At 43.1% G+C, this 72089-nt stretch overlaps 1 protein-coding gene across 1 annotated transcript; it reads left to right on the top strand.

The window, feature by feature from the left end:
• The first annotated feature begins 11569 nt into the window (after window positions 1–11569).
• Window positions 11570–55530, top strand: MACIR (macrophage immunometabolism regulator). Its single transcript, XM_073624576.1, has 2 exons — window positions 11570–11726; window positions 53337–55530. Exon 2 carries the CDS (start codon window positions 53357–53359, stop codon window positions 53981–53983), a length of 627 nt encoding a protein of 208 aa, XP_073480677.1. The 5' UTR covers window positions 11570–11726; window positions 53337–53356; the 3' UTR covers window positions 53984–55530.
• The last annotated feature ends 16559 nt before the right edge of the window (window positions 55531–72089 follow it).

A 72089-nucleotide genomic window follows, 5' to 3' on the forward strand; every position in this document is an offset into this window, starting at 1 on the left:
AAGTCTGTGGTCATTTCCACTGGTCATATAATGCCAGTGCTCGGCTGGCTGACCTTCAAAAGGAATGCAACCTGCTCAAGAACCGCCTCATTTGTGACATGCCCACCAGGTGGAACTCAACGTTGCCAATGCTGCAGCGGCTGCACATGCAGCAAAGGGCCATCAATGAGTACCTGTGTGGGTATGGTACCAGGACAGGGTCAGGGGAGCTTGGCTTTCTTTAGCCACGCCAGTGGCTACTGATCAAGGATGCATGCACTGTCCTGTCATCATTTGAGGAGGCCACGTGGATGGTGAGCAGTGACAGTGCATGCATCAGTGATACTGTCCCTCTTGTCTTCCTGTTGGAGCACACGCTTTGTGGAATAATGGACAGGGCTCTTGAGGCAGAACAGAGGGAGGAAGTGGAGAACTTCCTTACCGCTCAAGGCCCCCTTTATCCAGACAGTATTCCTGTAGGCCCGCTGATCACACAGGAAGAGAAGGAGGAGGAGGATTATGTCAGCATGGCTGGAGCCTAGCACTCAGCATCAGCAGCAGTCTTCAAGGGAACGTTTTCAGTCCCCAGAAATCCATGGACTTGTGGACTTGGCTGGGAGGAGGTGGCTGTGGATCATGTGATCCTTAGTGACCCAGAGGACTTCGGATCAAATGCCTCAGCAATCCTTCACTGCATGGCCTCCCTGATCCTGCAAACTCTGCGAAAGGACCCTCGGATTCGTGGTATCAAGGAGAGGGATCAATACTGGCTGGCAACCCTTTTTGATCCACGTTACAAGGGTAAGGTTGCGGAATTTATCCAGCCTTCACAGAGGGAGCAGAGGATGAAACATCTTCGGGAGGCCTTGCAGAAAGGTTTGTGCAATGCGTTTCCAGAGCCTGGGAGGTTACAATTTCCTGGTCCTCCTGGACAACGTGTTGCTGAGGCTTTGGTCAGTCACAGAAGGAGCGGTGGAAAAGGTGGCCATCTGACTGATGCGTTCAGACAATTCTTTAGTCCGCAGCCCCAAGGTTCCAGCAACCATCGCCAGCGTTTGATTTACATGGTGCAGGAATACCTAGGGGCAAGATCAGACTTGGAGACCTTTCCAACTGAAAATCCATTGGATTACTGGGTCTTGAGGATGGATCACTGGCCAGAGCTTACACAATATGCAATTGAGCTACTGGCCTGCCCTGCATCCAGCGTTCTTTCTGAACGCACATTCAGTGCTACTGGAGGCTTTGTAACCAATCACAGAGTGCGCCTGTCCACAGACTCAGTTGATCGGCTCACTTTCATAAAAATGAATCAGTCTTAGATCACCAGCTACCAAGCACCTGATGCTGATGTAACCGATTAATATTTCTATGAATGTGAGATTCCTTGAAGACTGCCTATGCTGAGTGACTATATTGTTATGCTGAGTGACTATCCTATTCCTCCTCAATGTTCATGTTGATAGCTTCTAAGAATATTTTTGTTTCAGGGCACCACCACCAGTGTCTAAGGCCCAATTTTTCTGCCCCTGTTTAACAGGAGCGTGTAATTACAATTTTTGCTGTAATATTTCACAGCAGGGCTCGTTCCTGCGCTCAACTAGAGTATCTGTGAGGAGTTGCAGTGTTGTTGCACCACCATCAGTGCCTAAGGCCCAATTTTTCTGCCCCCGTTTAACAGGGGCATGTAATTACAATATTTGCTGTAATATTTCACAGTAGGGCACGTTACTGCGCTCAACAACAGAATCTGTGAGGGGTTACAGTGTTGTGGCACCACCACCACTGCCTAAGACCCAATTTTTCTTCCCCTGTTTAACAGGGGCGTGTAATTACAATTTTTGATCTAATATTTCACAGCAGGGCCTGTTCCTGCGCCCAACAAGAGTAACTGTGAGGGCTTACAGTGTTGTGGCACCACCACCAGTCCACCGCCACCAAAGGCCCAATTTTTCTGCCCCTGTTTAACAGTGGCATGTAATTACAATTCTTGATATAATATTTCACAGCAGGGCCCATTCCAGTGCCCACCAAGAGTAACTGTGAGGGCTTACAGTGTTCTGGTACCACCAACACCTAAGGCTCAATTTTCCGCAGAGTCTATAGGGCAGGCCATATAGTATATACAGGTGGTCCCCTATTTTCAAACATCCGACTTACAAATGACTCCTACTTACAAATGGAGGGAGACAACAGGAAGTGAGAGGAAATCTACCAATAGGAAGGGAAATTCTCTCCTGTAAGAGTTAATCTGGGAAAAAGGTGTCTCCACTCTCCGCTGATGCTTTATCACCAATCCTTGTTTCCCTAATAACCCCAAATTTTCAAAATCCAATTGTCATTGGGACAGAAAGTGAGGTGAAACAGGGTCACAGACAGCAAAACAAATGTTACAGGGGTGATAACCCTTCCTATGTTATCCAAAAAGCTTAAAAATTGATTGTTTGGCTGGAGCTATAGTTACAAAATGTTCCTGTTCCAAATTATAAACAGATTATACTTAAGAACAAACCTACAGTCCCTGTCTTGTTTGGACCGCCTGTATACTGCTGTTCAGAGTATATAGGGCCTGGGGGCCCCGCGCCTTTTCTTTTTTTAATTTGGGTGTGGGGTTCCCCTTAATATCCATACAAGACCCAAAGGGCCTGGTAATGGGCTGGGGGGGGGGGACCCATGCCATTTTTCTCAATAATTTTCATCCATATTGCTGGGACCCGACATTACATTATAGTCCCAAGCAGTTTTAAATTACTTGTATTCCTTTAGAAATGTAATTTTGTGCAGGGACTGTTCTAAACACGGGAAACACACGCCACTTTACAGGCATACTATAGTCACTCCCCAGGTACAATATTTAAAGGAATATTTCACTTTTATTTTTTCACTTTAAGCATTATTAAAATCACTGCTCCCGAAAGAACAGATGTTTTTAAAACTTTATTTTGCATTGATACATGTCCCCTGGGGCAGGACCGGGTCCCCAAAAACTTTTTAGGACAATAACTTACATATTAGCCTTTAAAATTCGCACTTTTGATTTTTCACATCCGGGTCCCATAGACTTTAACGGTGTTTGAATATTCACACAAACTTTCGGTCCGTTTGCATGTTCTGCCGCAAACCGATACGGGGGGGAGGTGTTAGGCTCATCCCTAATCCCAGGCAGTAAAAATACCACTTGATGTGGGCCTCTGTGCGATCCACACCAAAGTGCCCTAAGGTAGAATGCAGAAGCTGAAAACCTCCAATGTAACTGACTGAGAAACCACTATCTGGTAGTTGTCTTGCTGCTTGGTAGGGATGCGAGCTCAGCAGTATAACACTTCCTCTTCTTCATCTTCAGAAGGTCCCACTGCCAAATTAACTCTGGCACTATAGCTGGAAACCAGAGGTGCTCCTTATAGTAAGGTAGTTTGTTTTTTTCCTTGTGGAGTAGCTCATTCTTACAAGGTGTAGATTTCAATAAATTGTGGTGGTGGCTGTATAACTTGAACCACACTGACACTTTTTAATGTTTCTGTTGTCATACTTGCAAGGGAGCAGCTTCAAATTCTTCTAGACATTGGTCTACATCCCGATGTGGTTGCTGTACAAGATAGGGAGAGCATCTACATTGCTATGCAAGCGCCCTGGCTTATAATAGATTTTATAGTTAAAACTAGCTAATTGACCCACCTAGCTTTGCTTCAGGGCTCCTAGTTTGGCCGATTATATATGTCAGGGGATTTTCAGTATAGATATCCACCTGTTTCCCCATGAGGTATTTTGCACATTTTTCAGTTTCCCAAGTTCCAGGTTGAAGGAGTTGTAACTGTTGCCATTTATTTCCGTTGGTGGTAGACTACGGCTGGCGTAAGCGATACCATAACCACGCTCAATCTCATCTTGTTCTTGAGCAAGCACAGCACCCAATTCCTGGAAACTGCCATCCATGTAGACCTAAAAAGGCTTTGTAAAAACAGCATATGTCAGCATTGGGGCTGTGGTGGGGCAATCTTTGGGGTTTCAAAAGCTTTCTTCTGGGTGACCTGCAAGTTGGCCTGGATGAAAGGAGATAACTTGCCCTTCTGCTAAGTAGACTGACCGCACAATAACTACATAAGAGGGGATGCGAACTGAGCAAATTTAGGAGTAAGCATCAGTAGTAACTTACCTGACCAAAAAACAATGGAGTTCTGTCATGGTCTTGGGTGCTGGCCAGTCTCGCACCACCTGTATCTTGGCTGGATCCAGAGATACCCCTGAGCCTTCACAACATGGCTTCGGGAATGTTTCCGGTTTTTCATCAGATGACATTTACTTGGCTTCAACTTTAGCGCATACTTCAACAAGCGAGTAAAGACTCGATCTAGATGATGAATAGTAACCTCAAAAGTCAGCTTTTATTCATTTATGTAAAACCTTTATCCCAAAAGAAAGAAAAAACTGTTTATGTAGCTGATTAATAAGTGTTAGCCTTGCATTTATTAGTCATGTGCAAAGTCAATCTAAATCTACTAGTCCATCTAACACTACCCTCTCAACTGATTGACAATGTTGCTGTCCAAAGGTGGCTCCTCCATAGGTACAGTGAATGTAGCCACCCTAATACAGGAGGTGCATTACTTCCTGATCACAAGGTGAAATTAGGGAATTAAAGCTTGAAAACAAAAATAGAATGCAGCCACCACATATAATAAATGGTAACCAACAATATATTACATTTTTATTCTTATATACAGTGTATAGTACTAGCACTGATCACTGTATTAGGCTGGGTCCACACTATTGTTCATAATTGGATGCGGGTTCACAATAGCAGGAGATTTTGACCGGCTCTCTATGGAGCCGGGTCACGGATCTCCGCTGCTAATTCACACAGTAGCCCTGTGGTCCATTTCAGGTCCTAATTCTGCCAAAAATTCAGGCTGAAATCGGACCTGAAATGGTGAACGGGGACACACCTGACCCCTGCTGTGAGCCGCATGCGAAGATAGTGTAAACCCTGGTGATGTCAGTGGCAATTAGTCAGTTTCCACCCAGTGTCAAATTGTCCTTTGCACTATCACTGTCCTATTATAAGTCGCTAATCACTGCCGTTAGTAGTATAAAAAAAAAATATATATATATATATATATATATATATATATACAGTCAGGTCCATAAATATTGAGACATCGAGACAATTCTAGCTTTAATTTGAGGGTATTTACATCCAAATCAGGTGAACGGTGTAGGAATTACAACAGTTTGTATATGTGCCTCCCACTTTTTAAGGGACCAAAAGTAATGGGACAGATTAACAATCATCCATTAAACTTTCACTTTTTAATACTTGGTTGCAAATCCTTTGCAGTCAATTACAGCCTGAAGTCTGGAACGCATAGACATCACCAGATGCTGGGCTTCATCCCTGGTGATGCTCTGCCAGGCCTCTACTACAACTGTCTTCAGTTCCTGCTTGTTCTTGGGGCATTTTCCTTTCAGTTTTGTCTTCAGCAAGTGAAAGGCATGCTCAATCGGATTCAGGCCAGGTGATTGACTTGGCCATTGCATAACATTCCACTTCTTTCCCTTAAAAAACTCTTTGGTTGCTTTCGCAGTATGCTTCGGGTCATTGTCCATCTGCACTGTGAAGCGCCGTCTGAGTTCTGAAGCATTTTGCTGAATATGAGCAGGTAATATTGCCCAAAACACTTCAGAATTCATCCTGCTGCTTTTGTCAGCAGTCACATCATCAATAAATACAAGAGAGCCAGTTCCATTGGCAGACATACATGCCCACGCCATGACACTACCACCACCATGCTTCACTGATGAGGTGGTATGCTTTGGATCATGAGCAGTTCCTTTCCTTCTCCATACTTTTCTCTTCCCATCACTCTAGTACAAGTTGATCTTGGTCTCATCTGTCCATAGGATGTTGTTCCAGAACTGTGAAGGTTTTTTGAGATGTTGTTTGGCAAACTCTACTCTGGCCTTCCTGTTTTTGAGGCTCACCAATGGTTTACATCTTGTGGCGAAACCTCTGTATTCACTCTGGTGAAGTCTTCTCTTGATTGTTGATTTTGACACACATACACCTACCTCCTGGAGAGTGTTCTTGATCTGGCCAACTGTTGTGAAGGGTGTTTTCTTCACCAGGGAAAGAATTCTTCGGTCATCTACCACAGTTGTTTTCCGTGATCTTCCGGGTCTTTTGGTGTTGCTGAGCTCACCGGTGTGTTCTTTCTTTTTAAGGATGTTCCAAACAGTTGATTTGGCCACACCTAATGTTTTTGCTATCTCTCTGATGGGTTTGTTTTGTTTTTTCGGCCTAATGATGGCTTGCTTCACTGATAGTGACAGCTCTTTGGATCTCATATTGAGAGTTGACAGCAACAGATTCCAAATGCAAATAGCACACTTGAAATTAACTCTGGACCTTTTATCTGCTCCTTGTAAATGGGATGAGGGAATAACACACACCTGACCATGGGACAGCTGAGCAGCCAATTGTCCCATTACTTTTGGTCTCTTAAAAAGTGGGAGGCACATATACAAACTGTTGTAATTCCTACACCGTTCACCTGATTTGGATGTAAATACCCTCAAATTAAAGCTGAAAGTCTGCAGTTAAAGCACATCTTGTTCGTTTCATTTCAAATCCATTGTGGTGCTGTACAGGAGCCAAAAAGATTAGAAATGTGTCGATGTCCCAATATATGGACCTGACAATACATATATATATATATATATATATATATATACATATACATATACAGTATATAATATATATATACAATTTCCAGTTTATACACCATAGTTTGTAGATACAATAACTTTCATGCAAACCAATCAATAAAATACATAGTTACCTAGTAGTTGAGGTCGAAAAAAGACACAAGTCCATTAAGTCCAACCTATGTGTGTGATTATATCTCAGTATTACATTGTATATCCCTGTATGTTGCGGTCGTTCAGGGGGTTATCTAATAGTTTCTTGAAACTATTGATGCCCCCCCGCTGAGACCTCCGCCTGTTTAAGGGAATTCCACATCCTTGCCGCTCTTTCAGTAAAGAACCCTCTACATGGTTTAACCTTTTTTCTTCTAATTTTAATGAGCGGCCATGTGGCTTGTTAAACTTTCCGTGAAAAAGTTTTATCCCTATTGTGGAGTCACCAGTATGGTATTTGTAAATTGAAATCATATCCCCTCTCAAGCGTCTATCCTCCAGAGAGAATATGTTCAGTGCTTGCAACCTATCCTCATAACTAGGGATGAGCTTTCTGTTCACATCGAACATGAGTTTGACTCAAACATTAGCTGTTCGCCCGTTCGTCAAAAATCGAACATTATGGGCCGTTCGCGCCAAATTCGAGCAGCGCGTAATGGCCCATAATGCACTGCGGGAGCGCAGTGCACTGCTGTATGATGACTGGCCAGAGCATGCACCATGACCTGCATGCTTTGGCCAATCACAGCACCCACAGCTAAGAGAGCCTTAATTGGCCAAAGGCAGGGTGCCTTTTGCCAATCATGGCTCAGAGGGACTAAGTACATGCCCCCCACTATATAAGGCCGCCTGCACGTCAGCCTCGTGTAGTGTGTCGTTGGCGTGGATGGAGAAAGAGTGTCATTTAGATTGAGCAGGCAGGCAGGTAGATTATTCAGTTAGCTGCAGTTTAATATATATATATATACAGACAGTTTCGTATATATATATATATATATATATATATATATATATATTCACTGCATACAGTTTAGCTATATCTCACTGCAACGCGTTCCTGGCGTACTGTTTCTAATATACTTCTGGCAGGCAGGTTATTCAGTTAGCTGCAGTGTATTTAATATATATATATATATATATATATATATATATATATATATATATATATATATATATATATATATATATATATCTACTGTATCCAGTTTAGCTATATCTGACTTCAGGCCGTTCTGGTGTACTGTTTCTAATATACTTCAGGCGGTGTACACAGTATACAGTGCTGTGCACCCATAGTGTAGTTGCTCATACTTTTCTGGTGATCAGTACAGTACACCCATAGTTGTTATTACACTTCTGTTGGTGTACACAGTACCGTGCACCCCTAGTGCAGTTGCTACTACTTTCCTGGTGGTGTACACAATACATACAGTGCACCCATAGTTGTTATTACACTTCTGTTGGTGTACACAGTACTGTCCACCCCTAGCACATGGCCGTGGGGCACGCTTGTCCTTTTCTCCTGCAGCTGGCCGTGTTATTGAGCCACAACATGCAGAAGAGATGGTGGAATGGATAACAAAGCCGTCCTCATCCTCTGTCACCCAGGCTCAGAGTAGCCAAAGCGGCCTATTCCATCAGCTCCATGTCAACAGTCACTCCTTCCCTAGCCCCACCATCATGCACGGAGGAGTCCCCCGAACTATTCGACCACAGTGTCGGGTACATGCTGCAGGAGGAATGCGCAGCAATTTGAAGGCTCCAATGATGGTACCCAGGTTGAGGAAGGGAGTAATGTTAGCCTAGAGAGAAGGGGTGCCCAAGAAGGTCAAGAAACTGGCAGTCATGTTCCCCCAGCTGCAGCATACTGCCAAGTTTATTCCAGTGACGAGGAGGGAGGGGATGATGAGGTCACGGACTCAACTTGGGTGCCTGATAGAAGAGAGGAGGAGGAGGAGGCACATCTCCAACGAGGTAGGATGCCCTCCAGGGGGCAGCTTAAGAGCAGCCACCCTATTGCATCACACCGCAGAGCTAAGCAGGTGCAGGGTGCTGCTGACTCCCCACATATTTTGAAAAGTTCTTTGGTGTGGGCCTTTTTTGACACGTGTGCAGCAGATCGCACCATTACTGTTTGCAACATATGTCTGAAGGGTACCAAGCGTGGCCAAAACAGCAGCCGCTTGGGCACCACATGCTTGACCAGACATATGACGACCTCCCATGCAGTCCATTGGCAACAGCACTTAAAAAACCCACATCTAAGAACAAGGCGGACCTCTCCTTGCTCCTCATCAGCTGGGTTCTCCAACCCTACTATACCTCCAGTCCTCTCAGAAACCTGCACTGAGAGGAATGAAGGTATAGCAATAGTTGTCCCAAGTACTTGCAGCCAATCTGCTATTAGTACACCTTCATCTGATTTTAGTAGGCAAATTACCCTACCCCAGTTGCTAAACCGTCCAAAGTGGTCGGTGTCAGTAGTTTTTTTTATTTTTAATAATTGATTTTTTTAAAATTTAATTTGTTTTTATTTTTTCACAATGCATTTTGGGGGGAGGGGGTTGGGGCAGTGGACAGTGTTGGTAGGGCAGGGGAGAATGGTGTCAGTAGTTTATTTTATTTTTTTACACTTTTTCATTTTTTAGAATTTGTTTACAATATTTTTGGGGGGCTTTGGTGAGATTTCAGGGGTCTAAACAGACCCCTGACATCTCCCCTTTGAGACAGACAAAGGGACTGAGGACACATTCCCCAGTCCCTTTATCAGCACTAAAGATGAATGAACAGGAGACAGAGGCTCCTGTCCATTCATAAACTGAGCAGAGTAAACACAATTTACTCTGCTCAGCAATCACAGGAGCGATCTCGCTCACTGTGTCCTATTACTAGTTCCCCCCACAGATGGTGGGAGAGTAGGGGAGCCGGCTGCGCGGGACGAGGGGGGGGCGGAGAAGGACACGGAGGGGCCCGGGGGAGGAGCACACAGGGAGCAGCTGGGGATGATCGGTGCGGCTGGAGGGACAGCTGTAATCACCGATCTCCCTTTATAGCTTTTTAGCTGTCAGCCACAGGAGGGAGAGAACGAGAAGTGGTTGTCAGCTAAAAATCTATACAGAGGAGATCGTGATCACAGCTGATCCCCGCCGCAACGATCATTCCTGAGAGATCGGGAGGCGCCTCCGGGTGTGCGGGAGCCGCCGCAGAAATGCGGGAGTCTCCTGCACCTTCTGAGAGAATTGACATGTCTGCGTTGCTGAGCCTATCATCTACTAGGACCCCCAGATCCTTTTCCATCCTAGATTCCCCCAGAGGTTCTCGCCCCAGTGTATAAATTGCATTCATATTTTTGCCACCCAAATGCATTATTTTACATTTTTCTACATTGAACCTCATTTGCCATGTAGTCGCCCACCCCATTAATTTGTTCAGGTCTTTTTGCAAGGTTTCCACATCCTGTGGAGAAGTTATTGCCCTGCTTAGCTTAGTATCGTCCGCAAATACAGAGATTGAACAGTTTACCCCATCCTCCAGGTCGTTTATGAACAAATTAAATAGGACTGGTCCCAGCACAGAACACTGGGGGACCCCACTACCCACCCCTGACCATTCCAAGTACTCCCCATTTATCACCACCCTCTGAACTCGCCCTCGTAGCCAGTTTTCAATCCATGTACTCACCCTATGGTCCATGCCAACAGAGTACATTGCTGGAATTTTTTAATTTTTTTTCTATTTACCAAAGACATGTAGCAGAATACATTTTGGCCTAAATTTATGAAGATTTATTATTATTATTATATATGTTTTATAGCAGAAAGTAAAAAATTTTTTTTTCTTCAAAATTTTCGGTCTTTTTTCATCTATATAATAAAAAAACCCAGTGGTGATCAACTACCAACAAAAGAAAGCTCTATTTGTGTGGGAAAAAAATGATATAAATTTTGTTTGGGTACAGCGTTGCAGGACCGTGCAATTACCAGTTAACCTCTTCACGCTGTTGGTACGCATATATGCGCCCTCTTGGTGGGTGGGCCTTAACACATATATGCGTGCCAAAATGTAAACAATGCTGTGCTGAGAGTGTGCGCTCCTGGCAGTTACCGGCTACTTGCAATCAGGAGCTTTCCGATCATGTGACCGCCAATGACATGACTGAAATGCTCGCCTCCTGGCATTTGAAACCTCCTAAAGGGCCGGGAGGCGCTGGCACTAAGGCCGGGTTCACACTGGAACCGGCTACGGAACGCACAGGAGCGATGTGCGTCCCTGTTTCCCGTTTCAGGGATGAATCAGGGCAGAATCTATGCCTGAATTCGGCCCTGAAACAAAGCCAAAGACGCACAGCGTTTCTGTGCAGTGCGCTCCGCAGCCGCAGTGGAGATATTTGAACCGGCTCCACTGGGAGCCAGTCACATTCTCCTGCTATGCGAATTTGACGCGGAGAAAGACGCATCTAATTCGCATAGGTGTGAACCCGGCCTAAGGGTTAAAATAGTACAGTACTAAATAGAAAAAATGGCTTGATCGTGAACGGGGTACAACTTTCCGCAGCTGAGTTGGTTAAAGAGGGACTCCACCTCAGGGAAATAATGGCGGCCCACCCCTTCCATGGTACACGGGACCCCCATCATCTCATGACAGCAGACCACCCATACTGGACACAGATAGGAACACACACTACACTTGGTCTAACCCTAGAAACAATGACAGAATTGGACAGCTTGTGTGAGGAATGATTTTGGCGGGATAAATGTCCTGCATGGTTCTCTCTCCACCAAGGCACGGCCATAGAATGACCTTTCCAGTCACAGGAAACAGAAAACGATATCCGGAGGGCGAGAATTCTATGAAATGTTGTCACCACCCGGCAGTGATAGCGGTGCCCTTCTGTGGCCGTTGATTTGAATGCGGGGAGTGCCTGTGGGCGGCTTCCTCCCGCCGTACTCCTCCTCTTCCCACTGTGTCAGTGACTGGGAGCTCCTCCGTCCAGGCTGCCGCTCCTCTCACCGGCTCCCGGGCAGCAGGAAGTGGAGGTGCCGGGTGACAAGGTACGGGGACCGGAGGGGGGAGGGGCCTGTCATCGGGGACATCACACCGCCGCTCTGGGTTGACAGCATCCGGGGACCGGGGGAGCGGCTGTATTCTCCATTCATCCCATTGTGTGCAGAATGGGGGGATTACTGTACACACGTGTCCTATCTAATATAGGGGCTTCTATGGAGGGTGGATTAGGGCAACCCTGTCATCGCATGTATGCATTGTGCACTGGGCCAGCACCACCTTCATCATCATCATCATCATCATCTTGTAGTGTGCTACCTCTGGGATGAGCAGGGCACACCATGACAATACCCATCGTCATCATCATCATCATCATCATCATCATCATCTGTGCTATCTCTGGGATTAGGGCAGAGGGTGACAATACCTATCATCATCCTCATCATTGTGTGGTGTGTTACCTCTGGGATGAGCAGGGCAGAGGATGGAAATACCTATCCTCATCATAATCCACATCATTGTGTGCTACCTCTTGGATGACCAGGGCACAAGATGACAATACCTATCCTCCTCATCATCATTGTATAGTGTGCTACCTCTGGGATTAGCAGGGCAGAGATAACAATACCTATCCTCCTCCTCCTCATCATCATTGTGTAGTGTGCTACCACTGGGATGAGCAGGGCACAAGATGACAATTCTCATCCTCCTCCTCATCATCATCATGTGGTGTATTTCCTCTGGGATGAGCAGGGCACAAGATGACAATTCTCATCCTCCTCCTCATCATCATCATGTGGTGTATTACCTCTGGGATGAGCAGGGCTGAGGATGACAATACCCATCCTCCTCCTCATTGTATGGTGTGTTCCCTCTGGGATGAGCGGGGCACAGGATGACAATACCCATCCTCCTCCTCATTGTATGGTGTGTTCCCTCTGGGATGAGCGGGGCACAGGATGACAATACCCATCCTCCTCCTCATTGTATGGTGTGTTCCCTCTGGGATGAGCGGGGCACAGGATGACAATACCCATCCTCCTCCTCATTGTATGGTGTGTTCCCTCTGGGATGAGCGGGGCACAGGATAATACCCATCCTCCTCCTCATTGTATGGTGTGTTACCTCTGGGATGAGCGGGGCACAGGATGACAATACCCATCCTCTTCCTCATTGTATGGTGTGTTACCTCTGGGATGAGCGGGGCACAGGATGACAATACCCATCCTCTTCCTCATTGTATGGTGTGTTACCTCTGGGATGAGCGGGGCACAGGATGACAATACCCATCCTCCTCCTCATTGTATGGTGTGTTCCCTCTGGGATGAGCGGGGCACAGGATAATACCCATCCTCCTCCTCATTGTATGGTGTGTTACCTCTGGGATGAGCGGGGCACAGGATGACAATACCCATCCTCCTCCTCATTGTATGGTGTGTTCCCTCTGGGATGAGCAGGGCACAGGATGACAATACCCATCCTCCTCCTCATTGTATGGTGTGTTACCTCTGGGATGAGCGGGGCACAGGATGACAATACCCATCCTCCTCCTCATTGTATGGTGTGTTCCCTCTGGGATGAGCGGGGCACAGGATAATACCCATCCTCCTCCTCATTGTATGGTGTGTTACCTCTGGGATGAGCGGGGCACAGGATGACAATACCCATCCTCCTCCTCATTGTATGGTGTGTTCCCTCTGGGATGAGCAGGGCACAGGATGACAATACCCATCCTCCTCCTCATTGTATGGTGTGTTACCTCTGGGATGAGCGGGGCACAGGATGACAATACCCATCCTCCTCCTCATTGTATGGTGTGTTACCTCTGGGATGAGCGGGGCACAGGATGACAATACCCATCCTCCTCCTCATTGTATGGTGTGTTCCCTCTGGGATGAGCAGGGCACAGGATGACAATACCCATCCTCCTCCTCATTGTATGGTGTGTTACCTCTGGGATGAGCGGGGCACAGGATGACAATACCCATCCTCCTCCTCATTGTATGGTGTGTTCCCTCTGGGATGAGCAGGGCACAGTATGATAATGTGTGATCTTCCTCCTCTTGGCTATAAATAGCCCAATGATTTCATGGCATGATATCTGCAGAGTAGCTCCTGAATAGGAGATGTGGATTACCTGAGTGGGGTGGGGCTCTTTGCAAAGTGTCCCTATCATTTTTAGACTCCCTGTTTACCCATGTGCAGATTTGTTTGATGATCAGATTGAATTTGTGACAATGCACCCCCCCAATCAGATTCCTATTGTAATTTTGCACGGCGGTGACATTGCCCGATCGTGTGCGTACGTTCATTCTGTGCGGAGTTGACGATTGGAGAGCTGTGATCGCAGGATCTGGTGTTGCCCATGTGGCCGTGCCTTTTATTGTATTTAGAAGATGCTGTGTTAGGAGATTTCTCTACAAGAGGCTCTATGATCAATATCTGCGCTTCTATTTTTGGTACCCTGGATGCTGCCGAACTCGGCTCACACCATGATGCTGCAGAAAGTTGAACACATTATTTACCGCCTGCTCAGCCATATTAAATGAAAAGTGTCAAATCTGGTAGTAATCATAAACAGTATGAGTGTGAAAGTATAGTATCGGACACACGACATGTTTTCATCATCTTAGAAATGATTCATCCCCTAAGGAGATGTGTAAACTGATGTACTAAGCAATACGGTTGTCCAGAAAAATCTAAATTTAGGGGGTTATTTACTAAAGGCAACTCCACTTTGCACTACAAGTGCAAACTACAAGTGCAAAGTGCACTTGGAAGTGCAGTCGCTGTAGATCTGAGGGGGACACACAAGGAAAATAAAAAAAAACTGCATTTTAGTTTGCACATGATTGGATAATAAAATCAGCAGAGCTTCCCCTCATTTCAGACGTACCCCTCAGGCTTACAGCGACTGCACTTCCAAGTGCACTTTGCACTTGTAGTTTGCACTTGTAGTGCAAAGTGGATTTGCCTTTCGTAAATAACCGCCATAGTGTCATTGATTTTTGTTTTATTGGGATGTATATCTTATATTTTCTATCACGTTTTCTATTTTTGTTTGTATTTCACAGGGATGTGACCTTGGCAGTATATGATCCTTACGCCATGAACCGTCAATCCACTGTGTAGTAATGTAGTACTTCCTTTTTTTGGTGCTTAGATTTACATGTTTAAGCCCAGGTTCACACTGAGCTGCGTGAATGAAGCTGTGAGAGTTCAGCAGAACTCGAACGATTTCACTCCCGCCTGTCAGTCCCGATTTCGACCGCAATTTCAGAGACATCTGTGCAGGTTTCTGCACAGATGTCAATGTAAACTGCAGCCCAAAATCGCAAAAAGTAGTACAGAAACGACTTTTTGAAATCGGTGCAGCACCACACTGATCAGGACGGTGCCATTGACGGTAATTGCCGCCGATTTGACATGTCAAATCACATTTCAAAACGCTCCAGTGTGAACCAGGGCTTATAGCTGGAAGTTGCTGTGTAGTTTATATGCAGGCTGTTAAGACATCAGGAAGGCAGAATTCAATACTGTTCTTCCCAGTAACCAGAAGAGAAGATGATATATGACCTGAGCCACTGCTGCTTTAGCAACCAGGAAAGAGTCATTATTATGTAAACTATTGGATGTGTAGCCAAATATCTAACTACACAATGGTTATACACACATGCAGACTGTCTGACCTGCCTAAAAAATTGTAATTCTGTTCAGCCAGTTTTCAAATCCACTGACAAATTGTGTTGTATTCATTGCACCCCTTACAGGCTTACCCAGATTTCATGTAGGGTGTTGTAGTGAATGGTGCCACTCTGCAATGGTACAAAAATATAAGGATCTTCATCATCACACCTTGATCTAGTGATAGGCTTGTCCTTTATTTACATGGGCAATAGGCATCATAAGCATCTTCCAGGACCTTGCAGGATCTCTTTTTCAAGGCAAAGTGGTAAAGGTATCCTGTAAACCATTTACTTTTCTCTAGTCAAAGCAACACAGCTTAGTCAAGGCTATGGGTGGCAAAGGAGCAGCAGCTTCTAATTGAGGAGGTCATTTCTGTGCTCCAGATCTCTGTGTATTCCTCAGGGGTTTGGCATCTTCAGCCATCTTGATTGGCAGGCCTGGGATAACACAACTTCTGCATGTGTGCATGGTCTCACCAAATACGGCATTTCACAGTTGTACATATGCAGCTCAGTGTTCAATATAAAGCAAATTGCTTTCAGACAAAAGAAGATTTTATTACAGGAGATATATACAATGGGGGGATTTACTAAAACTGGAGCACTCAGAATCTGATGCATGGTAGCCAATCAGCGCTTGATCGAATTAAAGCGATACTAAAGTCTTGTTTTTTTATTTTTCTAAAAGAACAAACATGTTCTCTTTACCTGCTCTGTGCAGTGGTTTTGCACAGAGCAGCTCAGATCCCCCTTTCTTGGGTCCCCCGCCAGCGCTCCTGGCCCCTCCCTCCTGCCGGGTGCACCCAAGCAGGCCTGCTCCCGAACAGCAGCTCTGTGTGTCCATTCACACACGGAGCTGCGTCTCGGCCCCATCCTCTGCGTCCCCTGATTGGCTCACTGGCTGTGATTGACAGCTGCAGGAGCCAATGGCTCCCGCTGCTGTCAAAAGCCAATCAGGAGTGTCAGTCCCCGGAGAGACGAGGCTCTTGTGGAGATCCCTGGATCGAGAGGGGGGTCAGGTAAGTATTGGAGGGGTTGGGGGGGGGGGGGGCTGCTGCACACAGGTTTTTTACTTTCATGTACAGAATGCATGAAGGTAAAAAACCTTGTGCCTTTACAACCACTTGAATCTTTGACAATAAAACCTGGAAACTGGTTTCTGTGCAGAGCTGCACCAAATTTTGCACTCTCCAGTTTTAGTAAATCAACCCCAGAGTCTCATTTGTAATACAAGCCTATCTGTTAGCTTATATACAAAGCCTGTAATTCTGCTTTAAGTATTGTTTAAAGTGGAACTAAAATTAAAAAATAAAGTGTATTAGCAAGCAGGCTTTTTATTGCAAGAAAAAAAAACTTAAAGAAAAAGGCCTCATGTACAATGCTGCTGGTAAACGGATGTTTAGGAGCAGTTGGGTGTTTTTTTCAGCTGCCCCTGAACTCTCCTCTATGTTCTCTTATCAGTAAATGTACACAGGGTCGTTTATAGTCATTTCTAGGCAGTTGAGTTTAGAAGCATTTTTTGGAAAATGGGTTCAGACGGATGTTCAGAGGCATTTGAAACGCCCAGTACCTGCAACACCTTGTAAATGCTGCGAAGCATGGTAACTCGAGTTTAGCAGTTTTTCATTTACAGACGTTTTCCATTTTAACAAAAACTTTTTTTTTTTTCAAACGCGGCATGTAAACACGGCTAAACGAATGTTTTTAGATGCTGGTGTAACACATTGCACGTATATTCAGGGTGTAACATGTTACAAATGCACCTGCCCTGCTTGCTGTCACAATCTTAAAAAAAAAGCGTCCAAGTTGAGCTCCGCCCACCCGGTACTACAAGTAACAATAGCCTATGTGGCTGTTGGCTTGTAGTTCTCAATGATCGCTCTAGGTAGTTCATTGAGCTTCCCGGCACAGTTTAACTGCCTGCCTGTATCAGAAGTACGGGCAGACAGCTGCACAGTCTTCAGGGGTGTGGCATTACACCCACAATCTGCTGATCATGGGTGCAATGCTTTGGAGGTCCCTAACAAAAAATAAATAAATGCATTTTTTTTTTCCTGAAACATAATGGGCATTTATTTATTTTTTTTTGTAAAAGTGAACTTATCCTTTAAGTGCCTGTTCACAACCTTCTTTAGAATATACCCCAAGCTGCACATATGCAGCTCAGTGTACATTCACAGCACACCTTGGTGCCAGAATGAATAAACTACCATGGCCATGCCCATGCATGGAAGTTCTAGAAAGTCAGGGAAAAGAAGTTGGTGCTGTCTCTTGTATTTTTTAGGTCATATCACTCTACCGTGAATCCCTATGTAAGGGGTGAGGAAACTCTGGAGAGGCAGAAATCTGAACAACATGGAAAAGATCAAAGATCACCAGGGTGCAGCATGATTTTAAAGAGACAACCTAGCACAGTGTTATTAACAAGTCAGGAAGGTTTGAAGAATTCAGTGGTCCCTAGTAAGGATGGGCTCGGGCGTGTTTGCACACTCCACGTGCAGAGCCCACCAGGAAGTCGGCACTGCGCTACGCTAATCACAGGCAGTGAGACATTTTCCCGATGTGCAGCTGCAGAGATCGGGAAATGTCTCACTGCCTGTGATTAGCGCAGCGCCGTCCTGACTTCCTGGTGGGCTCTGCACGTGGAGTGTGCGAACACGCCCGAGCCCATCCTTAGTCCCTAGTAAGTGATGCAAAGTACAGCGGTCAATAGGATGTAATGCAAAATGCAGAAATCGGGAGCAACGCAAAAGCCAGGAATATGTAATGTACAGTTTAGGGGTCAGAAGTAAGTAATGCAAAGTGCAAGCGTCAGTATTGTATAACAGGCAAGTGCTGTAGTAGTATGTAACCCCCCCCCCCCAAATACCAATACCCCCTTCCAGGGCAAACATCTCCCACCTAAGTTTGAAATATAATCACAGACCTCAGATGCAGCATTGAGGAAAGTCCTCCTCCCCAGCTTTGTCATATGCCATGTTAGAGCTGAGGAGAAGCCTACAACTTCCTTTGGCTCTACAATTGCTGCTCTAATTTTCAGTCTGAGAGGTGTCTGGGTGTCGGGTCACATTCTGCTTGTCATGATTGACCATTTGCTGAGCCTACCCCACATTCACACATTTTGCGAAAAAGTTATAGGAGTTCTTTTAAAGCGATAGTAAACTGCTGCATAATAAAAAAATAAAATAAAAATAAAATTCCCTGCAAGGCAATGGCATAATGTGCTAGTATATTTATATTTTTATTGTGCCTGGTGTCTGGGTTATAGTGCACAGCTGCTGTTTATTTTAGGTTTCTAGCGCAGGTATATTTTTAATAATATAATGTGCTTGTGTGCATCACATTATAAAGTACTTACCTTAGAACGAAGCCTTTCAGCGGTGCGCTGTCATCGCTGACAGGACTTTCATCTTCACCTTGTCTTCTTTCCGGGTTCGCGGGCTCTGGCAGATTGAATGGCCGAGCCGCAATGACGTCACTCCCACGCATGCGCACGGGAGTCACAGCCACAGCACTGTGCTCTGAAGGAAAAGCATAGATATTCCGTTCCTTCAGAGCGCACGCGCTGATGGTTTCACCGGTTACCAAAAGAGAGTATAATCTCCTAAACGGTGCACGTTTAGGAGATCTTATTCATTTTTACCTACAAGCTTTATTATAAGCTTACCTGTAGGTAAAAATCACAAAGTGGACTTTGCTACCACTTTAATACATTAAATTTCGCACTTAGGCCCTTTTCACAGGGGCAGGACGCAGTTTTATCCGCAAGGGATCTGTCCGCTGATCCTGCTGAATGGAGCAGGTGGATGACAGGTCCGTGTCCGCTCTGTTTATGCTGAGCAGACATGGACATGGCCCGTTCTGCTCTATGGGCGCTTGGTGTAAACGGATTGGTTGTTTGTTTACACCCAACTGGCCTCCAATCTGGTCCACCAGATGGAGGGGAATGGATCCCCTTCTGTTTGTTTTTGCCAGATCTGATTGAAGTTAGGCAGGTGTAAACACATGTCCATTTACATCTGCCACTCCATAGAGGAGAATGGAGGGTCTCTAATCAAGTCCGCCTAAAAAACTGACAAGAGAACCTGATTGAATCACTCTTGTGAAAGGGGCCTAATGCAGACCGAAAAGCTCCACTAAACTAAACTCTCTAGAAATGAGCGTTGAATTGAGGCATGTCGTACTTGGGAAGGGGGGAGGATAACCGTTTTGATGGTCAGAATGTATCAGCTGCCTTAAATCCTGTACTGTACATGTAATCCTATGGGCAAGTCATTGGGGTTGTTTATTATGCAATATTTCATTTCACAAGAAAAACTACATTTTAAAACACCAGTTCTTTCTAAAACTAGAATTGGCTAACCCCCCCCCCCCCCCCCCCCAAAAAAAAAAATTCTGAAGTGTGCATGTGTATGCTTTATTTTAGAAAAATGTATTCATTTATTTGGTGAAGTAGAAAATCTGCCACACATAGTTTATTTACTTCAATAGTTGATTCTAGGGAGTGAGTTTTTGGTGTTGGACTGTTGGTATGTTATTATTGGGCCAGAACTAGTCTTAGGCCTGTTGTTGGCCTGGAATCCAGCGAGTTTCTCATTCACACAAAAATTGATTCCGCCTAGGTTCACACTGATGTGGTGCCGGGAACCGCATGTGATTCGGACAGGAATCGCACAGTATACCTTTTCAAAGCAAATGTGATGCTTTGCAGTTCAATTTGAGCCCATTCATTTTGTATGGATCAAATCGCACAGCACTCGTACGAATGGAATCGGATTGCATGGGTGTGAGCCGGTTCAGCCAATCGCACTGTGTTTTACAAAACATTTTTGGAGTGTTGTTAACATTGACACCCGCAGCGGTTTGCGTGAACAGAGTGGAATTGTGATGTGGTGTGGGAAATGCACAGGAATCGCTGATCGCTGCGAATCCTGCACTGCATCAGTGCTAACCAGGACTTATTTAGGTAACTACTTGCAGTTATCACAATGTTCTGACATTTCAGCAGTGCTCCTAACTTCAGGGCACATTTATGAAGCATTGCCTGACACCATTTAACTGGTAGTTTTAATCATTCACTCGTGGTTAAGCATTCCCTGTAATTTAAAACACAGAATCCCAGGATTCATCTGCAATAAATATATGGTGAAAATCATATTTACTGCTGAATAAATATGCCCCTAGCCTACAAACCTTAGATGCCTTGTATTTTGTCCAATTCCTGTTAATTCGGCTGAAATTGGAGCTGTGGTTGGCCCGCAAGCACCATCACTCTTGATTTTTAAATCAACTTGTTGAGCCAGGTGAAAAATGATTGACTAAATAATAACTTTATCCAGGGCTGGTACAAGAATTTTTGACACCCTAGGCGAAACCTTATTTTGTTCCTCCCCATTGGCTCCACCCCCTTTGCCCTGCCCATGTATACCCCACCTTTTTAATGAAGCACCCATCAAATGCAGCCCACCAGCGCCCATCAATGCAGCCTCACCAGCGCCCATCAATGCAGCCTCACCGGCGCCCATCAATGCAGCCTCACCGGCGCCCATCAATGCAGCCTCACCGGCGCCCATCAATGCAGCCTCACCGCTGCCCATCAATGCAGCCTCACCGCCGCCCATCAATGCAGCCTCACCGCCGCCCATCAATGCAGCCTCACCGCCGCCCATCAATGCAGCCTCACCGCCGCCCATCAATGCAGCCTCACCGCCGCCCATCAATGCAGCCTCACCGCCGCCCATCAATGCAGCATACCAGTGCCCATCAATTAATGTTTGCTTGCTTCCATTCATTCGGTAGTCAGGACACAGACACAGTCCTCTGCTGCAGCTGCGTCTTTGACACTATGTGCAAACGGAGAGGCGGCAGCTGCCTGCTGATGCTGAGACTTAGTTGCTTGCTGCAGAAAGAAGAGAGTAGGAACACCAGTGGCTGGGTGCCCTAGGCACCAGTGCGCCCTAGGCGGCTGCCTAGTTTACCTAGTGGTAGCACCGGCCCTGACTGTATCCTATCAGATGCGGATGCTGTTCTGGTATTCAGGCAGCTGCAGGTGCCTGAATACAATAGCTGGCGTTGGGGATTCCTCCATCCACACTGTCTGCCCGCAGGCTGAATGAGAGAAAGTAGAGCTATGTATGGCTTCCTTTAGACTTCTGACCGGTTCATTTAAAGGATAGTCGCAAATATGGAATGGCAACTGCTGAAAAAATGTTTTCATTTGAAATATCATTCTATAAATTGAATTGGCTCTATGCTGGTCTAATCATGAAGAAAAACTGTTGGGAAAAGTCCATTCTGAATATTTTTTTTTTTTTTTTTAACCAAAGATCATCCAGCAGCTCTGTGTCCATGACATATGGCCTTTTCCTGGTACAGTATAAGCCAAATTGAGCAACCATCATTTCACATTTATGTTTAATGATACAGATTTCATGGAGGTTGTGTCATTTCATAACCTCTAGCTATCTGCCCATCTTATGATTTACATGATTATCACATATTAGGTATTAGTTCCCTGACTATCATAGATCTAGCAGGTTGCAAATGCTTTGTGCTCAGCCAATCATTTTTCCTTAATGGCCAACTCTTAAGTTTTAAATTCTAATGACATACTCTATTCTAATGTTTACGGTCTCCTTCTCTTTCGCAGCAATGACAATAGCTGTCAAGGAAAACAAAATAATGCTCAGAAGTCTGTAGGCTGAATTCACAGGACTGTAATGTATGTGTTATTTGCCCCAATAATAATTAATTTCAGCAGTGTGGCCCCATTGCTAAAAATAATAGTCATTATGGCAAATAAAGATCATTAATGTCTAGGGAATTGAGCCTTGTGACATAATTGATTAGTTTTGCTGCACATCAACCCAAACTGGTGTGGAACTGATTGAAAATCTTTTTTCATTATTCAGGAAAGTTCCTTGGGTTTTATTTATTGTGTATATAGTTCTTCTATGTACTTTAGGGGGTGAGGAAACTCTCCCACCTTCTGTACATTTTTGCCCCCACCTCTCCAAGCAGCCCCAGCCACACTAAAATCTATGGGGCCGAACTGTGTGCACAGGGACATGATTGATGAAAGCAACCAGTACTGTGGGCTTCAAAGTCAGATTCTAGGCAAGTATAGTGATGTGGGGGGTGGGTGTAAGGGAACATGATGTGAAAATGTCCTTACCCTTTAAGGGAACAGTGAAATCAGACTGCATCATAAGTTGACATCACATAATATATACACACTTTATTCTTGGAATAGCCTAAAAGAGTGACCAAATCTTATGTCATTTCAAGTGAGAAAACAATTCATCACATGTAACTGTACTGTCTGCCCTCATGTTATAAAGCGCTGTGCAAACTTTTGGTGCTATATAAATCCTGTATAATACAGTGGGGATGGAAAGTATTCTGCACAGAGTAGGTAAAGTATAACATGTTTGTTATTATTGAATGTGTACTGTAATCATAATCACATTCAATAATAACAAACATGTTATACTTTACCTCCTCTGTGCAGTTGGTTTTGCACAGAGCAGCCCCAATCCTCCTCTTCTCCGGTCCTTCTTTGCTGCTCCTAGCCCCTCCCTCCTATCAAGTGCCCCCTCAGCCAGCAGCTTTCTATGGGGGCACCCGAGCCGAGTCACAGCTCCATGTATCTATTCAGACCCCTGCCCCCTCTGCCCTGATTGGCTGACTGACTTTGACAGCTGCGGGAGCCAATGGCTCCACTGCTGTGTCTCAGCCAATCAGGAGTGTCCCAGACGACTTAGACACTTATGGACATCGCTGGAGAGAGATGGGACTCAGGTAAGTAATTAGGGGGCTGCTACACACAGAAGGTTTTTTATCTTAATGCATAGAATGCATTAAGTTAAAAAAACTTTCTGCCTTTACAACTCCTTTAAAGTTCAAGGTCACCTTTTGGAACATGTTACAGCAACCACTGAACCCCCCCCCCAGGTAACAGAACGTTGGCGTTCCTCTCCCATTCATTCACAGCAGTCTATGAATGAAATCTGCCACAGTGGTTGACAGACTTGTAGTTCCCAATGGACTGAGAGGGTGCCGATGAGCGCTCTCGTTGTCCACTGACACCACCTCCAGCTTTCTAAGACCCCTTTCACACTGAGGCGTTTTTCAGGCGCTACAGCGCTAAAAATAGCACCTGTAAAGCCCCTGAAAAAAAGCATCAGCTGCAAACCCAGTGTGAAAGCACGAGTGCTTTCACACTGGGGTGCTGCGCTGGCAGGGCGTCACAAAAAGTCCTGCCAGCAGCTTCTTTGCAGCGGTGGAGGAGCGGTGAATACACCGCTCCTCCACCGCTCCTGTCAATTGAAAACAATGGGGCACCGCTGCTATACTGCTGGCAAAGCGCTGCTGCAGCGACGTTTTGCAGACGGATTTAACCCCTTTTCGTCCACTAGCGGGGGGTTAAAACCTCCATGCTAGCGGCTGAATAGCACTGCTAAAACGCCGGTAAAGCGGCGCTAAAAATAGGCCCTGGGCGGCTCAGTGTGAAAGGGGTCTAACAGAGGTATGGGCAAGAAAGCTGGAGGATATGTCTGCAGAAGTCTGAAATTGCACCCTTGATCCACTGACCATTGTTGCAATGCTTTGCAGGCTTTGTATGAAAAAGTGAGTGCATTTTTTTTGTGCAAAAATATGTGCATTTATTTATTTTTTTTCTGAAAGGTGAATGTATTCTTTACAGGGCAAAACACATTAATGTATGAGTTGTTGAGCATCAGAAATAAATAGAAAGGAAAAGGAGTTGGGGGACGGGTCTGAAGCCCAGCTTTTTCAGTAGATGCGGAAATCCCCCACACTCTGTATTAGTGCTTCAGTAATCAAAGGCTACAAATAAAAGAAACGTTTCTTCAAAGTGGTGGAGCTATTATGGAATAAACAGCATTGTCGTTCATATTTTAAAAGCATTTATGCACGTTGGAGTGCATAAGTACTCAGAAAAACCTTCAAAAAGGATTGTGAGGAAAGGTCCAGGCCTCATTAAAATTACCCAGATGAAAGATTACATCCCTAAAATGGACACATGGGAAGGGAGTAAGGTATCCTGGCCAACAGTCATTTCATGTGCTTTCTTGAGGTGCTGCTGGACACGTTTGTTGTTCAGTAATACAGTATTTAATGAAGTTTCTCTCAGCATTAATAATAGTAATGGAGGTTACTGCCATTGGAGAGGAGTGTCAGAGGCTGAATAACGACAGATACAACAAACCTATGACCGCAACATACAGGGATATGTAATGAAATACTGACACATAATCACACACATAGGTTGGACTTGATGGACTTGTGTCTTTTTTCAACCTCACCTACTATGTAACTATGTAACCTTAGATGTACAGATTCATGTATTGCAAAAGCAGAACTATACACATGTTCAAAATTAACCACTTAATGACCTGCCGCCACAATTATACTGCGGCAGGTCGGCTCTCCCGGGCTAATCGCCGTCATTGTACGTTGGTTGCTTTAAGACCACTAAGGGGCGCGACGCTGGAGCCAATGCGCGTGGCCGGCGGCCGGGATGTCCACCGGCCACCCGTGATCGCTCCTGAGAAAGACAGACAGAACGGGGAACTGTCAATGTAAACAGACAGATCCCGTTCTGTCAGGGAAGGATAGACAGATCGTCTATTCTTAGTGATTAGGAACAGCACTCTGTCTCCTCCGCCAGTCACTACACTGCCCCCACAGTTAGAAACACCTCCCTGGGGAACACTTATCCCCTTGATCGCCCCCCTACTGATAACCCCTTCCCTGCAAGTGACATTTATACAGTAATCAGAGGCTATTTTTAGCTCTGATCGCTGTATAAATGTCAATGGTCCCAAAAAAGTGTCAAAAGTGTCCGATCTGTCGCAGTCCCGCTAAAAAGCGCTGATCACCATTACTAGTAAAAAAAAAAAAAAAAATATTATAAAAATGCCGTAAATCTTTCCCCTATTTTCTAGACGCTGTAACTTTTGCACAAACCAATCAATATACGCTTATTGCAATTTTTTTTTTTTTTTACCAAAAATACTGTATGTAAAAGAATACACATCGGCTAAACTAATGAAGAAATTTGTTTTGTTGCTGAGTGCTGCTTTGTACAGGTAGGACTTGGACAAGTTTTTAAATACAATGTACAGTACACTTTCAAATATTTTCTTTGTTTCAACCAGGTATTAGTTTAATTACCGTATATTGCTTGTGTCACTGTTTGCCTTACCTTGCAATGATGAGCTTGTATGTTGTGGCTGCATTTTGTAGAATCTTGGCTGATCAATTCCCCTATGTCCAAAATGTGCTTCAGCTAGTCCACCCCTATTTACTAAATGAACAGGCAATCTTTTGTTCCGGGTCACACATGAATCGCTATTTCCTCTGTGTTGCATCTTTCAGTGCTGTCGCACTTTTTTTTTTTTTTTTTTTTTTTTTTTTTTTAGCTTTCTTCTGGTGGTATTTAATCACCACTGGGTTTGTTAAATAAACAAAAATAGGCCAAACATTTTTCACACAAGGAGGATCAGTGGGACATCGCTCTGTTGATCCCTGCTGAGCCGGCGGATGACAGGTCCGTGTCTGCTCACTGAGCAGGGCGGGACCTGTCAGAGCCCCGCTTATTTCTATGGGGGTATTGGACGAAAACGGACAGCCTGTCTGTTTTCATCAGATCTCATCCGATACATTCAGCCATCCTTCTGGCGGATCGCCATACGTCTGTTTTTAGTGGATCAGATGGCAGACGGGTGTCAGCGGACACATCTCTGCCTGCCCCCTAGGAGTCAATGGGTGGCCCGCTTAGAACCACCTGAAAAACTGACAGGCCGATCCAAACGGGCTTATCGTGTGAAAGGGGCCAAGTCATTTTTCTTCTTCACTGATGTGCGCTGATAAGGCGTCACTGGCAAGGCAGCACTGATGGGCACTGATAAGGTGGCACTAAGGGGCTGTGCTGATGATCAGGGCACTGATGATCCGTGTAAATGCTCTACTCACTGTGCCCCGTCAGATCGGCTCTCCTTTCTTTACACGCTGTCTCTGTGTGAAGAAAAGAGAGGCAATAACCGGCAACAATATATATAAAACACAAAGCGCTGTGATGCTAAATAGCTGATAATTACACATAAAACCAAGTGAGGCTGCTATCAAAAGAGAGTGTTTTCAGAGTCACTTAAAAAGAATAAATAATGATATTTGAAGCGCTTCACAATGTGCATGAAAATGAATATATAAGAATAAATATAAATATAAATAGTCAAATAAATCCAGCGGTGAGTAAAAATTCCTAAAAAAATCCAGCAATCAAAATAGTGTAAAATTATAAAAAATTAGTGACACCAAATGTGTAAAAAAATTCACATAAAAAATCCACATAAAAATAAATATATAGGGATGTATTCAGAAGGTTCAATTATACAGGTGTAGAATCCTGATTGGTATAGAGCTTTTGATCACTAGCAAAGCTGTTTAAAAACACTTGCTTAATCAAGGTGCTCATTGACCTTCATAGTAACAATGTGCTTTTTGCTTCTATTCACAACCAATGTGAGAATCATAAACAGGCAGATAAGAGAAAAAACCAATCATTGTGCAATAGTTAGGATACCAAGGTACACAGGCAAACTTCAATCCACTCACGTGTGCCTTATAATGATAAGGCATATGCAGGTTTTACTATAGCAGTCAGCCGCCTTAGACAGGAGCAGATTCAGTGCAGTACACTGTGTGATACTGTTGATCTGCACCTTGATTAAGCAAGTGTTTTTAAACAGCTTTGCTAGTGATCAAAAGCTCTATACCAATCAGGATTCTACACCTGTATAATTGAACCTTCTGAATACATCCCTATATATTTATTTTTATGTGGATTTTTTATGTGAATTTTTTTACACATTTGGTGTCACTAATTTTTTATAATTTTACACTATTTTGATTGCTGGATTTTTTTAGGAATTTTTACTCACCGCTGGATTTATTTGACTATTTATATTTATATTTATTCTTATATATTCATTTTCATGCACATTGTGAAGCGCTTCAAATATCATTATTTATTAATAACCGGCAACAGTGTTTACATGTGACCAGCTGTGATTGGACACAGCTGATCACATAGTAAAGGGCCTCTCTAATTGGCCCTTTACCCCAATCTATGATCACAGACACTTCCTGATGCGTGCCCCAGGGGGTTGGGAAGACATCCAGGGATGACCTCCCAGGACTGGAGAGCCGTGCTGTAGCTGTGTATATCGGCTATAGCGCAGTGGCCAAGTGGTAAGAAACCCAGGAATTGTGAGATATGTAGCTTCTTCACAGGAATGTTAATTCTCAGACTACTGACAAAGGTCACTTATTAACCTGCGCAGTGGCATGCTTCATGCCTCATATTTGAACACAAACAGAAACTTCTGACACAGGAATGTGAAGATTTACTATAAGCTGTACAAGGCAACAAATGACATTATGAATCTACATAATCAATGCACATGTTATCCAGGTAAAAAACAAAAGGTGCAGGTAGGAAGGTTTTAAAATGCCTTTTAAATTCCTATTTAGACATTCCATTACATAGCAATGGAAACTAAGCAGTTATGCAGATATACCATTTTAGCTGTGTGGCTTCTTTTCCAAAAATTTGAGGGCCCATAAATATAGAAATTTATGTCTAAATTCAGTGTGTCAGCCCACCTTCCTTGCCCTGATTTGGAGACACGTGCTCTCTATTTATACTTATGTTTTTAACTGGTTCCTGACCAGCCGCCGCAGTTATACTGCGGCAGGATGGCTCCCCTGAGCGAGCCGTCGCAGCTGTACGTTGGCTCTTTAAGACACTGTAGGAGGCGCCGCAGCATGACCCCAGAGCCAATGCCAGTGCCTGGCGGCCGCGATGACTGCCGGACACCTGCCATCGCTCGTGACAGAACGAGAACCAAGATCTGTGTGTATAAACACACAAATCCCAGCTCTGTCAGGGGAGAGGAGACAGATTGTGTGTTCCTACTAAGTAGGAACAATGATCTCTCTCCTCCCCTAGTCAGTCCCATCCCCCCCACAGTTAGAATACACACTAGGGAACACATTTATCCCCTTGATCACCCCCTAGTGTTAACCCCTTCTCTGCCAGTGACATTTATACCATAATCAGTGCATTCTTATAGCACTGATCGCTGTATAAATGTCACTGGTCCCAAAACTGTGTCAAAAGTGTCCGTTTTGTCCGCCGCAATATCGCAGTCCAGATAAAAATCGCTCATCACCGCCATTACTAGTAAAAAAAAAAAAAAAAATAATAATAAAAATGCCATAAATATCCCCTATTTTGTAAACGCAATAACTTTTACGCAAATCAATCAATATACGCTTATTGCAATTTTTTTTTTTTTTTTACCAAAAATATGTAGTAGAATACATATCGGCCTAAACTGAGGAAAACATTTATTTATTTATTTTTTTAAATATTATAGCAAAAAGTAAAAGATATTGTGTTTTTTTTCAAAATTGTTGCTCTTCTTTTGTTTATAGCGCAAAAAATTAAAACTGCAGAGGTGATCAAATACCACCAAAAGAAAGCTCTATTTGTGGAGGAAAAAAAGGACGTAAATTTTGTTTGGGTACATCGTCACACGACCACACAATTGTCAGTTAAAGCCAAGCAGTGGCGTATCGCAAAAAAATGGCCTGGTCAGGAAGTGGGTAATTTCTTCCGGGGCTGAAGTGGTTAACTAACTTTGGGGCTGCCTGTTTGTAGCAATTTATGTTCTTCACCAATTACATTAGTGCATTGCAACAAAGACATTAATTTATAGCTCCCGGCAGTGAAAACAAGTAAAAAGAGAGACAAAGTAGGCTTGTTTGGCTGCATGGAGGCATGAATTGTATTTTAGAAGGGCAGATTTATATAGGGTGAAGTCTTGCAGGCATTTGGTTTTATGCCACAGTCGTTCAAGAGCACGGCAATGTCTCTTGAGATTTTTAGTGTTGTCAGTTTGCCAGAGTTGTAACGGTCGGGGCCTGATCCTCCGTGTGGTTAGAGGAGCAAGTGCATCTAGTGATGAGGAGAGTGAACTGTTGTAGACAGAGGTGGCCAGGTCAGGACAGGACAGGGGAAAGATTATGTCATATAGGTGGTCAGTAGCAGAATAGAGAAGAGAAGGGTTAACCACTTAAGGACCGCCTCACGCCGATGTACGTCGGCAAGGCGGAACGGGCAGGCAAAATCACGTACATATAAGTGATTTGCCTCCCGCGGGTGGGGGGTCCGATCGGACACCCCCCCGGTGTTTTGTCCCCCGGCGATCGGAGGTGAGGGGGAGGCCATCCGTTCGTGGCCCCCCCCTCGCGATCGCCGCCAGCCAATGGGAACATTCCTTTGCTGCTGTCTGCTAAACAGCAGCAAAGGAAATGATGTCATCTCTCCTCGGCTCGGTATTTTCCGTTCCGGCGCCGAGGAGAGGAGACTGAAACGTGAGTGCACAAACACTACACACAGTAGAACATGCCAGGCACACAAAACACCCCGATTCCCCCCCCCCCCCCCCCCCCCCGTCACAAACTGACACCAAGCAGTTTTTTTTTTTTTTTTCTGATTACTGCATGGTGTCAGTTTGTGACAGTTACAGTGTTAGGACAGTTAGTGGTAGCCCCCTTTAGGTCTAGGGTACCCCCCTAACCCCCCCTAATAAAGTTTTAACCCCTTGATCACCCCCTGTCGCCAGTGTCGTTAAGCGATCATTTTTCTGATCGCTGTATTGGTGACGCTAGTTAGGGAGGTAAATATTTAGGTTCACCGTCAGCGTTTTATAGCATCAGGGACCCCCATATACTACCTAATAAATGTTTTAACCCCTTGATTGCCCCCTAGTTAACCCTTTCACTACTGATCACCGTATAAGTGTTACGGGTGACGCTGGTTAGTTCGTTTATTTTTTATAGTGTCAGGGCACCCGCCGTTTATTACCGAATAAAGGTTTAACCCCCTGATCGCCCGGCGGTGATATGCGTCGCCCCAGGCAGCGTCAGATTAGCGCCAGTACCGCTAACACCCACGCATGCAGCATACGCCTCCCTTAGTGGTATAGTATCTGAACGGATCAATATCTGATCCAATCAGATCTATACTAGCGTCCCCAGCAGTTTAGGGTTCCCAAAAACGCAGTGTTAGTGGGATCAGCCCAGATACCTGCTAGCACCTGCGTTTTGCCCCTCGGCCCAGCCCAGCCCAGCCCACCCAAGTGCAGTATCGATCGATCACTGACACTTACAAAACACTAAACGCATAACTGCAGCGTTCGCAGAGTCAGGCCTGATCCCTGCGATCGCTAACAGTTTTTTTGGTAGCATTTTGGTGAACTGGCAAGCACCAGCCCCAGGCAGCGTCAGGTTAGCGCCAGTACAGCTAACACCCACGCACGCACCGTACACCTCCCTTAGTGGTATAGTATCTGAACGGATCAATATCTGATCCGATCAGATCTATACTAGCGTCCCCAGCAGTTTAGGGTTCCCAAAAACGCAGTGTTAGCGGGATCAGCCCAGATACCTGCTAGCACCTGCGTTTTGCCCCTCCGCCCAGCCCAGCCCACCCAAGTGCAGTATCGATCGATCACTGTCACTTACAAAACACTAAACGCATAACTGCAGCGTTTGCAGAGTCAGGCCTGATCCCTGCGATCGCTAACAGTTTTTTTGGTAGCTTTTTATTGAACTGGCAAGCACCAGTGACCTAGTACACCCCAGTCGTAGTCAAACCAGCACTGCAGTAACACTTGGTGACGTGGCGAGTCCCATAAGTGCAGTTCAAGCTGGTGAGGTGGCAAGCACAAGTAGTGTCCCGCTGCCACCAAAAAGACAAACACAGGCCCGTCGTGCCCATAGTGCCCTTCCTTCCTGCTGCATTCACCAACCCTAATTGGAAACCCACCACTTCTGCAGTGCCCGTACTTCCCCCATTCACATCCCCAACCAAATGCAGTCGGCTGCATGAGAGGCATTTTCTTTATGTCCTCCCGAGTACCCCTACCCAACGAACCCCCCAAAAAAGATGTCGTGTCTGCAGCAAGCGCGGATATAGGCGTGACACCCGCTATTATTGTCCCTCCTGTCCTGACAATCCTGGTCTTTGCATTGGTGAATGTTTTGAACGCTACCATTCACTAGTTGAGTATTAGCGTAGGGTACAGCATTGCACAGACTAGGCACACTTTCACAGGGTCTCCCAAGATGCCATTGCATTTTGAGAGACCCGAACCTGGAACCGGTTACAGTTATAAAAGTTAGTTACAAAAAAAGTGTAAAAAAAAAAAATATATATAAAATAAAAAAAAAATAGTTGTCGTTTCATTGTTCTCTCTCTCTCGCTCTCTCTCTCTCTATTCTCTCTCTCCATTGTTCTGCTCTTTTTTTACTGTATTCTATTCTGCAATGTTTTATTGTTATTATGTTTTATCATGTTTGTTTTTCAGGTATGCAATTTTTTATACTTTTACCGTTTACTGTGCTTTATTGTTAACCATTTTTTTGTCTTCAGGTACGCCGTTCACGACTTTGAGTGGTTATACCAGAATAATGCCTGCAGGTTTAGGTATCATCTTGGTATCATTCTTTTCAGCCAGCGGTCGGCTTTCATGTAAAAGCAATCCTAGCGGCTAATTAGCCTCTAGACTGCTTTTACAAGGCCCCCCCACCGTCTTCCGTGTTTTTCTCTGGCTCTCCTATCTCAACAGGGAACCTGAGAATGCAGCCGGTGATTCAGCCAGCTGACCATAGAGCTGATCAGAGACCAGAGTGGCTCCAAACATCTCTATGGCCTAAGAAACCGGAAGCTACAAGCATTTTATGACTTAGATTTCGCGGATGTAAATAGCGCCATTGGGAAATTGGGGAAGCATTTTATCACACCGATTTTTGTGTGGTCAGATGCTTTGAGGGCAGAGGAGAGATCTAGGGTCTAATAGACCCCAATTTTTTCAAAAAAGAGTACCTGTCACTACCTATTGCTATCATAGGGGATATTTACATTCCCCGAGATAACAATAAAAATGATTAAAAAAAAAAAAATGAAAGGAACAGTTTAAAAATAAGATAAAAAAGCAAAAAAATAATAAAGAAAAAAAAAAAAAAAAAGCACCCCTGTCGCCCCCTGCTCTCGCGCTAAGGCGAACGCAAGCGGCGGTCTGTCGTCAAACGTAAACAGCAATTGCACCATGCATGTGAGGTATCACCGCAAAGGTCAGATCGAGGGCAGTAATTTTTGCAGTAGAGCTCCTCTGTAAATCTAAAGTGGTAACCTGTAAAGGCTTTTAAATGCTTTTAAAAATGTATTTATTTTGTTGCCACTGCACGTTTGTGCGCAATTGTAAAGCATGTCATGTTTGGTATCCATGTACTCGGTCTAAGATCATCTTTTTTATTTCATCAAACATTTGGGCAATTTAGTGCATTAAAATTTAAAAAAGTGTGTTTTTTCCCCAAAAAAATGCGTTTGAAAAATCGCTGCGCAAATACTGTGTGAAAAAAAAAATGAAACACCCACCATTTTATTCTGTAGGGCATTTGCTTTAAAAAAATATATAATGTTTGGGGGTTCAAAGTAATTTTCTTGCAAAAAAAAATAACTTTTTCATGTAAACAAAAAGTGTCAGAAAGGGCTTTGTCTTCAAGTGGTTAGAAGAGTGAGTGATGTGTGACATAAGCTTCTAAATGTTGTGCATAAAATGCCAGGACAGTTCAAAACCCCCCCAAATGACCCCATTTTGGAAAGTAGACACCCCAATCTATTTGCTGAGAGGCATGTCGAGTCCATGGAATATTTTATATTGCGACACAAGTTGCGGGAAAGAGACACATTTTTTTTTTCTTTTTTTTGCACAAAGTTGTCACTAAATGATATATTGCTCAAACATGCCATGGGAATATGTGAAATTACACCCCAAAATACATTCTGCTGCTTCTCCTGAGTACGGGGATACCACATGTGTGAGACTTTTTGGGAGCCTAGCCGTGTACGGGACCCGAAACCCAAGCACCGCCTTCAGGCTTTCTAAGGGCGTGAATTTTTGATTTCACTCTTCACTGCCTATCACAGTTACGGAGGCCGTGGAATGCCCAGGTGGCACAAAACCTGCCCCAAATGAGAGCTGCAAAATACTCACCATGCCTCTCAGCAAATAGCTTGGGGTGTCTACTTTCCAAAATGGGGTCATTTGGGGGGGGTTTGTGCCACCTGGGCATTCCATGGCCTCCAAAACTGTGATAGGCAGTGAAGAGTGAAATCAAAAATTTACACCCTTAGTAATCCTGAAGGCGGTGATTAGATTTCGGGGCCCCGTACGCGGCTAGGTTCCCAAAAAGTCCCACACATGTGGTATCCCCGTACTCAGGAGAAGCAGCTGAATGTATTTTGGGGTGCAATTCCACATAGGCCCATGGCCTGTGTGAGCAATATATCATTTAGTGACAACTTTTTGTAAATATTTTTTTTTTTTTGTCATTATTCAATCACTTGGGACAAAAAAAAAAAATATTCAATGGGTTCAACATGCCTCTCAGCAATTTCCTTGGGGTGTCTACTTTCCAAAATGGGGTCATTTGGGGGGGGTTTTTACTGCCCTACCATTTTAGCACCTCAAGAAATGACATAGGCAGTCATAAACTAAAAGCTGTGTAAATTCCAGAAAATGTACCCTAGTTTGTAGACGCTATAACTTTTGCGCAAACCAATAAATATACGCTTATTGACATTTTTTTTACCAAAGACATGTGGCTGAATACATTTTGGCCTAAATGTATGACTAAAATTGAGTTTATTGGATTTTTTTTATAACAAAAAGTAGAAAATATCATTTTTTTTCAAAATTTTCGGTCTTTTTCCGTTTATAGCGCAAAAAATAAAAACCGCAGAGGTGATCAAATACCATCAAAAGAAAGCTCTATTTGTGGGAAGAAAAGGACGCAAATTTCGTTTGGGTACAGCATTGCATGACCGCTCAATTAGCAGTTAAAGCGACACAGTGACAAATTGGAAAAAGACCTCTGGTCCTTAGGCAGCATAATGGTCCGGGGCTCAAGTGGTTAAAGTGGCGAAGGTTCCTACAAGTAATTGTTTGCTGCTTGGAGGGATGGGTGGTTGGAGGCAAGGATAGAGTGAAAGTAATGAGGTTGTGATCAGAAAGAGGAAAGGGGGTGTTGGTGAGGTTGCCAGGGTTGCAGAGATGGGAGAATACAAGGTCAAGGGTATTACCATTGGAATGAGTGGAAGTATGTGTCCATTGGCTTAGGTCAAAAGATGAGGTTAAGTCAAGAAGTTTAGCTGTAGTTGGGCTGTTAACATTGACAGGAATGTTGAAGTCACCAAGAATGATAGTGGGTATTTCAGAGGAGAGAAAGTAGGGTAGCCAGGCAGCAAAGTCATCAAGAACGCACGATACCGGCCCAGGAGGCCGATAAATTGCTGCAATCCTCAGCGAAATGGGAGAAAACAGACGAATACAGTGCATCTCGAAAGAAGAGAGGGAGGGACAGGAAGGACTTGGAAGGTGCTTTGTGGGGATAGAAGGAATCCAACTCCACCTCCTTTCTGTCTGTTGGGTCTGGGGGAGTGAGTCCAATGAAGACCACCATGGGAGAGGGCAGCAGGAGAAGCTGAGTCAAAATTTTGAAGCCAGGTTTCTGTTATGGCGAGTATGTTAAAGCCATGAGAGATGAAGAGGTCATGTACAGATGTTAGCTTGTTACAGATGGAGCGGGCGTTCCAAAGGGCACATGAGATTGGTGGGCTGCTTTGAGGAAGCAGGGGGATAGAAATTAAACTGAGTGGATTGCGGTGGTTGCCAGAGGGGTATTGGATATGTGGCTTGCAGTTGGAAAATGGCGGACCAGGATTAGGAGAAATGTCACCTGAGACTAGGAGAAGGAGGAAGGCAAGAAAGGCAAGATGGGAGTGGGATTGTGCATGAGCGCACGTGTCTAGTGGCCCTGGTGTTTATGTCAGCATGTGGATGCAGCAAATGCAGGAGATGATGGGTGTCATAGTAGGGAGAGGGTAGGAGTGAGGGTGATATGTGCCTGCTGCAGGGAAGAGAGGAGGGGTAGAGTAAAGATAATTTGAGGATAGAAGACACCAATGTGAGAAGGAAAAGAATAAGGAGCATGATAGTGGATAGAGAGTGGGAAACTGACTTTAATTATAAAATAAAAATCAAAAGCTGGTTTGCGTGTCGTCTTGCAGAGTGGAGCAGAGTTCTTGTATCTTCATCAAGCTTTAGTTAAACTGCGTCGGTGAAACTGCGCATCACTCGTGACAGAGCCATGATGTCTGCGCCACCCCATAGGATGCTTTAAAATGATAGGGGGACTAAGCAGGCATGCTTTTCTCAGTTGGTCATTATTGGGTCTGATTTGAGACACCTGAATATGAGAGAGGAGATGGCCAAGACCAGACCAGCTACAGACACAGGCTAGGGTCGTAAAGCTAATTACCTCTCTTGATCACTCAGCCAAATGGGGTTGAGAATCAATCACCAGTAATATTGCTATTGCAGTGGGGTTGGTTTAGAGCTAGCATTAAATATAGAAGTTTAAAGATATGGCAGCAGAAGACGTTTACCAAAAATGTTAAAGCAATGTCAGTTCAGTAGAGATGTACAGATGGATAAAAGATGTTTGCTATAATATTGCAGGCGGCAAGTGGTTAAAGTGTTACTAAACCCACAACAGTAATATCAGTCTGTATATGCAGTAAACCATGCTTGTTACCCTCTCACTACCAGGGTGGATTTGATTTAAATCACTAGTAAAAAGGCTTGATTGAAAAAATAATATTGACCCGCTCCTCTGACCCGCTGCTGATTTACAGACTGTCCCATTCACTTTAATGGGATGACTGGTGATGGGTCAGTGACACAACAAGGTGAGGGACGTGGCGGCAGCAGGTGAGTGGATGTCCACTAACAGGCGCTGCCATGATGGATCTCAAAGGACAGGTGCTCTTTAAATGTAAGGACTTAAATGTTTTTGCTTAAACATCAATGTTTAGTAACTGAAGTGCATAAACACAATATCTTTGAAAAAAAAACAAACAAAAGAACTTAAACTAAATATATCAGCTGGGTCCACTTAGAAAAACTTCAAAAGCGATCTTTTCATCACAGCACACATTCGGGCCACCAGGCCTTGCATCTCTTTGTTTGCATTGCTTGCATTTTGCACACATACCTGCTTTACCCATAGGTAAAGGACCTTCAATAAAATATTCCCAAACTGGGTCTCTTTTACGGCCTGCTGCCATTTTGCTCCTCAAGGGAGGAATAAAGCACGTCAAGCTATGTGCAGAAAGGTTTATAAGCTGCTTGGAAGGTTTCACTTTCATTTTTACTGCTTGCCCTTCCTCCTCACACTTATGCCCCGTACACACGGTCGGACTTTGTTCGGACATTCCGACAACAAAATCCTAGGATTTTTTCCGACGGATGTTGGCTCAAACTTGTCTTGCATACACACGGTCACACAAAGTTGTCGGAAAATCCGATCGTTCTAAACGCGGTGACGTAAAACACGTACGTCGGGACTATAAACGGGGCAGTGGCCAATAGCTTTCATCTCTTTATTTATTCTGAGCATGTGTGGCACTTTGTCCGTCGGATTTGTGTACACACGATCGGAATTTCCGACAACGGATTTTGTTGTCGGAATATTTTATCTCCTGCTCTCCAACTTTGTGTGTCGGAAAATCCGATGGAAAATGTCCGATGGAGCCCACACACAGTCGGAATTTCCGACAACACGCTCCGATCGGACATTTTCCATCGGAAAATCCGACCGTGTGTACGGGGCATTAGAGTGGGGTACAGATGCATTTCTCTTCAAACAGTCATACAGTTTGTTGTGTTCATAGATTTGCTAAACAATGGGATAAAGGAATATTCCTTATCTCATGGTTACTGTGAAATGATGTGAATGCATCAATGCAGTGCATGTTATCTCAGTTTGCAGAACTTGGATTCATTGAATGAGTTTACAAAAAATTTAAATATTGCAGAATATACAGCCTCATGTTATATAACTAAGCTCCATTTCATGCTGAATAAACTAAATTATTAATGTATCTTAAATAGAAAACTATCTTTAGATAGATTTTTACTCCAAAAGCATTTTATTAAAATAACTTTGGTAAAAAAAAAAAAAAAAAATCAGCTTTTAAATGAAAAAAAAAAGTTTTTTTTGTATCATTGCTTTTTATCCACATTGCTCACTGTGAAACCTAAGGGGTAATCCTGCATATTGTGTAAAAAGACTGTTTGATCCTCCCCTTCTTCCCCTGTCCCCAATCCATCTCCTGATAGTACAGAGCCTTGCAGTCACTCTGCACACACTCGGCTTGGTGTGTATTGCTAGAAAGTTGTTGTGCATGCGTTTAGCACAGGGCCAATCAGCACTGTCCAGACAGAGGGTCAGGAGTCATGCAGCCTTATAGGACAGTCGGAGGAGAATGAAAACTCCTCCTACAAACCAGTGCTCGGCCGGACACTGATAGAAGTCACAAGCTCCATCGTCCCCCCCCGTCCCCCCCCCCGGCAACCTCCTAACTAACAATTGCGCGGTCGTGCAACTATGTACCCAAATATTTTTTACTTTCTGTTATAATACATATCCAATAAAAAAATGTAAAAAATTGAATTTCTTCATCAACTTAAGCCAATATGTATTCAGCTACATATTTTTGGTTAAAGAAGCGTATATTGATTGGTTTGTAGAAAAGTTATTGCGTCTACAAACAATGGGATATTTGTATGGAATTTTTATTTATTTATTTTACTAGTAATGGCAGTGATCAGCGATTTTTGATTTTTTTTTTTTTTTTTTTTTTTTAGCGGGATTGCGGTGAACAAATTGGACACCTAACTGGCACTTTTTTGGGGACCAGTGACACTAATACAGTGATCGTTGCTAAACATATGCACTGTTTATTGCACTGATGACACTGGCAGGGAAGGGTTTAACATCAGGGCGATCAAAGGTTAAGTGTGTCCCTAGGGAGTGCTTGCTAACTGTGTGGGGGTTGCTCTGACTGGGAGAACACAGAGATCTGTGTTCCCGCTTAGGAGGAACACAAGATTTCCCTCTTTCCCTCTGACAGAACGGCGATCTGCCTTGTTTACATAGGCAGATCACAGTTCTGCCTCTTCTGGGAACGATTGCGGGTGGTGGGCGGACAACGGGTCCGCCGGACCCGCTGATTGGCCAGAGTGGGAGCCAATCAGCAGGTCTGGTGGACCCGATGTGGCCACCCACGCTCGTTCCTGGAAGAGACAGATTGGTATGCGCCCCCAGAGCTACTGCACAGGTACGTCATTTTACTAACCTGGGCCGCTTTGCCACAGTAAATGTGCGGAAGGCGGTCCGGAACCAGTTAAAGTATATCGTTTTCTCTGCAGCTTTTTTTAAACATGGTAATTGAATAGCATGTTTTCATCCAACCATTATTGGTTTATGCCTGGACTCCTCAAGCTGCCCTGGGCTATTTACATGTTATTCTATTTTATGGTGCGGATATAACCAGTTGCAGCAGCACCACCTTTGTCTCACCTCTCAAAAGTTTGTGTGTAAAACGAATCACTTACACTAGAAACAGGAAGAACTGGGACACGGGATACTATAAATAGAAAGCTGGCATTTGAAAGCAGAGAGGTCAATAAAAGCAAAACCTCTGAATAGAAATGAGTCCGTATACAAAGCAAAGCCCATGCTACCTACTGATCTCTCCTGAGATTTTTTTTTTTTGCAGTGTTGTTTAGCACACACAATAGTGTTCTGTTTCACTGTAGGACTTCATTTAGAAATCACAGTATGTCAAGCAGCAAATAAGTGATTTATCGAGCCAAAAAGGCTGATCCTAAGAATGGGTGCATTATGGGGAGAGGCGGGCAATCTCTGCCGACTCGCAATGGAAGACTTTAAAGCTGTATTAAACCCAAAACAAGAATTTAATATAATGCAGCTCAACAATCCTTACATGTGGTGGCTGCATTCGTTTTCTTTTCTGTTAGGATTTTTTTTTTCCCCTTTCACCTGGTGATCTGTCCAGTAACAAAATGTAATGTCTAGAGCGGATCCACTCTGGATGGAGACGCAAGAGAAATACCTTTTTGACAGCAGCATTGTCAATCTGGGGAGAGGGGATTGTTAGATGTGCTAGTAGATTTAGATTTAGATTTAGAATTTCACTAACAAATCAAAGTCAAATGCTTTTAACCACTTTTTTTCTTATTTATTTTACCTTTTATTTTTTATTTTTACACTGTTCTTTAAAAAAAATTAATTTTGTCACTTTTATTCCTATTACAAGGAATGTAAACATCACTTGTAATAGAAAAAAAGCATGACAGGACCTCTTAAATATGAGATCCGGGGTCAAAAAAGACCTCAGATCTCATATTTACACTAAAAAAAAAAAACTAAATAAAATTTTTTGTCAAAAAAAAAAAAAAAAATCCCTTTAAGTGCTATGTGACGTCGCTTCCGCCCTGCAATGATGTGGAGACGAGTGGGGGCCATCTTCCCCTCACTCGTCTCCATGTCACACAAGGGATGGCATCCAATCGCCTCTGCCGGCTAAGCAGCGGAGTGCGGCGGGAGGGGGGGGCCTTTTCCGCCGCCGATAAAAGTGATCTTGTGGCGAATCGGCTGCAGAGACCACTATTATCGGAGACTGAACCGCCGGCCAAAGAAGAGGATACCGGGGTTGAGAGGTGTGGTGTGTTTTTTTTTTTTTTTTTTTTTTTTAGCTGGTTTTACATAAATAAATAAAAGTTGACCATTGTAAGCACCTCCTATCAGTGTTACATTGTTCCTGTTGGGTCTGTTGACCAGATGAGGTTAAAGGAAAAAAAAAAGTCTAAGAGCCCTTTCACACTGGGGCGGGGGCGTTGTCGGCGGTAAAGCGCCGCTATTGTAAGCGGTGCTTTACCGTCGGTATGCGGCCGCTAGCGGGGCGGTTTTACCCCCTGCTAGCGGCCGAGAAAGGGTTAAAACCACCGCAAAGCGCCTCTGCAGAGGCGCTTTGCCGGCGGTATAGCCGCGACGTCCCATTGATTTCAATCGGCAGGAGCGGTATACACTCCGCTCCTCGGGGCTTTCACACCTAACACAGTGATGCACCAATACCACTTTTTTAAGTACGAGTACCGATACTTTTTCTCAAGTTCTTGCCGATACCAATTAGTGATACCTATTTTTAGTGTCACGTGACAGTTTTTTTTTTAAATCAATCATTCATTGCCCTTGGATGCATTTATTTTTTACACATAATGCCCAGCTCACCTGCCTCTGCCCTGGTGGTGTTGTGGTAGAGCACTTGCCAGGGTTGCTGCTGTCCAGATGTCACATCTCGCACTGCCGCGTCCTCACGCAACATCCTCCTGCATCTCTCTTCATAAAGACGGAAGGTATCGGTTTTAGTATCGGGGCATTTGCACGAGCACAAGTACTCATGCAAAGGCTTAGTATCGGCACCGATCGGTTACCACATCTAAGAAGCGGTAGCCTTTTTGGTGGTTCCTTCCTTTAGTTCATGGAGGTGATATATTAATGAGGAGGTTGGAAGGGGGAGCACAGGTACTAACCTAGGGAGGCTTTGCACTTACCAGACTTGAAGTGTTACTAAACCCAGGACCCTGCATTCAATATATCTGGTCTCCCACAGTACACCGAACATGGAAATGCAATTATTTTAGTAAATGTAAATTTAAATACATTTTCTCATCAGCAGTATATAGCAGTCATGTGACTTCTATCAGTGCCTGGTAAAGCTTGTAGGAGGAGTTTTCATTTTCCCAGGATTGTCCTATCACACTTAAGGACCCCTGAGCCTCTGTCTGGACAGCGCTGATTGGTCCTGTGCTGATCACATGCATTCTCCCAAGAAAAAAAAAAACACTCTAGCAGTACACATCAAACTGAGCATGTTCAGTCTGACTCCAGTAACTCTGTCTTATCTGGACCTGTTCTGGAGTCAGTGGAAGAAGAAGAGGATCTGTGCATACAGGATCAAGAAGCCTTTTTACACAATGCAGAGGATTAACCTCTTAGGTTTCACAGTGAGTATAACAAGAATGTGTTACTGCATATACACACTGATTTTACTGTTGTGGGTTTAGTAACACTTTAAAGTGCTTTAGCCCCCCGTTCACACCGGTGCAACTTCGCACTCCGGTGCGAAGTCGCAAACGATTGCCAGCAATGGAACCGCGCATTTTGCCGCGACTCATGTCACAGTGCTTATGAAAAATTTTCCCGCCCTACTTTTTCATTATGACTTGCATAGACTTCTGTAAAATTAAGTCGCATTGAAGTCCACACTGCAAATCGCACTGATGTGCGGTAGAGCTGCACAATTAATCGTCAAGAATCGTTATCGTGATTAATCGTCAAGAATCGTTATCGTGATCTTGCTAAAGTGTTTCACAATTCTTTCTATGCAAAGAATTCTCTCTGCTCTTCTGAAGCCACAGCGCTCAAAACAAAGGAAGAGAAAAACCGGGCAGTCTGCCAAGAAACAAAACATTCTTTATCAGTTGAACTTAAGTATAAACATTGTAGTAATTTGTCAAAGGAATAGACTTCCTGTGTAAGTGAAAAAAGTTTAACCACTTAAACACTAAACCTTTTTCTGACATTTGTTGGTTTCAAGTTAAAGTGGGGTTCCACCCAAAAAACAAAAATACCTGGAAAAATTCTAAAAAAAAAACATATGGATATTTTTTTTTTTTCACTTATCTCTAAATGCCTGTTGCTAGGTGGTCCCTCGCAGTCTGCCTGTTCCTTTGCCTGGGCTGGTGACATCACTTCCCCCCCAGGCACAGGAAGGGCTCCGCTCTGCACCCTCCCTCCTGTCAATCATCTGGGACCCATTACAGGTCCCAGGTGATTGAGTGGCCAATCACGGCGCGCGGCGCCGCTCGCGCATGCGCAGTGGGTTCCAGGCTGTGAAGCCACAGCCCGGCGCCCACAGTTGAAATGCCGGCACCGATGAGCGGAGGGGGGGGACGAGCAGGGCTTCGATCCCCCGCATAGCTGGACCCAGGGACAGGTGAGTGCCCAATTAAAAGTCAGCAGCTGCAGTATTTGTAGCTGCTGACTTTTAATTTTTTTTTTTTTGACGGCCCCCCTGGGTGGAACTCCTCTTTAAAATCATTTTTTTTTGCTAGAAAATTACTTAGAGCCCCCAAACATATATATATTTTTTTTAGTAGACACCCTAGAGAATAAAATGGTGGTTGTTGCAATATTTTATGTCACACTGTATTTGCGCAGCCGTCTTTCAAATGCAATTTTTTTGGAAAAAATTACTTTAATGAATTAAAAAAAAAAAAATCTAACCAGTAAAGTTAGCCCTTTTTTTTAAATTTTTTTATAATGTGAAAGATTTTACGGCGCGAGAATCGTGAGAGAATCGTGATCTTTTTATCCTAAGCAAAAATATTGTGATTCTCATTTTGGCCAGAATCGTGCAGCTCTAATGTGTGGTTTTGAAATCACGCTGAAGTAACGCAGTTTTAAAGCTGCACCTGTGTGAACGGGGGCTCACTGGTGATTTCCTCTTGAGGTCTCGCACTGAATTTTGGAGTTTTTATAGTAATACATTTTTGCATTTCTCTTGCATCCTCTGTTATAAAAGCTACACCTCAATTGTAATTGAAAAATAATGAATTAAATCTATACAGAGGACAACACTTTCCTGCTCCAACATTATTAACATACTCATTTATTTAACCTATTTCCTGGAATTGCCCTTTAACTTAGTTTGTGATTTTTAATACAGTTTAAAGCAGTTTATTCTTGAGCCTGGTATATTTTTCCTCATATGCATGTATTTGGTCACCTTGCCATCATGTTGTGTCACATAGTTGTTTTTACATTTTTAAACAGATTCTATCTTTTCCTCTATCTACATTTGTATATATTAGTCTTTTATGCTTATTTTAAAATTTTCCAACAGTTGATTGTCGAGTCCATTTAACATGGATATACTGTATGTATATACAGTATCTCCCAAAAGTGAGTACACCCCTCACATTTTTGTAAATATTTTATTATATTTTTGAATGTGACAACACTGAAGAAATGACACTTTGCTACAATGTAAAGTAGTTAGTGTACAGCTTGTATAACAGTGTAAATTTGCTGTCCCCTCAAAATAACTCAACACACAGCCATTAATGTCTAAACCACTGGCAACAAAAGTGAGTACACCCCTAAGTAAAAATGTTCAAATTGGGCCCAATTAGCGATTTTTCCTTCCCCGGTGTCATGTGACTCATTAGTGTTACAAGGTCTCAGGTGTGAATAGGGAGCAGGTGTGTTACATTTGGTGTTATCGCTCTCACTCTCATACTGGTCACTGGTAGTTCAACATGGCACCTCATGGCAAAGAACTCGCTAAGGATCTGAAAAAAAAGAATTGTTGCTCTACATAAAGATGGCCTAGGCTATAAGAAGATTGCCAAAACCCTGAAATTGATCTGCAGCATGGTGGTCAAGACCATACAGCAGTTTAACAGGACAGGTTCCACTTGGAACAGGCCTCGCCATGGTCGACCAAAGAAGCTGAGTGCACGTGCTCAGCATCATATCCAGAGGTTGTCTTTGGGAAATGGACATATGAGTGCTGCAGAGGTTGAAGGGGTGGGGGTCAGCCTGTCAGTGCTCAGACCATACGCCACACACTGCATCAAATTGGTCTGTATGGCTGTCATCCCAGAAGGTAGCCTCTTCTAAAGATGATGCACAAGAAAGCCTGCAAACAGACTATGTCCTGTGGTCTGATGAGACCAAGATAAACTTATTTGGTTCAGATGGTGCCAAGCGTGTGTGGCAGCAACCAGGTGAGGAGTACTAAGACAAATGTGTCTTGCGTACAGTGCATTAGGGTAGGAGTGTCATGGTCTGGGGCTGCATGAGTTCTGCCGGCACTGAGGAGGTTCATTGAGGGAACCATGAATGCCAACATGTATTGTGACATACTGAAGCCGAGCATGATCCCCCTCCCTTCAGAGACTGGGCCGCAGGGCAGTATTCCAACATGATAACCACCCAAAACACACCTCCAAGCTGACCACTGCCTTGCTAAAGAAGCTGAGGGTAAAGGTGATGGACTGGCCAAGCATGTCTCGAGACCTAAACTCTGTTGAGCATCTGTGGAGCATTCTCAAATGGAAGGCGGAGGAGCTCAAGGTCTCTAACATCCACCAGCTCTGTAATGTTGTCTTGGAGGAGTGGAAGAGGACTCCAGTGGCAACCTGTGAAGCTCTGGTGAACTCCATGCCCAAGAGGGTTAAGGCAGTTAAGGCAGTGCTGGAAAATAATGGTGGCCACACACAATATTGACACTTTGGTCCCAATTTGGACATTTTCACTTAGGGGTGTATTCACTTTTGTTGCCAGCGGTTTAGACATTAATGGTTGTGTGTTGAGTTATTTTGAGGGGACAGCAAATCTACACTGTTATACAAGCTGTACACTCACTACATTACATTGTAGCAAAGTGTTATTCAGTGTTGTCATATTAAAAGAAATGTGAAAATAAAATTCTGTGCAGTGCTCAAAAATTCATGATACAAATTCATATATATAAAAAATCCAATGTATGATGTGAAATAACCACAATAATACAAAAATCAAGACAGTGAAAAGTGATGTGAAATTCACACCCAAACTAAAGTCTAAACTCCATCATATAGAGGTTATTAAACCGTAAATACAACAGTCCATGGGTAGACAGTGAAAAATAACTCTATAGCAGACAAAGGTATTCCACGTGCTGTCAGTTGTTGGAGTGAAAACACAACAATGAAACCACCACCGGTTGTGTGAAGGCTTTCCGGAGTGTAGGGACTCAAATGGGCATATGCTCAATGCGTCAGAAGGGCATGTGGTGTAAACACCAGTGTATGGGACCTCCACATCTGGGCTCCAGATTAGGATTGAAGATGGTCCAGTTATTCAGGAAATAACTCAGAGAAGCAGTCCTCAGAAGCAGCCAACAGGTCAGGCTGAATCCTCTCGTGCTCAAATTGATGTAACCAAAAAAGAAAATATTCAACATAGTGCGAATCCGTATAAACATAGAAAATGTATTAAAATTGGGAACACTCACATTTGGTATGTAGATCAAGCGCTTGAAAATATATGATTTGGGTAAAGCAATAACATCAGCAGGGCTCCAACCGATGCGTTTCGTCTAAGGAGACATTATATGTCACAAAACTGTGAGGGTGTCAGGGCTGGGCCCAGCCCTTGCTGCTCTGAGCTGGCCGCTCAGCTGTCGGCTAATTGCCAGCTTTTATCTCTCCACAGTGACTCACCTGTTGATGATCCTGCTTGTCAGTCCTGTCTACTTAAGCCGTCCAGTCCAGAGGATCTCTGCCTTTGCCTTGGTCACATCTCTGGAGACGCTCTCCTGTGTTCCTGTTAAAGACTTGCTTGGCTCACATTCCTTCATGCTCCCTGACGTTTTGGCCTGTCTGACTATCCATTACGGTTCCTGAACTCTGGCTATGTTTTGACTATGTTTACTCTATGTGATTTAACTGTACTTCTGTCTCAGTCTGATTCATGGTTCTTACAGAGGGGTGTACTCACTTTTGAGCGATACTGTATATATTATTTTTATTATCCTTTTTAGTTGCTTTATAATAATAATATTATAATTTTTTTTTTTTTTTAATCAAATTCACCTGAAATAAAGAAATCGCTACATCTTCAAGTATATACATCAATACTATAGAAATAAATTAAGGACAAATTTTTTTCATTACATTTAGTTAAGAAAAAGAGTAGGATGTTAGCATGTGTGTAAATATGTTTTCAGGATCTTATGTTGCCATCGCACGGACTTAGCATGTTGCAGCCATAGAAACGGCACCCACGTTTACCACCTCCACATTATTCTGCTACACAAAGTGCTTTCTGAATCAAATATGTTGTGACATAATTATTCCTTTTTGAAATGGGGCAGCTACTTTTGATACATTTTTTTCTTATTTAGATATTTTTATTTTTTTATGCTTAATTCCTAATTAATAATTAGAATGAATAAAGTATTACTTTACTGATGCCTGTCTTTAGGCATGTAAAAACTGCAATCTGCACCATTGTTTCCAAAATTTTACACTTTTTGGAGAGGGGTTGCTTAAAGAGGAACTAAACCACACCTAAGTTTTGTTGTGTTTTGTTTTTTTTGTTTTTTTAAACCCTGCAAAGTAAAAGCATAATGTGCTAGTATGCATCTCATACTAGCACATTATGAAATGCTTACCTTAGAACAAATCCCCGCACCACCGTGCTGTGAGCTCTGACAGACACTTCCATCTTCACCCAGTCTTCCTTCCGGGTTTGCATCCTCCGACCGTCTGATTGGCTGTGCCGCGATGACGTCACTCCTGTGCATGTACATGGGAGTCACAGACCGCGGCACAGAGCTCTGAAGGTACGGCATGGGTATACTGTCCCTTCAGAGTGCATGCGCCGGTGACATCACCAGCTGCATGAAGTGTGAATAACTCCTAAATGGTGAAGGTTTAGCAGATATTCATAGTATATACAGGTAAACCTTATTATAGGCTTACCTGTAGAACAAGGGTAAAGAATGGGTTTACATTAACTTTAAGGTCCCCATTCACACTTGAGTGTTTTTCTGCTTGTTTCCCTACACCTGACGACATAGAATCCCATTCTTTATAATCATCCCTGTTCACAGTGGTGCACTCAGTCACCCTACCCTCTATGCCCTATGCTCAAAAAGTACATGAGGTGTTTTTTTTTTTGTTTTTCTTTAGCTTATTTAGGCATTTTGGTCCTATAGACTTCAGTGGGGGTGCTTGTAATCATCCAATGTGTGTTTTTGTGCACCTGAAGAACTTCTTTGATCCTATAGAACTGCTTGGAAACAGACTCCTTGAAGCTTGATACACATGTAAAAATGTCAGAAAAACTCCTGATGAAAGGCATCAGTCACCAGGAATACGCTCTGCTCAGGTCTAAATGGATGCTAAATAGCTACAGGTTAGGCATGCCTAAAGCCTAGTACACACTAGTAGGTTTTTTTCGTTCAGAAGGAGAACGAGCTGCTGTACTAACTATCCGATATCAGTACAGTGATCTCCCCTGCTGTGCTATTGTGTTCTGACAGGGGGGCTCAACATTCGGCCCATGTGTGCTAGTTTAGTTTAGCACAAACCGTTTAGTACAAACAAAAAAAATAAGCACAAGGGACATTACTTACTATCAACATGTCCCGGGTGCTGCTGGCTCCTGGTATAGTTGAAATCTTCCTCCTCCAATTCCCCCCATGCCACCACATTGTACAGTTTCTTTGAATGGAGAAGAGGACGGAAGGGTTGGACATAGTTGCAACTCTTGAGTGCATATGATAGGTCCCTCAGCTCTGTTAACCCCCATTGCACAGGAATATTACAGCTACAGGAGTGGGGGATCACAGGAGGTAGATTTCAACTAAAGTCAGAACCAACAGAACATGGGACACATCACATTGATACTAAGTAATGTGGGTTTTTTAATTTTTTTATAAATGCAAACATTAACCACTTCAGCCCCGGAAGGCTTTGCCCCCTTAATGACCAGGCCATTTTTTGCGATACAGCACTGCGTCGCTTTAACTGACAACTGCACGGTCGTGCGACGCTGTGCCCAAACAAAATTGATGTCCTTTTTTCACACAAATAGAGCTTTCTTTTGGTGGTATTTGATCACCTCTGCGATTTTATTTTTTATTTTTTGCGCTATAAACAAAAAAAGAGCGTCAATTTTGAAAAAAACACCATTTTTACTTTCTGCTATAATAAATATCCCCCCCAAAAAATAAAAAAAATAACATTTCTTCATCAGTTTAGGCTGATATGTATTCTTCTACATATATTTGGTAAAAAAAAAATCGCAATAAGCGTATATTTATTGGTTTGCTCAAAAGTTATAGCGTCTACAAAATAGGGAATAGATTTATGGAATTTTATTTATTTTTTTTTTTACTAGCAATGGCGACTATTTGCGATTTTTAGCAGGACTGCGACATTGCGGTGGACAGATTGGACACTTGACACTTTTTTGGGACCACTGACATTTATACAACGATCAAAGCTAAAAATAGCCACTGATTACTGTATAAATGTCATTGGCAGTGAAGGGGTTAACACCAGGGGGTGATCAGGGGGTTAAATGTGTGTCCTAGGGAGGTCTTTCTAACTGTGGGGGATGTGTCTACTTGGAGGAGGAGGCCGATCGCTGTTCATAACCAGTTTGAACAACAGATCTGTCTCCTCACAGAACGGAGATCTGTCTGTTTACATTGACTGACAGACCTCAGTTCTGTCTCTTTCAGGAGCGGTCGCGGGTGCCCATCGTACAGCTAAGGCGATTCGCGCAGGGAAGCCAACCTGCCACTGTATAAAGACGGTGACTGGTCAGCAACTGGTTAATACAAGTGTGTCTTACTGTGGGTGAGTTGCATAGGCAGGCCAGACAACGTATCTGTACGTAGCCAGCTTCCGGGTTTGGGGCACACATGGGAGCGCCTCCTGCCGACCCGTGCTATGACGGACACAGCACGAGTTTGGCAGCTGATTTCAGCCAATGATTTTGGTTGAAGTCAGCTGATCGGCTGTGGCCAATCGCACACAGCGTTCTAGGTTTACAAAGATGCAAAAAAAGATGTGAACTGATGAGAACAAAACACAGATGTGGAAACTGATGTAACCTGAGTCCGTATTCATCAATGTTTTTCTTAGAAAAAAATGTAACTCAACTGATGATGCCCGTGTGAAAGGACCATCTCTGTTCACATATCTGGTGCCATTAGATCCCTTTCACAGTGGGGCGGTGCAGGCATTAGCGGTAAATCGCCACTAGCTTTAGCAGCGATTTTCGGCCGCTAGCGGGACGCTTTTAACGAATGGTTAATAGCGGTCATGTTGCGGCACTGTCGAAGAGCTTTGCAGGTGCTTCGGCAGCACTGCCCATTCATTTCCATGGGCAGGGCGTTTTGGGAATGGTGTATGCAGCGCTCCCGTACCGCCCCGAAGATGCTGCTTGCAGGACTTTTTTTTTTCCTCATCCTGCAATCGCACCGCCCCAGTTGGTCACAGCTGTCGTCCAAAATTTTCCAAAGGGACAAACACGAAAGTTTCTCTCAGTATGATACCAAATTGTGCGATTTTCGTTTAACCAGTACAGTTTGTCCCAGAAAATACAATACAAATACATTACTGCACGTCCAAATTTTTTTTCTGTCGTACGAGAATTTTCGTAACCTATTTGCATTTGATATGGAGACTAGGATGCGAAAAAAAACAGATGATAATTCGTCCAATAATCTCATCATCTGTACTAGACTTAACCACTTCAGCCCCAGAAGGATTTACCCCCTTCCTGACCACAGCACTTTTTGCGATAAGGCACTGCGTCGCTTTAGCTGACAATTGCGCGGTTGTGCAACATCGCACCCAAACAAAATTGACATCCTTTTTTTCCCACAAATAGAGCTTTCTTTTGGTGGTATTTGATCACCTCTGCGGTTTTTATGTTTTGCGCTATAAACAAAAAAAGAGGGACAATTTTGAAAAAAAAAAACAATATTTTTTACTTTTTGCTATAATAAATATCCCCAAAAAATATATAAAAAAACAAGTTTCTTTCTCAGTTTAGGGCGATATATATTCTTCTACATATGTTTGGTAAAAAAAAAGCGATAAGTGTATATTGATTGGTTTGCGCAAAAGTTATAGCATCTACAAAATAGGGAATAGATTTATGGCATTTTTATTATAATTTTTATTTATTTATTTATTTATTTATTTATTTATGTTATTAGTAATGGCAGCGATCTGTCATTTTTATCGTGACTGCGACATTATGGCGGACACATCGGACACTTTTGACACTATTTTGGGACCATTGTCATTTATACAGCTATCAGTGCTATAAAAATGCACTGGTTACTGTGTAAATGACACTGGCAGGGAAGGGGTTAAACACTAGGGGGCGATCAAGGGGTTAAGTGTGTCCTAGGGAGTGATTCTAACTGTGGGGGGGGGTGGCTTCACTAGACCATGACAGAGATCCCTGCTCCCGATGACTCTGTCATGTTGCTAGGCAGAACATGAAAATGCATGACGAGATTGCGGGCCCCCGCAGAAATCAAGTCCGCGGGACCTACGGGTACGGTCACGGAGTATGCAGCGGGCGCGTGCATGCCCACAATGCTGCGATTTAAAGGGGACGTACCTGTACGCCCATTTGCCCAGCCGTGCCATTGTGCCAACCTATATCGTCGTCCACTAGTCGGCATGTGGTTAACTAAGTTATGTCCCTTGTGATGATTTTTGTGTTTGTAATGGCTACACTAATGGTTTAAGGCATTTGATGCACACAAAGTGGATTTATATACTTTGCTAATGTTAACATATATTATATTAAAAAAAAAATTGGTGCCTGAAGTTCAGCTTTGAGTAATATGAATAATTTATCTTGCAATTGGGTTATGTAGCAATTTTATAGCATGGGGTTTGTGTTTCAGATAAGCACTATATATATTTTAGATTGCCCCATTTGCTTGTAGAATTTGTTCAAAGGAATATTTTTCTTGTTCAAATATTTTTTATTAAAGAAAAGGGCAGTCATACAAAGGATAGGGCACAGAGTAATTAATCCCATAAAGAGGGGGAAGTAATAGGAGACACAATAACACACCAAAGTGACAGGGACACAGCCCAAAAGTGCATAAAAGTAACATTAGACAACTACAATACAGCAAGGTATATAATAATAGTCACTCATAAAGAGCATATAATTGCAAACCCTCTTGGCATCAGAACAAGTAGTTGGTGCCATATAGTGTAGGTCATGAGGGATATGAGGCATCTTATGACATGGGGAAGGGCCCCTATGGAACCTGATAATAAAGAAGGAAGATAAACTACTAACCCATAAATTAGATCCTGAATTAGCTAAAAATCAGATGTGGGAGGCATCATATGGGGTAGCTTTCTGTAAGACTGGCAGCCACTGATGAGCGGTGCATGTCGGTAGGAGTTAGGAAAGAGAAGAGAGATGCTACAAAGGGCGGAATCAAAAGGATATTTTTCAGAAAAAGCTTTACTACTGACCTAGAAAATCACACTGATTGATATTTCCTATGTGTATTGGCACAATCCATTTTTATCACCCAATTTTTGTTGTACAGCTAGGTTTTTTTATTGACCTTCCTTTTAATGGTTCAATGTTTTTTATTGAGGTTTATCAAAAAAAAAAGGCCAAAGAAGAAAACAGTATCTGCCATACATCAGTACATAGTTAGACGACTTATTTGAATAGGTACAAATGACAGAACAAAAGCAACAAGCATACTTGTACAATAAGGCGTTTCTGGGAGCTAAATGGAGGGTGAAGGGCATCGTCCCCCACCCCTAACACCCCATCTGGGATCAAACTATGTCGGGACAGGGAGACAACACAACCAACGTTGTACAGCACTAACAAAGGTTGAATGCAAACGGGTTCATGCATTGTGCACTAAATCGACTAAAACTGTATAGTTATCTGAACTAGCAAGTTAAGGGCAACAAGACAGTAATTGTTACAATGGTGTTGAAGGTACAGGACTATAGGAGTAAATAGTTATCATGCATTGGAGGAGTATGGATGTGCTAGCCAGGAGTCCCATAGTAGATAAAACTTTGTCAGGGAATTGTTCTTCATAGCAAATATCAGTTCAAAGGAACAATTTATATTTACCTATTTGATAACAGCTGACGAGTTCGGGGTGTCTAGGGAGCACCAGTGTCTCATTATATTGAGTTTAGCCGATAAGAGGATGTGGACTACAATGGCCCTGGTTTTACTGGGGATATTAGTAATGTTGAGGTGTAGGATGGCTTGTTTGACTGAAGGAGTAGTAGGGTGTGGCGTGAATTCGGAGACTATTTTAGAGATCTGGTTCCAATAGGATCTTATAGATTTACAGTACCATAAAATATGAATGAGGGAACCCATAGAATCGCAGTTTCTCCAGCACTTTTTAGAATTGCTGGCCGATATTTTCGATAATTTTATATGGGGTAAAATACCACCTATATAGTATTGTTTAGTAAAGTTCCCAATGTTCTATGCATAGTGTGGATTTATATGTCCAGAGTAAAGCTGATTGCCATGAGGATATTGAAAGCTGCTGACCTACGTCCTGTTCCCACTTCAGCATTGTAGATGTTTTGGTAAAGTTATGTCATGCACTAAGTTTCCTATAGAAGAATGCAATCCCTTTAATTATAGGTTTGTCTGGGTCATAAAAGTTACATAGTTCTTCCTCCTAATTTACCCGTAATAGGAATCTTACCCTTTTTTGAAGAGTTGAGAAAGCTGAATGAAGCGGTAGTACTCAGTGGAGGGCAGGCTTTTACCTTTTGCAGATCTGCAAAAATGATATCACCTACCGGATTCTATTAGTTGCTGAGTGTGCCGTATGTCACATTTTAGCCAGGAAGAGAGCTGGAGACCGGGAATTAAGATTTCCAAGTATTCTATGGGGACAGGGAGTTTTTGTTGTGGAGAGTTGGACTGATGGTGTTTAGATAGTATATTCAATGCTTGGGTAGTCGCCTGAATAGAGGGGTAATGGGACTTGCCTGTTTGGGTGTGTAGGAGACAGGCTATTATATGTATTCTGGAATGCTTAGAGGGCAAAAAATAAGTTTCCCTAGGGGTCCAAATCTTTTGTGGGTTTGGGGTCCACCAGTATTGCGCTTGATCTAGGATTGAGGCCACATAGTATTGATATATATATATCAGGGAGTGACAACCCACCTGATGATTTTTGTTTTGTGAGACCCCTGCTTTAAATCTTCTGTAGATTTAACCTATGTATTGCTAACCTTACAATAAAATGATTTTTGTTTTTGACTTTTATAGGAATCCAGGGATCTTCCAAAATGAATATGGATCTTAAAGGAGAGAACAGGACTAGCATTTCTTCTGTGCCCCTGTCTAGTACAGTAGACCGAAATTCTCCATTAAAAGTAGAACCTGAAAAACCACGTTGCTCTAGCACGCCTTGTTCCCCAATTCGTAGAACTGTTTCAGGTTATCAGATACTTCACATGGATTCCAATTACCTGGTTGGCTTTACAACAGGAGAGGAGCTTATAAAACTAGCTCACAAATGTGCAACCACAGAAGAGAATGCTGGGGAAACTCTACCAACATTTCGTGCCAAGCAACATGACTCTGGACTCTCTCGCTCATCTCGGATATACAAAGCTAAAGGTCGACACTATCAGCCATATGAAATTCCTTCGATCAATGGGAGAAGGAGAAGACGAATGCCAAGTTCAGGCGATAAGTGTAATAAAGTTATTCCATATGAGTCTTACAAGGCGGCACACGGCCCTTTGCCACTTTGCCTTCTTAAGGGTAAGAGAATGCATTCAAAGTCCTTGGACTACCTCAACCTAGATAAGATGAACATCAAGGAGTCAGCAGATACTGAAGTTTTGCAGTACCAACTTCAGCATCTCACACTTAGAGGTGACCGTGTCTTTGCGAGGAATAATACATGAATAAGAAGTCTGCTTTGTTTGGCACCTGTCTTGTTGCATATAGGAAAACGATTTTGAGAAACAACATCTGTGCTACACGTGTACGGCTTGGTCTACATTAGTGGCACCTGGGAATGACTTCTCAATTCAAATCACTTGATCCTAAGCAGCAGAAGATATACCACTTGGTTGGAAAGGCTGGTTCATGTGAATCTGAGCCATTTCTAACTTGAAGGAAGAAGACCTTTTATCCTAGAATTACTATGGATTACAATGAGATAATTATTTAATTTGTGAATGATTTACATTTATAAGGACTTAATCACTTATAGCTAAAAAATTGTTTTCTTGACTATTCCTTTAGATTAAATATGTTGTGTTTGATGAATTTTAGATTAATCAATGGCTGACCCTGGTATGTAAATAAGTCAGAATTTAGATACTGAACACAGTTGTAAGTATTTGTTTTGTTGCTCATTTTCCGAATGTCTTCAAATGTATATATTAGTTTTAATATATAGCTGGATCAATATATAGTCAGTACTTGACATTTGATCTCTGAAATCAAACTCAATATGAATTTAATGGCTATCTGCTTTATATAAATTTCCCTTTTAAGCCCAGGGCAAGTTACATGTTTACCATAGTTTTCATATTTAATTTAAATTACAACTGATAATTGAGGAAATTAAGCAATATTTATATTTTTTAATTAGTTTGCCAGTGCTTGAGCATACTAGCAAAATGTTAAATGCAGTAAGTAAGTCTCCAATAGCTTGTATGTCAGAAAGTACCAGTATGGAGTGAATTTTATTAAGGTAAATGCAGTAAACACTAATGGTAAGAAAATGTACTATATTGCTGTATTCTTTTTCTGTCTCTCTCTGTCTCTCTCTCTCTGTCTCTCTCTCTGTCTCTCTCTCTGTCTCTCTCTCTGTCTCTGTCTCTGTCTCTCTCTCTCTGTCTCTCTCTCTCTCTCTCTCTCTCTCAGCTGTGGCCTTTAATAGGGCATTGTGCAAATTGAAGTAACCCAACCAGGCAATGCCAAAACCATTCAAGCAGAACTGCTAAAATCTAGCTGTGATAGATAACTGTATGTCTTTTGCCCTTTTTACAGTGGTGCTTACTGTATTTATGAAAAGTGTTCTTTGGCTGCCAACTGAAATCCGCTTTGTGTGTATTTAAAGTCCAAATCTGTTTCAATAGCTTTAGCGTCATGCCTCACTGTATACAGTTTTGTTAAGCAAATCATTTTTTGAATGAAGAAAGTTTCTTACCTGGGGATATTGCCAGTAACAGCATTTCCTGTTGTAGGAGGTTATGATTAAGCGCATTGACCTCTTTCCCCCCCACTGCATATTGTCCTGCCTTGGATTTATGTTAACTGTTTAATAAATGTGCATCATGCAAAAAATATATATGATAAAATATGACTTTTGAGGGACAACATTTTACATAAAAAATATATTTTTTTTTATTAATTCACGCTTATAAAATCTTGCAAAAGCATCATTACATATAAAACTATTATAGCATCTGAATACAAAACAATAAAAACATTTTGACAACGCAGTGTATCATATCCAAAAATAGTGATTTTTTTTCTGTTTCTGTTGACCTCTGCTGAGACGGCGGGTGACAGGTCCGTCTCTGCTCACTGGGCGAGGAGGGACCTGTCAGAGCCCCATTTATTCCTATGGAGGGATCAGACATCAGATATCATCTGATCTGCCAAGACGGATGGCGAACGTATCACCATATGTCTCATTTTAGCGGATCGGATGGCAGACGGGTGTTAGCGGACACCCTTCGGTGACATCCATCTCCCCATAGGAGTCAATAGATGGCCTGCTCGGATCTGCCTGGAAAACGGACAGGTGGATCCGAGCAGGCTTGTCGTGTGAAAGGGGCCTAATACCATAAGATAGGAGCTTTCCAAACTAATCCAAGGAAAAAAACTTTACGTTTATCCTCAAAATATTTTTCTCTACTTTTAGTTAGAGGTGGGATTAAACACTTGTCTACCGAACCATTTCTAAAACATCGCTCATATACAGTATGAGATTTTTGGAAAAGATACACTTAAATGAATTTAAAAAAGCAAAACACAATATATAATCCCATTTTTTTTTAAATATATGAAAGATGATGTTATGCCGAGTAAATAGATACTTAACATGTCATGCTTTAAAATTATTAATGCTTATGGAATGGCGGCAACTACAGTACTTTAAAATCTCCATAGACAATGCCTTAAAATGTTTAGAGTTACAGAGGAGATCTAGTGCTAGAATTATTGCTCTTGCTGTGATATCAGCAGTGATACCTCACATGTGTGGTTTGATCACCATTTACATATGTGGGTGTGACCTATGTATGCGTTCACGACTGTGCGTGATCACTGGGGGACAGCTTTTTATTATTTATTTTACTACTTTTTTTCATTTTTACACTGTCCCTTTAAAAAAAAAAAAAGTGTTTTGATTGCTTTTATTCATTTTTCTATCCCTTTTGATAGTAAAAAAGCAGTGACAGGTCCTCCTTTATGGAGAAATGTGGGGTCAATAAGACCTCACATCTCTCCACTACAATATAAAGCATTGGATAAAAAAACAAACATTTGATCTGTTACCAGCAGCTGCAACTGCCGGATCGGATCTCAGGCTTCCCAATCCGCCAGGGACGTCATTTAATAATGGCCCGGTAAGCAAGTGGATAAAGCTGTAGTGTGCGGGTACTTTCATATAGTGACAGAGAACAGATCCAATAATTTATATGTAAAAGAGGTGCTATTTTCCTCCAAAAGTACTTTAGTTTGGGAGCGAAGCCAGCATCATTTAAATCAATTTAAACCATAGCCAAATGTCCAAAAATTACTATAAGGGATTTCCAAAGAGTCAGATAAACTTCCTTGTATACTGTGTCTATATACATCGGCACATCTCCAACACTCACAGCCCTTGGGTCAGACCAACAAGGAACAATAATAATAATTATTATTGATAATTAATAAAGTGGATCTTTTTGAAGTACAGCCGGACATCTTTCTTAAAGTAGAACGAGAAAATTGAGTACTGTCCGTGATACTTTTTTTTATTTGCACTAACATACAATTTTTCAGGACAAGCCTTTGGGGTATGTCCCCTTCTTCAAGGTCCAAGCAGAACTGCTTGGACCTTGAAGAAGGGGACATACCCCAAAAGCTTGTCCTGAAAAATTGTATGTTAGTGCAAATAAAAAAAGTATCACGGACAGTACTCAATTTTCTCTGTCACAATTGCACTAATACGGCTACAATCAAATCAATTAAAGTAGAACTATAGGCAAAACTTTTTTTTCATTTTGGATAGAGCAAGGGAGGTTTATAACCCTTGTCAGATTTTTTTTTTACACCATCTGTGCCCCATTGTGGAGATTTCCCTTCACTTCCTGTCCCATAGACAAACAAAGAGAGAAAATCCCTGCAAATTAACGGAATCTCTAGAACTTGTGTCCCCATCTCTATTATTTTCTGTGGACAACCCAAAATTTGGGATTTTCTTTTACTTTCACTTTCAATAATAATGGTAAACAGGACAAATCGAGAGGGTGAATTTCCCTAGCTGGGACACAGATGGCAATAAAAAACCTGACGAGTTCCAATCCCTCTCCAGTCTATCTAAAATTTTAAAAAAGTTTTGCCGTTTTTTTATACTTTAACTTCCTATTGCGGGCTGACAATGCTAAGACACTTCGCTTGCAGAGTTCCTTCAGTTGGCTATTGGGCTGTATATCTGACAGCAAATAGCTATAGTAGATAGCAAACCGCTGCTAATTGAAAAGCAGCGGCTTAGGGTTGTCAGCCTGCAACAAAAGAGCTGCTACTGGTGGATTCCCCAGGTAAGGAACTTTTGCAACAAATTGACCAAAAAATCATTTGTCTAAAAACTGTATACAGTAAGACATGATGGCAAACATAGTGAAAAATAAAAATAGGGTTTACATACACCGTAAACTGTCATTTCTTCAGTCTATGGTTTAAAAGTAAAACAAGGATTCAGACTGGGCGTTATGGGCAACTACTCATTTTCTTGTTTGCTCCTTCTATACATAAGATCCCATGATTTTAATTATATATCTATTTATTTGTGAGGCTGATACCCCAGGTTGGCCTGAACATAGAGTGATGCTAATACTTTGCAATGCTATATGGCTATCCAATTTGTTGGGCCTGTGGAGAGAGTAAAGGGTATGTGTGAACTACAGTGATCTATGCCAGCCAATATGATTTCACCTTCTGATGGGTTACAACAATGAAAGGTGATTGCTAATTGGGTGTTGTGGGCTACAGCACAGGGTATGTTGATCTTTGCCTTATTAATCTCAATAAAAAAAGTAAACAAGCTTGTGCAGCTATATTTTTTATCAGGAAAATGTTGGAATGTGTAGATCTATATGACAATTGTCTTACAAAATGTACAGATGATGCAAATAAGAAATGAATACTGTATAGTAACAATTCAGACATTGGCAATTCAGTGCCGGGTTAGTTGCTACACATTGTGACACATTTGTATGATTTGCTGTACTGAGAGTGCAAGCGCATTTTGGATGAATCAAATGAAGATGTTGAACAGGCACTAATCAATAAACCAATTATCACAGAAATTGTCCCATCTTTTATATTTTTTCGTTTGTTTTGTTTTGCCTTTTAAAACTAGTCTTTCAATTTTTGCAAACTGAAAAGTTGGCTTGTCATGAGTTGGCTATAGGTAGCCAAGGACGTAAAGGGTTAACCATTACATGTAGCCACTGAAGTGAATGGCCTCAAGTGATACACAGAGCTTAGGCAAATCCTTCTACATAAGCTGTACAAACAAATGGCAACCACCCCAACCTATAGCTAGCCTTTGCAGCAAGGAGCGCATAGAAGGGCAATGCATGTCAAAAACAAACAATATTTTCCACCTCACTTACCAGCCAGCCTGCAACAATAGAATTGACCTTGTCGAACAGTTCACATTAAAAACAAGGCGTTTAGTTTGCACACATGGGCAAATATGTGCGTAAGCCTCAGTGGCCACGTCACGGCACCCCAGTGTACTGTAGTCCTAACTATAAATTTGAGTCTCCCGAGTTGGAGCACATGCAGTATGTAATCATAGAAAGATTAAGAGCAGGTATGTCTGGAGGGAGGACTGCAGTATACTGGGGCGTCGTGATGTGGCCTCTGCAGCTTACGCATATACTGTATTTGCAAACTAAATCTTTTCTGACATGTTGGGTATGAGCTGGGCTCTCCACCACTGTTGGATTCTTTTCAGTAACAATTTAGCATGTTCAGTGTGTACATTACAGAGACTACAGGGATTTAATACATTTGAAAATATAACTACAATCAGTAAATCAAAGGCTGTTAAGTGTTTGCTATTTATTTTGGCATTACAGACCAAGCATCTCTTGGAGAGATGAGCAATACTATTCTTATGTTGCTATAGAGCCGGGGTCTCCAAACCTGGGGGCCAGATAATTGACTTTATCTGGCCCTTTTGGCATTATTCATCCCACTGATGTGAGACACTATTCTGCCCACTGACACCAACAATGGGGCATAATTCCTGCCACTGACCAATGGGGCACTATTCTTCCCCGAATACCAAAGCTGGTGCACTGTTTTTTTGCACTGATGCCAGAAAAAGAATCTATTCCCACTGGCCACAGTCTGGCCCCCCTAAAGTCTAATGGACAGTAAACTGGCCCCTTATTTAGAAAGTTTGGAGACTCCTGCTATAGAGGATTCATCTTCTTGAAATAAGGCCCGATGTCCACTATCATCCCTTCTCCAGCTAAGCCCCATTCACACTTGCTGATTTCAATTTGCGTGACAATCTTTGCAAAACGCTTGACATGCGTTTGGGTGCCATGCATTCTAAATGGCACCCCAAACACAGTTCAATTTTGCTGTGATTGTTGCATGACAGAATCACAGTGCAATCGCGGCAAAATGTGCCTATAAAAATCGTGTGAAGTTTGTCACCCAAAAAACAACAGAAGCTTCTTTTGGACAACAAACCCACATAGGGCAGCACATTGAAGTGAATGGACTGCCCTATCCCTAATACACAGAATCCAATGAAAATCACCCACACAAAATCACGAGTTCCCGTGAAATTTGCCATAGAGTGCCTTATTGATCAGCAAGGCAGTCTCACTGTACAGGATTGGGGGTGGTGGGGCTTATAACCAAATTTGAAAAGTCAAAACCTCCGTAGCAAAGTGTAATCAATCTCCGGACACCGAGCTTTCCTAGACAAGGTAGTTCTCATCAAGTACATTGTAGGATCTGTTTTTAGGCAGAAATTTTAGTTTTATAGACTGAATAACAGGTTCATCAAAAGAAAAAAAAAAGTCTAACATTTTCCTATATTACTCACACATCAAAAGTCTTTATCTGATCTATCGAGCATGAATATCACAGCTGCCAAGTGTTAGCCAGAGATGATGTTATGTGAAATGGCAGGTTAAAAGCTAGTCAATGCTTAATGTTTTATGACACAATACCCTTTTCCAAGACTTCTCTGATCTCAGTGATGTGCACTGAATGGCTGATGTGCTATCATGGCATACTCGTAAATACTGCTGCTTGGCACAATGCTATGAAGACCTATAATAGAGGCGTAACTAAAACTACAGGGCCCTAATATCTCGTAAAACTGCCTTGGATGATCTTGTTCGGATGTTTATTAAAATGGGGTATAATTTGTTCTGTTCAGTAATCCAGCTACATGTTCACAGATGGCAGAATAATAAAAAAAAAATGCTGTTCAATTCTTTATATAATTTATTACCAACTAATAAAGGAAACCTGCATAGAGAAATCATATCAGCTGCCACTGCTGACCTTTGCTTCTGAAAATGCTAGTTGCCTGGTTCTCATGTTAATCCAATGGCATTAATGTATACCGAGTCACTGAAAAAATATGAAAGAGGAAATGGCCATTAAAGAACTGCTCACAGTATCCCCTCTGAAAAAAAGTTTTATTTTTTTTAATTTGAATAGAAATTCAAAAATATAGAAGCACCTTTCTCCACACATTAAAAAATAGGGCAATGTTGTCTATAACAACCCAAAGATACTATATTCTTATTATAATTCAGGCTGGATTCACCGCATCCAATTCCCGTGTCAGGAGATTGTTACTGGCTCTCTATGGAGTCAGTTCACACATCTCCAGAGCGACTCCGGTGCAAATTACACAGGAGTCCTATGCGTCTTCTGGTCCATTTCAGGTCCGAATTCAGCCAAAAATAAGGACTGAAATCAGACCTGAAACGGTGAACAGGACGCACCGGACCCCTGCTGTGAGCCGCTCTGTGCTGCAGTGTGAACCCAGCCTCGAGGAGGGATTGGCTGCAATGTGTACATCGTGAATCTGGATCCTGCTTGCAAGACATTGCACTATCTAATCTGCTGGAAGTTATTGGACACCTGCTTAGACCTCAATGGAATCTCAATCTGATATTATTCAGTCACTTGGCCACCCAGAATATAATTAGATATATACACCAATCAGCCATTACTTTATGACTACCCACCTAATACTGAGTAGGTCCCCCTTTTGCCATCAAAACAGCTTTGACCCATCCGTGCATAAACTCCACCAGACCTCTAAAGGTATGCTGTGGTATTTGGCACCAAGCCATTATTAGCAGATCCTTTAAATCCTGTAAGTTGAGAGGCGGTGCCTCCATGGATTGGACTTGTTTTTCCAGCACATCCCACAGATGCTTGATTGGACTGAGATCTGGAGAATTTAGAAGTCAAGTCAACACCTCAAACTTGTGTTACTCAGACCATTCTTGAACCATTTTTGCAGGGTGCATTATCCTGCTGAATGAGGCCACTGCCATCAGCGAATATTGTTCCATAAAGTGGTGTACTTGGTCAGCAACAATGTTTTGGTGGTACATGTCAAGTAACTTCCACATGAATGGCGGGACCCAAGGTTTCCCAGCAGAACATTGTCCAACGCATCACTCTACCTCTGATTGCCTTCCCATACTGCATCCTGGTGCCATCTCTTCCATAGGTAAGTGACACACACGCACCCGGCCAACCATATGATGTAAAAGAAAATGTGATTTATCAGACCAGGCTACCTTCTTCTATTGCTCTGTGGCTCAGTGCTGATGCTCATGTACCTATTTGTAGGTGCTTTTGGTTATGGACATGGGTCAGCATGGGCACCCCCATACACAACAAACTGCAACACCTATTTTGTTCTGCTTTCATCATATCAACTTCAGGGACAACATATTTATTGCTGCCTAATATATCCAATTGACTTTCAGATGCCATTGCAACAAGATAATGTTATTCACTTTAAGATATATGGAAAAACATGTGCTCGGACCCACTCTATCACATAAGAAAGCTGCTTACACGATTTGCTGGTCACAAACATATGCAAAAATAAAAGAAGTGTAGCGCTCTTTAAAAATCACATCAAAGTGACTATAAAGTCCCTTTTCCTTCTCCACAGACAGTCCTTGATAGGGTGAGTAGGGATATAACCCAGGCAGAAAACCACCACCTCCCACAGAAGCACACACAGGGGGTTATTTACTAAAGGCAAATCCACTTTACACTACAAGTGCACTTGGAAGTTCAGTTGCTGTAGATCTGAGGAGGACATGCAAGGAAAATAAAAAACAGCATTTTAGCTTGCACATGATTGGATGATAAAATCAGCAGAGCTTCCCCTCATTTGTAGTGCAAAGTGGATTTGCCTTTCGTAAATAACCCCCACAGCCTCTTACCAAATGTGATTGACCACCCTATTACAAGTGGTCAAAACATGCAGTAATGCTCCACGGATTGCTCAAAAAACAATCCGATCCATCAACTATTGCATCCAACTTTAAGCCCTTCCAGATCAGGTATTTTCCCAGTAAGTAACTATGGGCAGTATTTTCTGCCCGGGTTATATCCCTACTCACCCTATCAAGGACAGTCTGTGGAGAAGGGAAAAGGACTTTATAGTCACTTTGGTGTGATTTTTAAAGAGTGCTACACTTCTTTGTTTTATGTTGTTCACTTTACCTGTCGGTGGTCATAAATTTATGGCTGATCGATGTCTACGTATGTTATATTTATATAGATATCATATGCAATATATCGTGTGTGTTTATGTAAACTAGGTGTCTGTTATCTCAAGTTGACCTCAGGACCAAAATATTGCACTTTATTACTTTTACTTCCAGTATATATATATATTGGTTGTCAGTGAACGGGGAATGTAAATTTGAAAGGGCTTGCTGTGAGTAGTCATTCCTCCTGTTTAGAAATGTATGCACATTTCCAACCTTCAATCTAGGTAGGGCTGATTTGTTGCCCCATTGAAGTCCAAAGCTCCCATTCGGAGGATGGCATCTGCCCATATCACGTGAGTAGGGGTGGGACACGTCTGATGACGTTGGCACTTACCTGGAGGGAAGGAGTGTAGGGAATGTTTACAGGAGTCAGAGAACTAAAATGTAGGTGAGTAGCATGCAGCCATCACATCTTTCTCTGCCAGTGGTAGAATGTAAGATTGTTGGAACTCTCCTCTATATAAAGCATACTGTTTCAAGTTGTGCATTCTGGTTTTTATGTTCACAATTATAAGCCCCCAACATGAGAACAAAAGTAGAGTCCACATAAAAGCGTGCACCATTCATAAATTTTATACAGCTGCTTGTGCCACTGATCTTATGGGGCTGAGAAACAGTTGCACTCTACAACACTTAAAGTTACAGCAGAGCGTACAGATAAAATGTGCTGTACACTGCTTCTAAGCCAGTTAGACAGGTCAGTGTAACAGTATGTGCAACAGGAAATATAATTAAAAGGTAAAGCTGACCATGCACATTCAAGTGGTTGTAAACTCTCACATACTGTATACTCAGTGGAGTGATCAGCCTCATTTGATACAGAGATTAAACAAATCTTCCTACATAGATTTTACTTGTTTATCTGCAGTCCTCTCTTTTCTACACCCCTTTAAAAGGGCAGAAAAGTGTTAAAATCTTTCTTCATCTGCCAGGAGCAAAGGTGCTGTAGTTACAGTGTGTGAGAGCTGATTGGCGGAAAGGCACCCCCTCCCCTTCACACAGCAGAAGAACTGTGTGATGAATAGACAAGCTGTTTGCCCTCCCTGACACAAATGTATCTAATGTGTTGGGAAAACTTCTCAGAAGTGACTCATACTGATAACAGAGGAATGAAGCATCAGAGGGAAACAACATTCAGAGCTTTGGAGAGAGATAAGTAAACACTATAGATATATGTGCTTTGCTCAGAGCTTTACAACCACTTTAAGTTTTACAAGGAGCTGAGCGAGAGGAAGCACTTGATTCCCCCATCCAATATTCATCCATCATGGATGGATGAATATTCGCTGTTGGCTATTGTATTCTGGCAGCTGGCACCCACAACTGTTAGAATACCAAAATAATGTCCACATCTGATTAGATGCAGGTGCTGTAGACCCAAGAATTGTACAGTATGCTCAGCTTTTTTGACCAAAAGGCCGGTGGTGCCAACAGGGTCACCCACAGAACAAATTTTGGCCAATTCAGAAACAATCGTGTTGAGATCTTCTCAACAGAGTTTGACTCTTCAGCAACTGATCTCACTCCCTCTGCGGTTGTAGGGTTGTCATCCGTGAGATGTCCAAAGCTTGGGATATTTTTTTATAACCTAACCCTGCTTTAGGCTGTGTTCACACCTATGTGAATTTCATGTTTGCCCTCATCCAGTTCGCATAGCAGGAGAATGTGACTGGCTGTCCATGGAGCCAGTCATATATCTCCAGAGCGGCTGTGGGGCGCACTGAACAGAAACACTGTGCTTCTTTGACTCTGTTTCAGGCCAAATTCAGGCAAAGATTTGGCCCTGATTCGTCCCTGAATCGGAGAATGGGGACGCATAGTGTTCCTGTGCAATCCGCAGCTGATTCCAGTGTGAACCGAGCCTCAAACTTCTCCACAACTTTATCCCTGATATGTCTGGTGTGTTCCTTGGCCTTCATGAAGCTGTTTGTTCACCAAGGTTCTCTAGCAAACCTCTGAGGGCTTCACAGAACAGCTGTATTTATACTGAGATTAAATCACACACAGGTGGACTCTATTTACTAATTAGGTGACTTCTGAAGGCAATTGGTTCCACTAGATTTTAGTTTGGGGTATCAGAGTAAAGGGGGCTGAATACAAATGCACGCCACGCTTTTCATATACCGCATTTATCGGCATATAACACACACATTCATTTTAAGAGGGAAGTTTCAGGAAAAAAAAAATTTTTAAATAAGGAACTTTGACGCAAAATAAGGGTCAGTGCCCATCTGCAGCCTCACCATTGCCATCAATGCAGCCTCATCAGTGCCCATCTGCAGCCTCACAAGTGCCATCAATGCAGCCTCATCAGTCCACATCAATGCAGCCTCACTATTGCCATCAATACAGCAGCCTCGCCATTGCCATCAATGCAGCAGCCTCACCATTGCCATTAATGCAGCAGCCTCTCTATTGCCATCAATGCAGCAGCCTCACCATTGCCATCAATGCAGCAGCCTCACCATTGCCATTAATGCAGCAGCCTCACCGTTGCCATCAACGCAGCAGCCTCACCATTGCCTTCAATGCAGCAGCCTCACCATTGCCATCAATGCAGCAGCCACACCATTGCCATCAATGCTGCAACCTTACCCTTGCCTTCAATACAGCAGCCTCACCATTGCCATCAATGCAGCAGCCTCACCATTGCCTTCAATGCAGCAGCCTCACCATTGCCATCAATGCTGCAGCCTCACCATTGCCACCAATGCAGCAGCCTCACCATTGCCATCAATGCAGCAGCCTCACCATTGCCTTCAAGGCAGCAGCCTCACCATTGCCATCAGTGCAGCCTGATCGATGCCCATCTGCAGCCTAGAGGGGACGGGGGGGGGATGAGTGCCGACAGATTACATACAGTGAGAATCTACTATGACAGACAGAACAGTGGTCCAATGGCAGCCCAGAAGATTCTCACTGTATGTAATCTGACGGCGCTCGTCCCGCCCCCCTCCCTGTCCCCTCCGAGGCAGCTAAAATTGAAGTATTGGCGTATAACACGCACACGCTATTTGCACCCGATTTTCATGTTGAAAAAGTGAGTGTTATACGCCAATAAATACAATATTTATTTGATAAAAATGTTGATAACCATTTATCATTGTTCTTCCACTTCACAATTATGTGCCACTTTGTGTTGGTCTATCACATAAAATTCCAATAAAATACATTTATGATTTTGGTTGTAATATGACAAAATGTGGAAAATTTCAAGGGGTATGAATACTTTTTCAAGGCACTGTATGTATTGAAGATGTAACAGTGGGAGCTTTGTCCAGACAAGACATCTTTTCTCTTGAAGAAAAGCCATCATCTATATGGAAAAGAAATCTAGCTATATAAATGAAAACATGAAGAGAATTCCTTATCTTGCTGCACACAGAATACATCATAAAAAGTAATAGTAAATGGTTAGGTTGGAAGCAAAAAAAAAAAAACTGGTATCTACTTAAATACCATCTCGGTGTACAACTGGGATTTTTTCTAGAAATGTCTCTTTCAAGTAAGACCTTGCAGCAAAAGACTGCTTAATTAATAAGTATTATGTATGGTATTGAAGACTGCAAAGGAATAAATACGCAGAAATTAGAATAAAATGACTGCTGCCTTGGTAAAATGCCATGCAATTTCTCAAATGCAGTTGCCACCGAGGCCAAGCTTTTTAAACGATGGGTTTTCATCTCATCAGGAAAGAGCTGGAAAGTAGGTCACAATGTGCAGAGTTTTTTCTTAACAGCCTGTTCTAATGTGCTGCACCGCACTCTGTCACCGTCCTTGAAATAGGCATACGGCATGAGGAATTATTGTTTTTACAGGGAAATAAAGAACTTTTTATTGCAAAGTTCACCTCTGTGAAAAGATAATGTGTTGCAGAGCAAAACGAACATGAACTTATTTTATGAATTTCTAAAAATTTGTCAGGAAATGAAAAGGCTCAAAGCAACACTGTCCTGAATGATGTCACAATGGCTTTATTCAATAAAGAGCTTCCATTCCTAGATGAAACTCAGAACAGCCAATCAGAAATCTTCTGAAGTCCAAAAAGTGCAACATGGATTCTTATTGATGGCTATCAGTTATTGCCCTTTATAAGCACTTAGGTATACAAATTATTTGGTGAAAAAAACCAAGGGAAGTTTTGTAACATTCCAAGTCAATAAGCTATAAGGCCCCATAGTGAAGACTTGATGGATGCTCATATTGTGGAGTAAGATTATTTGCATGTCATTGCATTCTGTGTAACTTAGTAAATAAAATCTCATTAATAGTAGTAAGTGAGCACCTGCCTTTCAGCAATTGCAGCATATTAAAAAACAGAAAAACATATCCTGATTTGTAGAAAATTCTGACTAATACAGAGGAGCATCAAGTATGGTCAGTAGTGCCAGTCTAGATATATTTCCTAGATATGGTACATTTTTACAAATACTGCTTTTTCCCAAACTGTTAGGGCCCTTTTCATACAGGTGTAGCAATAACTCTCGGTGGAGCTGCTGGTTTAAAGCGGGCTGTTACCGTCACCTTCGTTACCTCTATTTCACCAGAAGCGGGTCTAGGGTCCCGCTGAGTTTAATACCAGACAATGTAGGCACCGGACACTTGAGTATCTTTTCCAATGCTTTAATAAACGTAGATTGAAGGAAGTAGCAGGAAAGAGGTAGAAGAAGAGTTGCAGGGAAGTTCAAATACCTTTCCTTAGTGTAGTATTATGAATTGAAAGCTTGTAGATGAATGTACTCTCTCTTTAGAGCACTTGCACACTGGGGCGGGGGGCGGCGTCGGCGGTAAAACGCCGCTATTATTAGCGGCGTTTTACCGTCGGTATGCGGCTGCTAGCGGGGCGGTTTTACCCCCCGCTAGCGGGCGAGAAAGGGTTAAATACCACCGCAAAGCGCCTCTGCAGAGGCGCATTGCCGGCGGTGTAGCCGCGCCGTCCCATTGATTTCAATGGGCAGGAGCGGTAAAGGAGCGGTATACACACCGCTCCTTCACCGCTCCGAAGATGCTGCTGGCAGGTCCTGCCAGCGCATCGCTCCAGTGTGCAAGCCCTCAGGGCTTTCACACTGGAATGAAAGCAGCGGCACTTTCGGGGCGGTTTGCAGGCGCTATTATTAGCGCAATAGCGCCTGCAAACCGCCCCAGTGTGCAAGGGCTCTTAGAGTTGAATCTTTGCCCGCCTGGATAGGTTTCTCTCACTAACCTAGCAGCCAGTACACAGCACGAACAAAAGTCTCTGCCACAGACTTGATTGGAACAAAACCCGTACGATCGATCCTCTGCCACAGGATGTAATGGTTTACGATGAATAGCAAACACAGCACTAGAACCTTTAAGCCAACCCGGCAGTACTATGCGGTAAGATTACTTTAGGATACGTCCTCCAACTGAGTCACCAGGCCCCTCTCCAGACCAGCACTCTGCATGATCCTTCCATGACGGGTCCTCCCCTGGGATCTTCTCAGTTGTCCAGCTTCTTCCCTCTAGGACAGACAGCCCAGGACCATTCCTCTGCCGCTGTGGTAGGCCCCAGACAGGCTTCTGGGCCCACCCACGCGCCGCAGCGACGAGGACAGAGGTAGTACTCCTAGCACATACCTGTCGGCCAGGAGGGCCAGCAGGTGGAACGAAACGAACCCTAAAACATGGCGTCTCTCCCATAAATACCCTCTCCCAGAATGCAACTCGGAGGACCACCTCCACCGAGTTATCTCCAGGACAGAGGAGCACTCATACGCTGCAACGTGTTGCCTTTCCAACACCGACCCATGGTGACAACGACACCCACAGGCACAGTGCGAAACTACATGCAACTCAGCCAAGCTGGAACAGAGGCAAATCTGACTATGTATGAACAGATAACCAACTAAATTTACCTACAAGCAGTAGATTGAAAATCTACCAGCGCTAGACAGGATTTCAAAAGAAGGTGATTGGCATGCATTCCTGCCTCTCACTATACACACCCACACTGCTGGGCTAAAAAAAGTATACCAAGCTAATGGTTTACTACACACACATTTATCATGTATGGTAATGCCATGTGTCACAACAGGTGGTTTTATGGCAGCATTTTCTTTTCTTTTAAGGCTCCATGCACACTATCTTAAATAAATGTTTCTAGCAGCAGTGTTTAGCTTTATTTTTGTAAGCCTTCAGCAAATAAAGTTATCAGATGTGTCCATGCACACTTTGGAGTCCAGAGGTGTTTTTAAAGCTCAGTGGTTAGGAGCAGAAAGAAAAACCTCTCTGGCTTGTGTTTTTGGGAGCGATTTACCAGCAGAAGTAATGCTGACAGCTCCTACAGGCTCCTAACCGCTAACAGCGGCATTAAAACAAAAAGTGTGTGGGGGTCCCCCCCAATCCATACCAGACCCTTCGGGTCTGGTACGGATCCCCCCCCCCATAAAAAAATGGTGTGGTGCCTCCCCAAAGTCTTTGCCAATTCCGATAAGCCCCCACCTGCAGACCCCAACAACCACCGGGCCAGGGTTATGAGGAAGAGGCCCTTGTCCTCATCAACATGGGGACAAGGTGCTTTGGGAGGGCAGACCCCCATGTTGAGGGCACGTGATTTGGTATGGTTTCAGAGGGAGGTTGCTCGCTTGTCCCCCCCCTTTCAGTCTACTTTATTTTTGGCATTGGTTTCCCCTTAAAATCTGTACCAGACACGAAGGGCCTGTTATGGATGGGAGGGGGGGCAACGCATTAAGGCCAGCATCCTTTGTTTACATTCAGCTGTCAGTGGGCAACCCTCATCAGTGGTTAAGGACGCAGAGGCTACCCATTCCTTAACAACCCGTTAGTTGCAAAAAAGCGAAATATTAGCATTTTTGTACCAGCAATTTTCTGTTGTTTTTAAAAGCTGGAGCCTAAAGCTGAACTCCAGGCATATTTAGCCACTTTAATACTGGGCACTTCCCCCCTTCCTGCCCAGGTCAATTTTGAGCTTTCAGCTCTGTCACACTTTGAATGACAATTGTGTGGTCATGCAACACTGTGCCCAGGCAAAATTCTTATGTTTTTTTTTTGCACAAATAGAGCTTTCTTTTGGTGGTATTTGATCACCACTGGGGTTTTTATTTTTTGCACTCCAAATAAAAAAAGACCGAAAATTTTGAAAAAAAAAAAATTGTTTTCTTTGTGTTACAAAACTTTGTAAATAAGTACGTTTTCTCCTTCACTGATGAGCACTGATGAGGCTGCACTGATAGACAGACATGGGGCAGTGCTGATTGGCACTGATGATATGGCACTGATGGGCACTGATGATGAGGCACTTATATGCAGCACTGATATGCACTGATTGGCGGCACTGATAGGTGGCACTGATAGGTGGCACTGGTGGACACTCATAGGCAAAACTGATGGTCACGGATGGTCACTGTTGGGTGGCACTGAGAGGCAGCACTAATCAGGAGGCACTGACAGCCAATCACTGATGGGCACAGAGTGCCGTCCTAATGGGCACTTATTGGTATCCCTAGTGGGCTCACCTGGTGGTCTAAAGGGGGCATCCCTGGTGGTCTGAAGTGGGCATCCTCAATGGGTCTGCACTGATAATCAATGTGCTGATTATCAGTGCAGACCCTCCCTGTCAGGAGAGCAGCTGATCGGCTCCTGTCAGTGCAAGTGGAGGAAAAGCCGATTTACAGCTCTTCCTGTATACACTGTGATCGGCTGTGATAGGACACAGCTCATCACATGGTAAAGCGCCTACATCAGAAGCTCTTTACTGGGAACAGAGATGCGGTGTGCCGGGCATGCGCCAGCAGCTTTTCCTGCTGGACGTCATGGATAATGAAACCGCTTTGCGCATGTCATATTGCTATATGGCAGACAGGAAGTGGTTAAAATAGATACAATCATGCAGGTCTGTATTCAATAATACACCATTAAATCATTTTATATATATGTATATATATATATATATATATATATATATATATATACAGTATCTCACAAAAGCGAGTACACCCCTTACATTTTTGTAAATATTTTATTCTGTCTTTTCATGTGACAACACTGAAGAAATGCTACAATGTAAAGTAGCGAGTGTACAGCTTGTATAACAGTGTAAATTTGCTGTTCCCTCAAAATAACTCAACACACAGCCAATAATGTCTAAACCGATGGCAACAAAAGTGAGTACACCCCTAAGTGAAAATGTCCAAATTGGGCCCAAAGTGTCAATATTTTGTGTGGCCACCATTATTTTCCAGCACTGCCTTAACCCTCTTGGACATGGAGTTCACCAGAGCTTCACAGGTTGCCACTGGAGTCTTCTTCCACTCCTCCATGACAACATCACGGAGCTGGTGGATGTTAGAGACCTTGCGCTCCTCCACCCTATGTTTGAGGATGCCCCATAGATGCTCAATAGGGTTTAGGTCTGGAGACATGCTTGGCCAGTCCATCACCTTTACCCTCAACTTCTTTAGCAAGGCAGTGGTCATCTCGGAGGTGTGTTTGGGGTCATTATCATGTTGGAATACTGCCCTGCGGCCCAGTCTTCGAAAGGAAGTGATCATGCTCTGCTTCAATATATCACAGTACATGTTGGCATTCATGGTCCCTCAATGAACTTTAGCCCCCCAGTGCCAGCAGTGCTCATGCAGCCCCAGACCATGACACTCCCACCGCCATGCTTGACTGTAGGCAAGACACACTTGTCTTTGTACTCCTCACCTGGTTGCCACCACAAACGCTTGGCACCATCTGAGCCAAATAAGTTTATCTTGGTCTCATCAGACCACAGGACATGTTTCAGTAATCCATGTTCTTAGTATGCTTGTCTTCAGCAAACTGTTTGCAGGTTTTCTTGTGCATCATCTTTAGAAGGGGCTTTCTTCTGGGATGACAGCCATGCAGACCAATTTGATGCATTGTGCAGTGTATGATCTGAGCATTGTCAGGCTGACCCCCCACCCCTTCAACCTCTGTAGCAATGCTGGCAGCACTCATACATCTATTTCTCATAGACAACCTCTGAATA

The sequence above is a fragment of the Aquarana catesbeiana genome, linkage group LG01 (assembly GCF_042186555.1).
Source record: "Aquarana catesbeiana isolate 2022-GZ linkage group LG01, ASM4218655v1, whole genome shotgun sequence".
Lineage (NCBI taxonomy): Eukaryota > Metazoa > Chordata > Amphibia > Anura > Ranidae > Aquarana > Aquarana catesbeiana.

Coding starts and splice junctions, on each gene's coding strand:
- MACIR (XM_073624576.1), top strand. CDS start 53,357: ATGAATATGGATCTTAAAGGAGAGAACAGGACTAGCATTTCTTCTGTG.